The 71,815-nt window shown below is 33.6% G+C and overlaps 7 protein-coding genes and 1 long non-coding RNA gene across 8 annotated transcripts; 5 read left to right on the top strand and 3 right to left on the bottom strand.

The window, feature by feature from the left end:
• Window positions 1-793: 793 nt before the first annotated feature.
• LOC121237109 (ABC transporter B family member 2-like) lies at window positions 794-10,522 on the top strand. Its single transcript, XM_041133687.1, has 12 exons — window positions 794-1,314; window positions 1,552-1,606; window positions 1,779-1,954; window positions 4,122-4,322; window positions 4,436-4,695; window positions 5,085-5,625; window positions 6,471-6,838; window positions 7,185-7,600; window positions 8,022-8,263; window positions 8,347-8,594; window positions 8,919-9,331; window positions 9,711-10,522. The coding sequence occupies exons 1-12, from the start codon at window positions 1,030-1,032 to the stop codon at window positions 10,253-10,255; spliced, it is 3,750 nt and encodes a 1,249-aa protein (XP_040989621.1). The 5' UTR covers window positions 794-1,029; the 3' UTR covers window positions 10,256-10,522.
• A 4,510-nt stretch (window positions 10,523-15,032) lies between these two features.
• Window positions 15,033-16,195, top strand: LOC121237111 (transcription factor MYB41-like). The gene is made up of 2 exons (XM_041133689.1): window positions 15,033-15,301; window positions 15,430-16,195. Exons 1-2 carry the CDS (start codon window positions 15,033-15,035, stop codon window positions 16,193-16,195), a joined length of 1,035 nt encoding a protein of 344 aa, XP_040989623.1.
• Window positions 16,196-20,867: 4,672 nt separating this feature from the next.
• Window positions 20,868-22,485, bottom strand: LOC121237110 (inositol-tetrakisphosphate 1-kinase 1-like). Its single transcript, XM_041133688.1, has one exon. It carries the CDS (start codon window positions 22,272-22,274, stop codon window positions 21,210-21,212), a length of 1,065 nt encoding a protein of 354 aa, XP_040989622.1. The 5' UTR covers window positions 22,275-22,485; the 3' UTR covers window positions 20,868-21,209.
• Window positions 22,486-44,016: 21,531 nt separating this feature from the next.
• LOC121237107 (uncharacterized membrane protein At4g09580-like) lies at window positions 44,017-47,434 on the top strand. The gene is made up of 5 exons (XM_041133685.1): window positions 44,017-44,197; window positions 44,228-44,494; window positions 45,910-46,180; window positions 46,263-46,433; window positions 46,936-47,434. The coding sequence occupies exons 2-5, from the start codon at window positions 44,295-44,297 to the stop codon at window positions 47,059-47,061; spliced, it is 768 nt and encodes a 255-aa protein (XP_040989619.1). The 5' UTR covers window positions 44,017-44,197; window positions 44,228-44,294; the 3' UTR covers window positions 47,062-47,434.
• Window positions 47,435-49,208: 1,774 nt separating this feature from the next.
• Window positions 49,209-50,472, bottom strand: LOC121237106. The gene is made up of 3 exons (XM_041133683.1): window positions 49,799-50,472; window positions 49,516-49,688; window positions 49,209-49,414 (listed from the first exon to the last, which is right to left on the bottom strand). Exons 1-3 carry the CDS (start codon window positions 50,372-50,374, stop codon window positions 49,318-49,320), a joined length of 846 nt encoding a protein of 281 aa, XP_040989617.1. The 5' UTR covers window positions 50,375-50,472; the 3' UTR covers window positions 49,209-49,317.
• A 2,401-nt stretch (window positions 50,473-52,873) lies between these two features.
• LOC121237108 lies at window positions 52,874-56,890 on the bottom strand. Its single transcript, XM_041133686.1, has 4 exons — window positions 56,470-56,890; window positions 55,804-55,939; window positions 53,304-53,389; window positions 52,874-53,144 (listed from the first exon to the last, which is right to left on the bottom strand). Exons 1-4 carry the CDS (start codon window positions 56,731-56,733, stop codon window positions 53,016-53,018), a joined length of 615 nt encoding a protein of 204 aa, XP_040989620.1. The 5' UTR covers window positions 56,734-56,890; the 3' UTR covers window positions 52,874-53,015.
• A 4,536-nt stretch (window positions 56,891-61,426) lies between these two features.
• On the top strand, window positions 61,427-64,113 carry LOC121237105 (cinnamoyl-CoA reductase-like SNL6). The gene is made up of 5 exons (XM_041133682.1): window positions 61,427-61,703; window positions 61,814-61,968; window positions 62,389-62,580; window positions 62,777-63,120; window positions 63,725-64,113. Exons 1-5 carry the CDS (start codon window positions 61,568-61,570, stop codon window positions 63,795-63,797), a joined length of 900 nt encoding a protein of 299 aa, XP_040989616.1. The 5' UTR covers window positions 61,427-61,567; the 3' UTR covers window positions 63,798-64,113.
• Window positions 64,114-65,372: 1,259 nt separating this feature from the next.
• LOC121237104 lies at window positions 65,373-66,363 on the top strand. The gene is made up of 2 exons (XR_005934869.1): window positions 65,373-65,661; window positions 66,126-66,363. It is a non-coding gene; the product is annotated as an uncharacterized LOC121237104 (long non-coding RNA).
• Window positions 66,364-71,815: the final 5,452 nt, after the last annotated feature.

Genomic DNA, 71,815 nt, shown 5'->3' with positions numbered 1-71,815 from the left:
TTATGTTTTGGATTCATTTATTGAGAAGAAGATTGATCCATATATATATATATATATATATATATATATATATATATATATAAGAGTGAGTATTAAAATATAATATAAATAATTAAATTAATTAAATTTTTTAAGATAAATAGTGATTTTAAGCTATGCAATCCTCGGCCACAGTGCATTTAAAGTAAAAAAAATTAATTATAAGTGATTATGAATACTAATACGCGCACGGCCTATTTAATATGATTGGTTAAAAAATAAATTTTATTAAAAACAGTGCTAATTTAAATTTAGAATATGAAGGTAAAAACATTAGTATACAGATTGGTATGCAAACTTATTTGTACATAACAAAACTCTTTAAAGGAGGCCGTCACACGCATATATATACTCCAATTTTCTTGTTAATTTCATGCGGGAAAGAGTTATTTTGAGAATAATTTTTGGACGTTGATATGAATTGTGAATAATAATATTTTATAGGTTTCACTTAAATGAATTTAATATTCTTAGATTGAGATGGTCATTTAATTTTTTAAATTGAGATGTATGATAAAATAAATTGAGATAATTTTAACTTTTTTTATAAAAAAATAAAAAATAGTATATCCTATCAATAATTAATTTGAAATGAGTTACACAGACTAACTTAAAATCTTAAGATAATCTCTCACACAGTCAACCAGTTTTGTTTTACTGATCTTAATTTCTTGCTATTTGTATAGCACACATTTAATGTCGAGCAGCTCGCTAGCTACCATTCTCTTCGATCACTCTTTAATGGCACATCTGTCAACTGCTTTCTTCGACCTCTTACTTCGTTTTTCTGATATTTAATGTTCTACCCAACCCCCCACCACCCTATCTTCCTCATATTATTATTCTCTCGATCCCCTACGATTTCACTCCCTGTGTGGCTTGATCTCTTCTTCAAACTTACACTAAGTACTCTTCATAGTTCCTAGACATTCTTTACTCACTCTTTTCTTTCGAAACCTTTGTTCTTTGTCACTTTTTGGGGCCAAAAATATGACAGACGATCCGGGTTCATTTTCTGGCAAAAACGATGTCACTGACATGAAGAAAAAGAAGAAGAAGAAAGAAGATCAGGAAAAGCAGCAGCAGTCGGTTCCACTGCTAAAACTATTTACATTTGCAGACTTTTATGATTATATTTTGATGGCAATCGGCTCATTTGGTGCATGTGTTCATGGAGCTTCGGTACCTGTATTCTTTATTTTCTTCGGGAAGTTGATAAATGTTATTGGAATGGCTTATCTCTTCCCCAAAGAAGCTTCCCACAAAGTTGCCAAGGTACGTAATATGGCAGCTATCTAGCTAGCTATAGCTAGGTTTTCAAGTACTATTATCTGAGTTTGCATGCATTATTATGGCCATTTTATGTGCTAATATTTAATTATGATCTCCAAATGGGATTTCCTTAATTACTAGTACTGGAAACCCTGTTTGGCCTTTCGAATAGTATCTCAGATCTGAGATACTATTCCAGCTGATCATTACTCATGATATCTATATATTTTTTTTGTGCAGTATTCACTGGATTTTGTGTATCTCAGTATAGTTATACTGTTTTCCTCGTGGACAGGTATATATGATCATGATCATCAGCTAATTAATACTTCATTCTTCTTCCTCCACACACATGTGCTTGAAATCAAGCAATATTAATTTGATGATCACATACATATATAGTACTTTAATTATTATTAAATATTAACTATGCTTGATTAATAAATGATGGATCATGTAAATATTAGAGGTGGCTTGTTGGATGCATACTGGGGAAAGGCAAGCGGCAAAGATGAGAATGGCATATCTGAGATCCATGCTAAATCAAGACATTAGTGTCTTTGACACTGAATCATCCACCGGTGAGGTCATTGCCGCAATTACAAGTGACATTATCATTGTCCAGGATGCTCTATCTGAGAAGGTACGCATACATATATGTGATTAATTTGTTTTCTGGCTACTGTAGTTTTCGTCCTGATCTAACCCCTGATATTCCATCCGCCTTTCTAATTTTTGTTTGATCAATTTTATAAGAATAATGTTACTTTACCGTCCCATTTTATCCATCATTTTGACCGTTTATACATTTAATTTTTTTTTTCTTTTACTTACTGATTAAGAAAGTGACTATTAATATTTTTTTATATTTTTTAAAAATATTAAAAAAATATAAATTAAAAAAATTATAGAAATAAATTTTAAGGGCATAGAATGGTCACTGAGCGGCACACTCATTTTACAAGCTGGCCTCTTAATTGTTTCAAGACTACTGAGCCTGGTTGGCCTTTATATATATATATATATATATATATATTTGATCTGAGTCACAATATTAATTAATTAATTAATTAAAAGGGAAATTTTCATATATTAATTATGAGAGAACTTCATGTGTGCTAGAAAATGTAGGAGTTATATAATATTGATTAGCACGCAGTCTTGATCATATTAATTATCATGCACGTGGTACGCCCTTGATTATTTAATTTACTGCTTCCTATATATAAATACGGTAGGTCAACCTTCAGACTACCGAATTTATTATACATGATCTGTTTCCTTGTCCAAACATATATCATAAAATTGATTTAAAATAATCTCACCTTCGAGGTACAGTCATTTTTTAAATTGGAAGATAGAAATACAGGCAATTATTCCAGTATTTTATATATATAATATATATATATATATATATATATATATATAGCACTGGTTTCTAGATGAGAAGTATGTCACGGGTGGCCAGGTTAATTTTTAGAGCATGGTTCTGACAATAATTTTATGTCTCTGCACGAGCCCAATGTGCAGTAAATGCAATGGCATTTATAAGTCGGTTGGGGTTAGCTTGCTGTGCATGCAGCGATATATATATATACTTGCTAGGGTTTTGTTCAAAATTCAACTCTTTTGCCAACTAGAAGCTAGGACAATAAAAAATTGAATAAATGCTAGATCGGTAGCATGCACGGATATTCTTCTCCCATTTCTTTGAGGAGAATATTTTAGTAATAGGTGGATTACATAAAAATAAATTTATAAATTAATGTAGATATAGTACGTCAGATTGTAAAGTTATTTTTATTATAAAATAGATCTAACGAATCTCATAAAATCACCAGTTTATAAGTTTACTTTTGTGTAATGATATCTTTGTGTCTGTAAGAGTTCTCTTTCTTTTAGATAGAGTAATCCCATGACTACTTCATTCTAATTTGCAGTCTGCCAGTCTCTGCATGCAGGAGGGGGGTTATACATTTTTCACAGCTTGTTTGCTAATTAAATGTTTTCGAATAATATGGGAACTATTTTTAACATTTCTTCATATATATGAACATGATCACGAAAGTAGATGATCATCTTTCAATTACAAATTGTGCATGTGTAGTACAATTTGACGTTCCTGATCGTGATTTGAATTGCTCCAGCTACTAATTAATGATGATGATGATCACCTCAGTACGCAATTGGTCTTGAGCCAGCCAGTTGAAAAATAAAATACTTTTACAATATTCATATATTTAGGGAATATTAATTCGATTTTTCTTCCCAATATCGAAACAATAATTATTTATGGGAAGACACAGCTAGTTGATTTGCCACAGCCCTTTATCCATGCGCCATTCCGGCACGTGTTGGCCCCTGCATGTGTGTCTGTGTCATTCATGCACCACTCTAAATACCTACGCTGCATGTATTATAACCTCATGCATTTCTTTTCCATTTGTCTTGGCGCTTGAGCCTTGCATGTCGATGCATCTAGCGACTCAGTCACACTGTCGGAGTATCCCAAAGCGGTCCTTCCGTTAGCATATTATTGCAGCTATGTTACAATATTTCCTACAATAAAAAATTTTCACAATACCCTAAGCCGCAGAGGAGGAAAAAATATATTTATGGCGGCCCCAACCCAGTGAAGCCTGTACTCATTGCAATCACTGTTGTTTGAAGTGTTGTACCTTTCACAGCAAAAGAGTAGTGTTACACTTCAAATTCCCTTATTGTCTAACTGTCGTGCATTTTTTTTTATTTATAAATTTTACATTTTTACACTCTGGTCACATGTTTGAAACTCAAATATTTATGGGTAGGTGGGGAACTTCATACACTACATTAGCAGGTTTATAGCAGGCTTCATCATTGGGTTTGTTAAGGTCTGGCAAATCTCTCTGGTAACACTGTCTATAGTCCCTTTAATTGCTGTTGCTGGTGGCCTCTATGCTTGGGTGGCAACTGGTCTCATTGCCAGAGTTCGAAAATCCTATGTCAAGGCGGGTGAGATTGCGGAAGAGGTCAGTTTTCAGTCACTCTTTCATGATCATATTATCTGTAAAACCATCAAAGCTAATCATAAAAATAGTAAAACCCACCAAAAAGCTGATTGGCAACGTTGGGCGACTCTCAGGTGATTGGAAATGTTAGAACAGTCCAAGCATTTGCAGGAGAAGAGAAAGCAGTGAGATCATATTTGACTGCTCTCACGAATACATATAGCTATGGGAGAAAAACAGGATTAGCCAAGGGGCTAGGACTAGGCTCTATGCACTGCGTCCTTTTCCTGTCATGGGCATTGCTTGTTTGGTTCACTAGCATTATTGTTCACAAGAAAATCGCGAATGGTGGGGAATCCTTCACCACCATGCTCAATGTTGTTATATCTGGCCTGTAAGTACTTCCTTTTTCTTGCTCTACTTTGCTTTCCCTGTAATTTGGACTGTTCCATTTTTTTCTACATGGCATTTTGATCAGCTGCATCGAGTTTCTTATTCACATCAGATTCCAATTTAACTAGAGGAATTTTTTCATCAAATTCTTCATTTATCTTACCCCTTATTCAACAAGTGCTTGAGATCTCTAACACGATCTTCCACGGACACTGAATTCCTACCGATTCCACTTCATTGCAGAAAGTACTTCTGAAAAATAGTATTTCTCCAAAGTATTTGAAACTTGTTGGTTGCTTGTATATATGCTAATCATTTTGGCTTCTTATCCAATTTTTCCTTCAAATTACACCAAACAACAGCAAACACATCATATAATTTGTTGCTCAGGTCACTGGGGCTGGCAGCACCAGACATCACTGCTTTTGTCCGAGCAAAGACAGCAGCCTATCCCATATTTGAGATGATAGAGAGGGACACGATGAGCAAAAGCAGCTCCACGACAGGGCAGAAACTGGGCAGACTAGAGGGCCACATTCATTTTAAGAATGTGTCTTTTAGATACCCATCTCGTCAAGATGTAGCTATCTTCAATAATCTGTGCCTGGACATCCCTCCTGGAAAGGTTTTAGCCCTTGTGGGAGGAAGTGGGTCTGGAAAGAGCACAGTAATATCTTTGATCGAAAGGTTCTATGAGCCCCTTTCTGGGGAGATACTTTTAGATGGGCATGATATCAGAGGCCTAGACCTCAAGTGGCTGAGGCAGCAAATTGGCTTGGTAAATCAGGAGCCTGCACTTTTTGCTACAACCATTAGGGAGAATATACTCTATGGAAAGGATGATGCCACTGTTGAAGAGATCACGCGTGCAGCTAAACTTTCTGAGGCCCTCTCTTTTATAAACAACCTGCCCGACAGATTTGAGACTCAGGTATATATTCACTTTGTTTCATTACTGTAGAGAACTAAGGGATACTTGAAAACTGCTAAGACAAATATAAATAATTAAATATACTTTTTATCATCGATTAAATTTTTAAGACAAGTGATAATCTCATATAGTATTAGAGTAGACATCTTTAGTTCGAATCTTAACTCTACATTTCACCCAATTTAACTAAAGATTTCACGTGTTGGACCCATTTATTGAGATAGACACGTGAGAATAGTTGTTAAGACAAAATATAAATAATTAAATCTATCTCTTTTTGTTAGTTTAAATTTTTGGAACAAATGAAGATTTTACAAACACAAAATAATTTTGCACTGTGTGTTGCTTAACAAAAATGGTAGGGACAGGGGATCAGGGCAAACCTAAAATACATTATTGGAATCAAAATAATAAATAACCTAATAATTATATCGACATATAATTGCTGAATCAAAAAAAAAAAAAAAAAGGTATTATTATGTTATTTTTGTGTCATATGATAGTCTACCTGACTACTTATTCAAAAGAATTTTAATAACTTCATTCTAAGTAGAAATGCGAAAATGGAAAAAAAAAAAAATACTAGTATAATTACTTTTGGACTTTTATAGTTCAAGAAGGATCATAATGTTTGTAATTCGATGAAATGAATACGAATAAAGCAAAAAGGTAATAACTTTTACGAGGGGAATTTTAAGGGACAGAGTGCAGGAAAGTAAGAAATCTCAAGGATTGGAGTAGCCATTCTCTCCTCGATATTTACATTATGGAACTGTTGAAGGCTGAAAATAATCACTTACAAAAAATACATTGCAAGGAAAAGTAATTAGGAGCCTTTGTTGCAGGTTGGTGAGAGAGGAATACAACTTTCAGGTGGGCAAAAGCAAAGGATTGCAATATCCCGTGCAATACTGAAGAACCCATCCATCCTTTTACTGGACGAAGCAACAAGTGCACTGGATGCTGAGTCTGAGAAGAGTGTACAGGAGGCACTTGATCGTGTCATGGTCGGACGAACAACTGTAGTGGTGGCCCATCGGCTTTCTACCATTAGAAATGCAGATGTGATCGCAGTCGTACAAGAAGGAGAGGTAATAGAAACTGGGAATCATGAAGAGTTGATTTCAAACCCAAACGGTGCCTATGCATCACTTCTTCAACTCCAAGAGTCAGGTGCCATGCAACGCTACCCCTCAATTGGACGCCCACCAAGGTACTTCATACACTCCCATTGTGCTTTCGAAACTGTGGCTCTCACCTTAAAATTATAGAACCCCAATCGCCGGTAGTTTATACGAGAGTAATGATACCACGCAACATATTTCACACAAGTTTTCACGGTCGAGGCCCGTGATCTAGTGGTCCTGTCTCTTGAGTCTTTCCCACAAGTTTTTTCGTACCGAACGCTACGCATGTTACCTCAAAATTATAGATGAAAATGGAAAAATTATATGAACAGATATTATACCTGTTGAGGCCATTTTTGTTTTTGTATTTTATTCTTGATGTAGAATTTTTGAACCTGTCAATGACACCCTTTACAATGAATTCATTTATAGCTTGAGGTTCTCACGGGAACTATCCCGCACCACAGCAAGCTTTGGTGCTAGTTTTCGTTCTGATAAAGAATCTGTCGGCCGTATGGGTGCTGATGGAGGGGAGGCTGTGAAGTCGAAAAGGGTTTCCACGAAAAGGATGTATTCGATGGTTGGTCCAGACTGGGTTTATGGGGTAGTTGGTACCCTTTGCGCGTTTATTGCTGGAGCTCAGATGCCCCTTTTCGCTCTTGGGGTGTCTCAAGCACTTGTTGCATTTTACATGGATTGGGACACGACACGTCATGAGGTCAAGAAGATTGCGCTGTTATTCTGTGGGGCTGCATTTATAACAGTCATTGTTCATGCAATTGAGCATCTGTCTTTCGGAATCATGGGAGAGCGACTCACTCTTCGTGTGCGCGAGATGATGTTTTCATGTAAGTTTTGATCACACTACTGTTACCCCTTCTTTCATGGTCGATTAGGTTAACACACGTTACCTAGGGGGAATATTTGATTAAAGAAAACGCCCGGACTTGAAAAGATCATCTTTGTTCAATTTTGGTTTCAATTTATTTGTCTTTCTTACATGGCATAAGTGGATTCATTTATTGTGTCCTTCCAGTGACTGCATTTATAGGATCTTTTCAAGGCTAACCACGGCATCTTAGGTTCTTTGATTCCAAGGGTCATCAGTTGTTTTTCAATAATGAATCCATATATTTGTTTCTTTTGAACTCACACGATGGAACCATCAAGTTTTTTTTGCTCTATATATACTGCTTAATTTGTTTCATTAGAATTTAGAATTGGTTTTCACCCACTTGTATTTAACTTTCCTCTGATATCTAATTGCAGCCATTTTGAGGAATGAGATTGGATGGTTTGATGACATGAACAACTCAAGTTCTATGCTTTCATCGCGTCTAGAAAGTGATGCTACTCTGTTACGAACTATAGTTGTTGATCGCAGTTCAATTCTTTTACAGAATGTAGGATTGGTTGTTGCCTCATTTATCATTTCCTTCATCTTGAACTGGAGGATCACACTTGTTGTCATTGCCACATACCCATTGATCATTAGTGGTCACATCAGCGAGGTTTCCTATTTGTTATTTCTTCATTTCAATCAATGTTTAGTGTATGTAAAGCATTCTTAGAAACGTTTTACCTGTTGTTCCAGAAAATTTTCATGAAAGGCTATGGTGGCAACTTGAGCAAAGCCTATCTTAAAGCTAACATGCTGGCTACAGAGGCTGTGAGTAACGTCCGAACTGTTGCTGCATTTTGTGCTGAGGAGAAGATCCTTGACCTATATGCTCGTGAACTCGTTGAGCCTTCTAGACGTTCATTTGTTCGTGGCCAGATTGCTGGCATATTCTATGGGATATGCCAGTTCTTCATCTTCTCATCCTATGGCCTGGCATTATGGTATGCGGCTTTATCCTCATTCTTTTCCACCTTTGCTACAAAATATGTAGGTTGGAAAAAGAACCTTGCTAAGTTTGTTATCCGACATTATTTTATATGTATGTGAGCTCTTTAATTTTAAGGTGTCCAACGAGACCTTGAATAATATTAACTGCTCAGAATGCCTAAAAATACACCAAGAAAGAAGAAATGCAAGTTTGTTGTTAAATGGCCATATAGGTTATAGTAGAATAAATACAAATTCTTTTTATTGCCTTGCTCTGTATGGCTTGGTTGCAGACCTTAAATTGGATTCAGTGCCTAGTCTTGTTTGACTTTGTTTAGGTACGGCTCTGTTTTGATGGGGAAGGGGCTTGCTAGCTTCAAATCTGTCATGAAAGCATTCTTCGTTCTGATAGTAACAGCATTAGCCATGGGTGAGACATTGGCTATGGCCCCAGATCTCTTGAAAGGGAACCAAATGGTGGCATCAGTCTTTGAAGTGATGGACAGAAAGACTGAGGTACTGGGGGATGTTGGAGAAGAGCTGATGACAGTGGAGGGAACAATTGAGCTCAGGGGCGTCCAATTCAGTTACCCATCAAGACCAGAAGTTCTCATTTTTAAGGACTTTAATCTAAGAGTTCGCTCGGGGAAGAGTATGGCACTAGTAGGGCAAAGTGGTTCTGGTAAAAGCTCTGTCATCTCTCTTATACTGCGATTTTACGATCCAATGGCTGGGAGAGTTATGATAGATGGTAAGTTTCTAGGAATGTCTAGCAATATATGTATATAGGCAGAAAACTGAAAGTTTGTGCATTGAGGAAAATGCTGCATGTTTTGCCAATATAATTCTCTTTAACAAACCTCTCCATGAGAGGTTCTTTCCTAAACAGAATGTCAAAAACAAAATCTAAAACAGAATTCAACATATGAATATTTAAAACAGGTTTTTTACAGTATCATGGTTTACTTTCTCTCCAATTTTGTAGGTGTATTCTTTGGGTTTTGATTGAGACTTAAATGTCATGTTTTATTTTGCTTGTGCATAGATTCTCTGTGGTACCTTCTCTGGGGATTTTCTATTTACATTTTTTTGCTAGGTTGGTCTAACAGGCATTCATCAAATTCTCACAGGGAAAGACATCAAGAAGCTCAAGATCAAATCACTTAGGAGACACATTGGTCTAGTCCAACAAGAACCAGCTCTTTTCGCCACATCAATATACGAGAACATTCTTTACGGAAAAGAAGGAGCCTCTGAAGCTGAAGTAATTGAAGCAACAAAGCTTGCTAATGCTCATACCTTTGTCAGTTCGCTTCCTGAAGGCTACTCTACTAAAGTGGGTGAACGTGGGGTGCAACTGTCTGGTGGTCAGAGACAAAGGGTAGCCATTGCCCGAGCTATTCTCAAGAACCCAGAAATCTTGTTATTAGATGAAGCCACTAGTGCTTTAGATGTGGAGTCAGAGCGAGTGGTGCAACAAGCTCTAGACAGATTGATGAAGAACAGGACAACAGTTGTGGTAGCACATAGGCTGTCAACAATAAAAAATGCAGACCAAATATCAGTTTTACATGATGGGAAGATCATAGAACAAGGGACTCATTCATCACTTATAGAGAACAAAAACGGAGCATACTATAAGTTGATCAACATTCAGCAACAGCAACAGCAATAATAACAAAACTGAAACCAATATCCCAAATGATTGATGCAGGGTGCTTGCTTCGATCACTCATGTTTTTTTTTTTTTTTTTTTGTACTTTTTTAATATAAACATATAAGGTCTGATTGATCATTGCTATATGAAAAAAATGACAATACAGGTTGGACCATGGTGTAAAAGTATAGTGTCATTTGCCGCCTCAGTGATTGCTCCTCAATTTATCTGTATACCTTTGTTTAGATTTCCTCAAAGTGAAGCACTAGACAGGAGAATTTGACACTTACATGTACAAGAAATGTTACATCTTACATTTTACTTTATGTTTATTGAGAAAATTGACAGGTATAACTTGCCAATGCCGTTGTTAAAGGCTTCTGAACAAGTACTTACGATTTTCATGATGGGATTTTACCAAATGGACTGCTATAGAAGTTCTAAAACCAGGATCAGTTCAAGCTGCAGGAACGGTTTTGTTCAATTGACTGGAATAGTGATCAGAATGGGAAATAGCATACAGTGCTGAATTGGACTACTTAGTACAAACCAAAACCTCAATCTTGGTCTTTGTTAAGATAAATATAAATGATTAAATCCACATTTCTATCATTTTAAACTTTTAAGACAAGTGGTAATTTCACATAATATCGGAATAGAGGTTCTGAGTTCGAATCCTGACTCAACACTTCACCCTAATAATTAAATATTTCACGCGTTGAACTCACTTATTAAAATGGAGTCTAGCTCACATTTGAGGGGAAAATGTTAAGACAAATATAAATGATTAAATCTACTTCTCCCCGTAAGCTTATTTATATATATTGACAGAACTTTTACCAACTTTCCTTTTTTCTTTAGCTCGTTTCTAAACGAGGAAAATAAATGTCTAACAAAGATGCAGTCTTTTGCTAACTTTCCCAAGTAACATGATAATTTTTCTAGCTCATACCGTTAAAAAAATTAGATAGATCGAAGTGCTAGCTGTTGCAAATACAAGTAGTAGGCCATACCAAACACTTCTCTTTTAGAACAATATAATTTACTTTTGGGAACTTTCTCGGATGTCAAAGGGATAAGAACTGAATAAGTTGTTTCTTTCTCCTACTTTCTTGTTATCATCGAAAAAAAAAACATTAAAAGAAATTGTCAAAATCTATATATGGTCATGATAGCAGTCGAAGAACATGATCTGCATGCAAGGAAACCAAGTTTGAATAGCAAAGCCAACTCATCAGAAACTTCATGGAAATTATGGTCAATGGGTAATAATTCCTTGGGTCTTCACATTAATTAAACTATGCTTTTTATGTATTAATATTTGTTTATACAAAGTGACGTTTGTGTATTAGGCATGTCAATGAAGCCAATGAGGTAAGAAAGTTGAAAACCCCTCTGTCCATATGTTATTGTCTTCATGTGGCACTTTTGACGTGTGCTGGGGAATGATGTCACTCTCTTTGAAAGAGTGCTGAGTGGATGAAAAACCTAGAGCTAACTACGTACAAGGAGGTCAAACCCAACTTAGATCCTCGGAAATGTCAAAGATTTTAGGATTTGTCAAAATATGCCTGAGTTATTATTTTTATTTGTGTTTGGTCAAAGTAATTAAAAAGTTCACTTAATTTATGCGTGCAGTCGCAATATTAGAGGGATGCGAACAAATTTTATCACGTGGCTTCGAGTAATATTATGCCTTGGAATTCAAGAAAGAAAAAAATAAGCGATTATGTGCACTAATACGTGTACTCATTCAATATAATTGATTAAAAAGTATATTTTATTGAAAACAATGTTAATTTGAATTTAAAATATGAAGGCAACAATATTAATACGTAAATTGATACGCAAACTTACTTGTACATAGCAAAACTAATCAAGAAAACATGCAAATAGAACCCAGATTTCTGCACATTATGTGTTTTCAATAAGCAAGATTCACGTAATTATTATTTATTATTTTTAGACGTCACACTCAATTATATGATGCATTTTAGGATGTAATTAACTTCTAATTATATCAAATACTACTAAAACAAATATATATAATAAGTCATTACTTTAAGAGTAATATTATATATAGTCATGGAGTGTACAAGTGCCGTACAGTCGCTTTAAAAATGAGTGAGGTCTATTATTAAAAAATTAATTTTTTCATATGAGTCTCCTATTTATTCATTTTTTTCAAAGTGATTGTGCGACACTTACATACTCACGACTGTATATAACTATCATTTCTCTTACTTTAAATACATTACATTAATTAGAATGATTGAAAATGAAAAAATTTAAGATGAAAAATAATATTTCTCATAAATGAATGGAACTTTAGTATATATATACGCAGATCGATCGAGGGTCAATAGTTGAAAAAGTTTCAAATATCTACGCACATTCCAAATTGTGCGAATTGGCGTCGGGTATATATCTCTTCTACTACACTTTAACTGGTCAATTTATATATGCTGCTCTCTGCTATCTACTTCTAACGAAACCAACAATTTACCAAACGATAATTAGAATCATCGAAAGTACAAATAATGAACTTCAAATTAAAGTTGTCTACTCGAGAAAACATGAGCAATTAAAGCTGCTAATTATAATTAATTATCTCGGTACTGAAACTAAAACATATATAGTTATCTGGTTTTTATTTTTTATTTTTCATGGCAAATCATTTGCAAGTTGGAAGCACAATGATCTCATGATGGCGGTGGAGCTTTATGATGAAACAAAATGAAAACAAAAACATATATAAATCGCTGTTTCAAAGTTTATTTTATATATATATATATTATATATAGTAAAATTAAAAGATCCAAGTTTCAAATATTTTTTATTCTTATATATGATCAGGATACAGTCAGCACTTATAACCATCAATTACATGTGTAGATCGTTCTTGCATGGTAGTTTGACAACCTAATAATGTTGTTTAAATTTAATTATTTTGTACATATCCGGCATTGATTTTTGTCACATGTTTTATTGTTTTGCATGTTAACGTTCTTTGAACTTGATCATATATAGAAGTCAAATTAAACCTAGCTAGCTATTGGTAAGACCGACCTAGCATCTATCCTATTTGGCGTCCAAAAGATAAAAAATAGATTTTGGTTATAAAAGCTAGCTAGGGTGATAAAAAAAGGTACGTAACGGGAACGTGTTAAGAGAGCAGTTAGAAACTGATCTTATGGTTGATTACTATATATTTTTATTGAGAATGATATAAGGAGGACAAGTATATCTTCCATTTCAAATAATGTCAAGATCAGAAAATGACAAAAATGATTAACAATACGATGAATGCATGCATGATCAGGATTTGAATTAATGTATCTGAATATATATATATATATAAATTACATATTTTATAACTAGCTGATATTAATTAGCTTACAATGATGTTGGATGATGGAATATTCACATGCATATCACCCTCACATGCAAGACCATATCTCCAAGAATATTATATGATAACGATCTAGAGAACAAAAAAAATTATAAATACATGCAGATTGAAAGACATATATATATATATTTTATATTCTCATTGGAATTAATTAAGGATATATAGTACGTACTTGTAAATAGAGGTATAAATATCAACCAAAAAATAAATGCATAAACAAAAGTAGTCTTCTTGCGTGGTACTTATACATCAGTAGTCATGTGTATGTATGTGTCTGCATGCAACTGCTTCAAAAATATATATCGATCCTTGCAATCGGATAGTCTTGGCAAGCTGCCTCCTACTGATTAATTAGCTAGAATATTTTGATGACAAACAGCGATCATTGTTGTAAATCACTTTAAACAATCGTTGTAAGAAATATTTCATGACAGCAAACTGATCATGTAGTGGCATGCATGTATAGTGAACATGACGGTCATGAAATGCTCTAGGAGACTAGGAAACCATACTGCAGGTATATATGACCACAAGTCACATCTGTTGTAGGTGCTCTCACGTAGACAGTTTGCAACTCCATCATTTTCTATGCTGTTTCATCCTTCTTTTGGAGTACCTAGCCCGAATCGATTGTATGACAGGTACTACGTAGTAATTTCGACATAATCGTTACAATTTACAGAGCCTGACTTCTACATATAACATGAAAGACATGCATGCATGGTGTAACATTTGCCTCATGTTTTGGCAATCCCTTCTTGTGAACCCTTTTAATATCCGTTTAAATTTCTCGATAATTCCGATATTAAAGATGAAAATATCTGAGAAATGAATATATATATTTATATGTGTGTATATATATATACACACATTATAAATATATATTATAGTCTCCAACCTTTGGCAAACAACAAAGAATGTCAAACATGTTTCCTACTGTAGCACATTCCAACACATCATGTTAATCCGCTTTTTGTTCGATTATAGCATCATTAGTGATGAAACTAAATGGAAATCCAATTGGTGGATTTTAAAACAGATATGCTTTCAGAAACTTGACCTTGCATACTATCTAATCAAACGACACTTGCACTACCTAATCCTGGTTTGGTGCAATTCATTTGTTAATGATCAACCTTCTTTTTCCTTTGCTGAAAAATGCCAAAATGGTCGCTGGGTTGTTTCCTTCCCTCATTGCCGTGCTTTTGGAAGCTAAGAAGGCATCAATGACATCACCAATATTTGAACCAGATCTCCCACGCACCCTATAAAACCAGAATGTTTCATCCATATATTTCCAAAAGTACTACAGCTTTCTGCCTTTAATTAACTCCATCCCAATCTAATCTATTTCTCCACACATTCTTGTTGTGTCTTGGCACGATGGGTCGATCGCCACGTGGTCATGATGATGAGAATGGCTTGAAGAAGGGGCCATGGACGCCCGAGGAAGATCAGAAGCTGATTGATTACATCAGCAGCCATGGTCATGGAAGTTGGAGAACGCTCCCCAAGCTTGCCGGCTTGAATAGGTGCGGAAAGAGTTGCAGATTAAGGTGGACAAATTACCTGAGGCCTGATATTAAGAGAGGGAATTTCTCCGAAGATGAAGAGCGGAAGATCATTAATTTTCATTCTGTCATTGGAAACAAGTATATATAATTTCCTTTGGCATGCATGCATGCTTGTTAATGAATTGAAACTTGATCTAGTATTTTGCATATAACAGTTTGATTTTCATTGGTACTAACTTCTGCAACATCATTGTTAATTGTTGCAGGTGGTCTAGGATTGCAACCAAACTTCCAGGGAGGACTGACAATGAGATCAAGAACTACTGGAACACTCATTTAAGGAAGAAGCTCCTTTCAATGGGTATTGACCCAACAACCCACAAGCCAAGAACTGATCTCAATCACCTTGTGAATCTTTCTCAGCTGCTCGGTGCTGCAAACTTTGGAAATTTAATCAGTCCTTGGGGCAGTGCTCTTAGTTTGCAGGCTGATGCCTCTCACCTGGCCAAAATTCAATTACTGCAAAACATGTTGCAGCTTATGAATACCAGCCCACTTCTGAGTATGGAGAGCACTCATGATTTGTTCATCGGAAACAGAAATCTTAACCCTTTCGAGGGACTTCTCAATGGGACAAACACACTACTCAACAATAAGGAGCCCTTCCTATCAGGTCTGGAGAATTTGAACCCTGGACTGACGAACCCCGAGGCACCCATCAACTTTCAGGATTTTGACAATTCATGGGCAGGACTTGAAGATGGATTTAACCAAGAAATTCTGGGTGTAAAAAACAGCAGCTTGAGCAGTACTTCATCATATGAGAATGAAATAGAGATCATGAATCCGGTGCCTGAATCGTTTTCTGACTCTCCTCATGGTACTTACAATATCAACAAAATGGATAGCAAGATTGACCCAAATCAGTTGATCTCCACCGATTCAGCTAGTACCTACACCATCTTTGAGGCTTGGGACAAACTCATGGATGATGAAACAAACGACTCCTATTGGAAACATATATTGGAGTAGGTTTTACCCTCAATCACTTTGTTTTGATTCTTTTATTTATATATTTGTTTATTTTCTGGAAGCCTTTTTCAAAGAGAAAAATTGCTCTTTTATGATATGCAGATATAGATTGGATATATCTTCTCCAAAATATTAAAACGATACGTTTGGTTATACTTCTTTGCAGACGAATATCTAACTAATGTTCTCATTCTCCTTTGCAGATTAACATCCTCATCATCACCATCGCCAGCAATTTCCTGGTAGAGCACCAATTTTCCCCGACGTATCAACCTAGCTAGCTAGCTATGAATTTCACACAGAAAATACACGATTAGTTCATTCATGATTATATTGTTGTAATTTATTATATTTGTCGTTCGTTCATTTGTTAAACTGAGGCGGCAACGTCTAATGATTATATTAAGCTACCTCTATACATATATATATATATATATATATATATACACATCAAACTCATGTAAACATCTTCTTTGCAAAGTGTTCATTTCGTATTGAATAATTTGAATCCTTTGATATTCTTCCATTTTTCCTATGGAGAGCTGATGAAATTAACTTTATTGACTCCCGATGCAAATTACGATGTGCTATACTTCATTCTCGTTGCATTTTTGTTGGGAATATGCGGTTTAAATGTTTACATGGAGTAGAAATGATAAGAATTAAGAGTGAGAATGCTTACAACCCAGAACGACGTTAATTAAAGCTAGCTAGCTCGATCTCTCTCCGGCCAGATGAATCATATAGCTCAGAAAACCATGAACCAAAATTCTTTCCTTTTTAGTTTTTCTCTAAGGAAGATAATTTCATTAATTAATGGATGTGTATCTAAGGTACAAAAAAAAAAAAAGTGTGAAGAGCCCTGGCTACAACACCCCACGATTACCAAAAGACAGTGCAAAGCAGCCAAAAAAAGTGACTCCGATCCCATGATTTCTTGACTGAAGTATTATATTGACTACAAAAAAAAAAAAAAACCACCCAGGTAGTTTTTGATGCAATTTTTAGTAATAGCAATATCAAGATCAATCCTTTGCTACCACTAGACGTGTGATACACACATGTGAAAGAGGAATAGGTGGCGCAGGTGTGGCGGAGCACGATGTAGGTAGAACCGTAGAACACTAAAAGGGCAAGGGGCGGGGGTGATGATAACCGATAGAAAACGATGAATCTAGCTAGGCTCCATACTTCTTTTAGGAAAATTAAACTAAAAATGAAAGCAGAAAAGGGAGGGAGCTAAGAGAGGCACCTAGCTAGTACTGTAACTATGGTGCACATTGCGATACCAATGCTAGTACTGCTCTTTGTTTTTTGTACAACACAAATCAGACTTTGAGATATACATATCGAGATCATTCCCACTACTTATATTTGGGGCCCTGCCTTCGTCTGCATGGGAGGCCAGGAGAAAAGAACCCTTTGGTTTTTTATAAGAACAGTACTGCCCCGGAAACGAGGGGAAAAGTGCGAGAAGAATAACAACATCTTGACCTGGCAAATTTACACTTTTCTTTACAGAACAATGCTAAAGCCACAGCCACCGTTTGGGGTTACCGCTAGCTTAACATGTATTTTTTTTTATGTATTTTTTTAAAGTTATTTTTTATATAAATTTTTTTAATATTTTTAAATATTTTTATAAAAATAACATAAATTTATAACATGATTAAAAGATATTTTCTTAATCAGAAAATAAAAAAATATATATTAAAAAATATTTCCATACTCGTGATTAAGGAAGTATTTTTTTAATAATGTTATGAAAATTTTTTATTTTTTTAAAATATTTAAAATTATTAAAAAAATTTATATAAAAAAAAACTAAAAAAATATCACATAAAAAAATAGAAAATGCTAGATCTCCCGCTGGGGCCTAGCAATGTATTTCTATATATTTTTTTAAGTTTTTTTTATATAAATTTTTTTAACAATTTTAAATATTTTTAAAAAAATAAAAAAATCATAATATTATTAAAAAATATTTTCTTAATCGCGAAATAAAATAAAAAATCATAAAGAAAATTTTCTTTATGATTTTTTATTTTATTTCATGATTAAGAAAGTATTTTTTAATGATTTTTTTTTTTTTTACTTTCTAATTAAAGAAGTGTTTTTTTTAATAATGTTCTAAATTTATTTTATTTTTTTAAAATATTAAAAAATATTAAAAAATCTATATAAAAAATAACTTTAAAAAAAATACATGTAAAACAATACTCAACGGAAGCCCAGCGGGGATATAGCATTGTCCTAAAAAAATACATATTAGAGCCCAGCGGTGGAGCGGTGGCCCTCCGTCCTACCATTATTCTACTTTACAAGTGGAGAGAGAATTTCCTCAAAAGATTTTTCACCAATCAGCAAACCAAAATTTGAGTTGATGCTTTGAGAATAAAAGGATCCAAGGCCTTGGGAAAAATATTCGATGGGCTATTTGGGTCTTGGCCCCATATCATGGATTTGTAAGCAGTCTTGTCCTTGTATTTTGTATCCTAAAATGAATTCATAAATGTATTCTCGACTCATTTTATTTTATTTAATTATTATAATTTTTATATAAAATATAATAAAATTTTTAAATTTTTTAAATTTTAAAACAAAAAAATATTTTAATAATATTTTATTCAATTTTTAACTTTAATTTTATCTCAACCACTGTTTTAAATACCGTACCATACCGGTCCGTACGGTCGAAATATGCCACACTAGCCACTAGTCTGGTATAGGTATTGAATATATTTTATACCGGCCTATATTTCAGCTTCTACCGGCCTGTATTTCGGTCCGTATCGGCCGATATTTCGGCATTTAATTTTTTTTTTCAGTTTTTCAAACTACAATCTCATTTTTTATCTCCAATTCAAACTAGAATATTTATAATTTATATATATTTATATATAATTTATTCATATATAGACTGTTATTTTAAAATATAATTTATATATATATTTATTTATATATATAATTATTATTCCAAAACTGTAATCAAAATTTTGATCTTAACTCACTATTTAAATCTTTCTTAAATAGTTGGCCACCGGGGGGCTCTTCCCTTCTGTCGACTTTTTAATCATCTCCAAAGGACATTTTCCCTGAAAACTCGGTTCCATGATCATTACACATGATTGGGTTTGGCTTGATGAAATTTTGGGGTTTGACTGAGAATAAAAATATCATTCCTAATATTGAAAGAAATTATAAAGAGCATTTTTTGCTCTAAATGGGTGCTTAATTAGTACTTATTCTTGTCAGATGGCTGCCGGGACCGCCGGCCCAAACTCAGGAGGTCTCCGTCTCATGACTGGCAAATGGATTTATTTATTTATTCCCCCTCCCCGCAGGCTGTGGTGCCAAAGAAGAGCAAAACAGCAGCCATAAGGATAACTTAAAAAATGAACCCGAAAAAAAAAAAAAAAAAGTACAAGATTGATAATGGATGCTATGAATCAAAAGTTGAGTGCATAAAATGTAATAAATGTTGCAAAATTTTGAAATGTAGGATAGCTCATGGAGTGTTTGAAATATTGTTCTTGAAAGCTTTGATACAAATTTTGATCCTCAAACTTTGAAAACTCCCACAAACTCGAGAGTCACTTTAGAAACTATTAAAATACAAGACTTTGGAAACGTTAGTCATGCCAATATCCCCAATCTTCAATGACTTGGGTCGAGCCAAATGATAGCAGATCAGCTTTTTCGAGGTTGGAACAGCTGATCTCTAGATTTAGTAGAACATAAAAACCAATCACCAGGGATGCTTCATCAGTTTTCATAATTCCTTTCAAGCCAAAGCCAAATTTAGTCAAGCCAACCTGTCTAACTAACTCCAGATTCTCCCACTAAGATTCGACCTTACCCAGTAATGGTAAACAAAAGTATTTTCAATTATTGGCTGGTGGCTACCTCAAGTTGGCTTGTCATCTCCAATCCAAGCCATAGGTGAAACTGCAGCTTTTTTGTTTCGGTACTAGTCATTGGTACTCACTGTCATGATCCCATCAAAATACCTCTAGCATGGCAGGAAAACAAAAATAAATAAATAGAGGAAATATTCATCCTAGCTAACAGAATAGGAAAGAAAAATAAGATTGGAATTATAATACAATGCTCAGTTCAAAAGAGACAATATACACAATTGTCCTGCCACTAAGCAGAAATGATTGGCTTTCATCAACTCTGCTCTTTCAATACAGTGACCATCTGCCCAATTATTTATGGCAGTATGGCACAGACATCAATAGCTGACCATGAAGCCACACGAATTGGTGAACCATGAAGCCCATAGGTGATGCTGCCCATTGCCAACTGCAGTTTCGGCCTCCATGTCTATAATTAATTGTGAACGCTGTGGGTGAGAAGATGAACCCCAGCAACCCTCCAGTTTTATCTTAGTGCCAGTGTAGTTTTGCTTTGACTCGCATGTGAATCGACATACCCATTTAATGAATTAAGTACCGAAACCTCATCTTCCAAAGTAGTTTCTTTCTCAAAATAATATGAAAATGAAAGAAATCTAAGCCCCAACTTTTAAATACAAAGCCCCACAAAAAAAACTTGAAGCATCTTGCCAATAAAGGCACAAAATTGACAAACCGACAACCTAACTATTCAAAGAAAAAGAGAGAAAGAAAAGAGCAAGAAACCCCAGCGAATTAAGAGGGAACTCCAATGCACAAAATGACGAATTTCATTCATTAAAGGTGCCAAAGTCACCAGGTAAGATCAGTTTTTCAAGCAAAGAAAGACTTGAAGCCTGTACAACTTTGAAGTTCCCTAAAGCCTTCAAGAGTATTAGAGAAATTAGTACCTATCTCCAGAGTAAAACTGCGGAAGGAATATAAATCATCAACATGAAACAATATGCTATTGCTGTCAAGAGGATAAAAATCTAAAACCCATCATCGAAACCTAATCATTTCCCTACAGTGCCAAAGCCATCTCCTACCTAAACTCAATACTACCAACTTACTCCCTTCAACCAATTCACGGGGTTATTTTCTTTACATTTAAGTCAGAATTTAATCGAACTATCCGTCCGAACTTTCCGGCCAATTTCATCTTCATCACTGCAAAAAGTATTGCTGACGATCTTTGTCATATCTTCGTCACAACTATACACTATCTCCGTTCTCTTATTAACCACATCCAAGAAAAAATCCGTTAATACGGTCTCGTAAGACGGCATTTTCGCATATCCGGGAAAGTAATTGATATCAACTATAAGGTAGCGATTCCCAAACCTCGCGTCCCGAATGACGTCGAAGTTAAACAGGTTCAATTTCATGGCGCGCCGCAACCCGTCGGCGACATCAGTGAGAAAACTCTGCGGCGGCATTTCGGTGTCGTCAAAATGCATCATCTTGTAGTATTTGTCGTCGACCTTTTCGTTGGTAGCGATATTCGATACCTGCGAAAACGACAATACGCTTTCAGAGACAGTACCCAAATTCTCTTCCGAGATGTCCGGCAACGACTTGCGTTTCACGCACCTGACGTACACGCCGACGACGTAGACCTTGAAGATAACCCCGCCGTGGTTCACGAATTCTTGGAGGACAATCGGGGGCTTGAGCTCGTTGAGACCATCGTGGTTGAACACCAAGTTCATTTTGTGCGATTTGGCGCTGCCGTCGGCAACCAAGGGCTTCGCGATTACAGGGAACTTAAGGCTCTCCCAGGCTTGCCGATCGAAGAGGGTTTCCTTGTCGTAGATGACGATTTGCTTGGGGATACCGAACATCTCGTTCGGGGACTCGATTCTAAGCTCCGAAACGAACTGTAGCATGGAGATTCGGTTGTGGAGGCGCTCAATGGAGTGGGGGGAGTCGACGATGACCGCATTAGGGTAACGGAGGCGGAACTCTGTGAGCTGCCGATTCCATTCATCTCCGTACAGCTTGTGGAGCACGCAGTCCAAGGGGCCCTGATCGACGAGGGGGCGGGTGGGGTCGATGTGGACAAGATCGACGCCGTGAGACCTAGCAAGAACAAGGAGGGAGTCTCGGATGAAGCTGCTTTGTTTCTTGGGGGCCAAAGCATAACCTACACTAAACCTGCACCGTTCAGCTTCCGCCATCGGTGATGATTCCCGTAGAGACGACACCAACACCAGAAAATCAGCAAATGTGAAAACGCACACATAAAAGAAAGAAAGGTAAAGATTCGAGAGGAGTCTTTTTAGGCTTTTTCAAATTCGTAACGGCGATCTTTAATGTGGTTTCGGTAGAGTTCTCGACTACAGAAGAGCTTCGCTGAGAAAGAAAAATGGCAGGGAGAGAACGCGACCGTTGGCGTTGGGCGGTGGGGTGTATATATATCCTGTGTGCATAGCTTCAGAGGTATCTTGACTAGGGTTAGGGAGGGTTAGGATTTGACAAAGTAAATCAAGCGTAGGGTTAGGATTTGACCGTTCAGCTTCGCACGGAGTAAGTAACCGCTTGTAGAGACAGTTGGGAATGAATAAGAATGTTAAAAGACGTTAAAAAACTATATATATATATATATATATATATATATATATATATATATATATATATATATAGTGAATAAGATTGCGTTTGGATGTTGAATTGAGTTGAGTTAAATTTAATTGAAATGATAAAATATTATTAAAATATTATTTTTTAATATTATTATTTTGAGATTTAAAAAAATTAAATTGTTTATTATATTTTATATTAAAATTTAAAAAAATTATAATGATAAATTAAAATAGACTTAACTTCCAAACGAAATCTAAATAAGTGGTAATAGATGTAAACAGTAAAATTATCATCTTCCGTGTACCCATCCATTTTTAAAGTGTTTTATCTTTTCTATTCTTTTACATCTTCTTTTGTATCTATTTAGGTAGGAATATTTTGATCTTTTTAGTGTAATTGTTTTAGGGGTGCAGTTTTATCTTTTTTTTTTTAATAATGTTACATGTAGTTGTGAAGTGTGTAAGTACTGTATAGTCGCTTTGAAAAAGAGTAGAATTTGTTATTAAAAAATTATTATTTTTTCATGTGAGTCCAATATTTATTCACTTTTTTCAAACTGATTGTACAACACTTACACACTTATGATAGCAACTATCATTTCTCTTTTTTTTTTCCTTCTCCTTTTTATTTCGTTTTCGTCTTCTCTCTCTTTCTTTTATCTTCTTCTCTTATTCTTTTCTGCACTCTCTCTTTCTTCCTTTTCCCTCCGGTTTCTCTCGCTTTCTCTATTGGTGTATTCTCTCTTCTCACGCTTACTCTTCATCTTCTCCCTTCTCTCTGTATTTTTTTCTTCACTTTCTGTTGGTATGATTTGGATTTGTATATTATTGACTGTTCGTATTTAGGTTTGTATTTTGTCTTTTTCTTTTTTTTTTTGTTGCACAATCTTGTTGGTTTTTTCTCTTTCGATCTGGAGATATGATCTGAGTTTGTATGTTGTGAGTTGTTTGTATTTTTGGCGAAATTTTTTTTTAATGGGTTTGTGTTATTTGTGAAAAGTAATTTTTGCATATGGTTTTGTTCGATTTTTGTCTTTGGATTTGTGTTTTTCTTTTGGATTTTTTTAGAATGTGTTTTTTTCATGGGTTTCAATCAGTGTTGTTGTGTTTTATGGGTTTGCATTTTCTAGATTTTTTGTATTTTTATGAAAAATTGTACATTTTTCGCTATTTTTTGCATTGAGCTTTTTTCTCGTGCAGTTTTGTTCGTTTTCTATTTTCAAATTTATGTATTTTTTTGGTTTCTTTTTTTTGAGAATGTGTATTTTTTTCATAGGTTTCCATGAGATTTTTGTGTTTTATGAGTTTGCATGTTGTGGATTTTTTGTATCTTTTGTGAAAAATTATATTTTTCTCATGGATTTTAGTTTTTTGCGTATCTTTTTCATGGATTTTGGCTTTTTTGCATTTCTCACAGATTTTAGCTTTTTTGCGTTGGATTCTTTTCTCATACAGTTAGACATTTGTTTGTGTATTCTGAGTTTAGATACTCTCGATTTTTTACTATTTTTGCTGAGCAGGTGGCTTTTTAGTGTTGGTTTTTTTTTTTATGTTGTTAAATGTTTGTTGATATGTTTTGAGTTTGGGAGTCGTAGGGTTTTTGTATTTTTTATTCTGGGTTTACGTCTTCTTTGCAATTAAATATATTTGTTTGTATGTTGTGGGTTTGGATACTCTCGATTTTTTGTATTTTTTGCTGAAAAAAATAGCTTCTTGGTGTTGTTTTCAAGTTTTTGTATTTTTTTGGTTTTGGGTTTACATTTTCTCGGTTTTCTATATTTTTTTGTGTGAAAAGATAGATTTTTTGTGTCATTTGTATTTTTTCAACTAAGTTATAGCTTTTTTTGCATGTGTGATTTAAATGTTGGTGAAAAAAATATAATCTTTTTTATAATGCAGTATCGTAAAGTTTGTATTTGGTTGTATTCTTATCTGTGATGTATACATTTGTAAGAAATATATAATCTTGTGGATTTTTTTGTAATCTTGTTGGTTATATATTTTGTTTGAATGTTGGATTTTTTTTTTTGTTTTTGTTTTATCATCCAGCGATGTGGTTTTCTCTCATGCAATTAAATATTTATTTGTATATTGTGGGTTTAGATACTCTCAATTCTGGTATTTTTTGTTAAAGGATGGATTTTTTTTTTTATTTTGTTTTATCGTCCAGCTTTGGGATTTTCTCTCATGCAACTAAATATTTGTTTGTATATTGTAGGTTTGGATACTCTCAGTTTTTGGTATTTTTTGTTAAAAAAAATATTTTATTTGTGTTTTTTTTTATGCTGTTAAATGTTTGTTGCATCTTTTGGGTTTGTGGATCCTCTATTTTGGGTGTAGTTTTGTGATTATCCGTGCTCTATATATTTGTAAAAAAATATAATATTTCTTATGATACAGTGTTGTGTCTTTTTTTTTTTTAATAATATGGTGTTGGTTTTTATTTTTGTTTCTGTGATTTACACATGCAATCTTGTGTTTATATTTTTGCTATAAAATTGGTTTTTGTTAGTATAGATAAAAAAATTTAAATCTATTTTATAGAGTTTGAGTTGTGTGGAGTTAATTTTTCAAGTATAATGTAGTGTTGCATTTTGTTTATTTTGTAATCCAATGTTAGCTTTTTTTCTTTCATGTTCTTGAAAGTTTAATTTGTACTATACTTTTATTTTTATTTTTTATTTTGCTTTATAGTATTATTTTTCTTTTGTTTTATTCATTGTGTAAGATTAATTTTTTATTTATTTTTTGCTGGAGGTTTCGAACAATAACATTCACATTGGAGTTTTATTTTGAAGTTTATCTTTCTCAAGCTTTTCATTTTGAACATACTCTCAGTTTTGGTATTTTTTGTTAAAGGATGGATTTTTTTTTTTTTTTTTGTTTTATCATCCAGCGTTAGGATCTTCTCTCATGCAGCTAAATATTTGTTTGTATATTGTGAGTTTGGATACTCTCAATTTTTGATATTTTTTGTTAAAATATACTATGTGGGGTCAGTTTGTTGATATTGAATGTCAACAAATTTCAAAAGTTATTGGAGGTAAACCAATCATTTTTGTCAGACGATTAAAAGTCACTCCTTATAATGATATTATTAAAAAATTCAGAATTCTATATTTTTGTTTTATATAATATGCTCATACCATATTTAACATATCTTTTTAATTTAGAACTTTTTTTATCATCTCAATCAACGAGTATGTTTACGATGAATCCTACAATTTCTGGCGTAGCATCGTTACAAGAATGGTAATACATGTTTTCTTTTTTCCGTTTAATTTTAAAACAAACTTTTATTAATTTTTGTTTTCAACATATAATTGTTACATTTTTAAAAATTATTATTTGTTTTTAATTTCTTTTAAATTTTTGCAGGGCGACACTCAATGATTTCTTGCTTGAAGATGTGATTATAAAATTCTTGGATCTAACACACACATCTGCCACTGCTCATTTTGTCCGGAAATTAACGAACATTTTTTATGTTGTAGAACTATTCAAGACTTCACAACCTACAATAGTAAAATTATATTCTTAACAATACTTTTCTAATTATTGATTATTACAACACAATCATTTTAATACATGTTATAAATATTATATAGAAACCAAAATTTTGGGTAAAAGGCAAGATAAATGTACTTGTTCTCCAACAAATTTTCTTTTTTATGTCTTACGTCGGATGTAACAAAGGAACAGACTATGATTACAATGAAAAATTTTCATGTTACCATTGTAAACATATGAGTATTGCACAACCACTGTATGTACTTTTTTTCTAAACTTTTAGTTTACATCACTCACTTAAAAAATTTAACATATCTTTTTTATACATTCTAACAGATAACTATATTTTTGTTGATAATAGTTGTCGAGCAGATGTGAAAGTTGATGATGGTACATGACAACTAGCTGCAGTAGTATTTGGTGAAATTGCAAAAAAGACGTGGGGTTATTCAGCAATTCATTTTATGAATCATACAGGCAAGGTAACATAATATTACATTTCTTAAACTTTTTCAATTTGAATAATACAATTATAATAAATCATAACATAATTTTTATAGTAAATATTTTATTTTTTTGAACAACATCTGCCATTCTTGGAAAGTATGGCCAAAGAAATCTTAAAAAAAAAATAGATAATCGAACTTCGTGCTGATATAGACCAGATGAATCAACAATGCCATAAGAATTTTAATATCTTATCAATTAATTCTGCAAAAGAGAAAGAAATATGTTAGTAACTATAGTTGTAATATGAACTTTACTTCCTGTTTAAAACTTAAATCAAACTACATTTTGTAAACTTATATCAAACTTCTTTTACATATATATTACTATGGTTGTTGCATATATTATTTGTTTTCTTTGACATTTCAATTTTTTTTTTTTTTGCAATTAGGTTATAACTTTTTTTTACTATATGATTCATAGATTTGTAAGAAAATATACTTTTTTTTATAATGCAATTGTGTTATTTTTATTTCTATCTATATATAGTTCATATATATATAAAATTAGCATATATATTTTGTCTCCACAACATCCCTTGGACGTTTCATTACTACTAGTGTGTGTGTGTGTGGGTGTGTATATATATATATATATATATATATATAAATGATTTGTATAAGGCCAAACTTCATACAAATTACAAATCCTTGTAAAAAATTGTATATTATCTGAAGAGAAATTCTATTTGTAGTGCTGAGTAAGGAATTGCATGTGTAGTCCCATTGATGAATGAGAGTAAAAGAGAAAAAATATCATTTTATTAAGAATATTATTGTAATTTTAAAACTTTTTTAAATATAACTATATGGGTTTATATGAACAATCTCTATTTGTGGATTGTATGTAGACTAATTCTTATCTTAAAAAAGTATAAAAAATTTATTATTTATTAGTGAGACCTATTTTTTAAAAAAGATTTATATGAGACATGTCTATTTAGAGCTTATACTCATAAATATATATATATAAATATATATATATATATATATATATATACACACACACACACGGCGTGCTTCTTGTTATTAATATGACAATATTTAATTTATTAAAAAAATTTAAAATTAAAATTTCTTATAAATTAAGTATTCTCATGTCAATAATTATTTTTGAATCATGTCAATAAAATTAGAATATGTCAATAAAATTACGGACTTCTAAGGAGACGAACCTATATATATATATGTATGTATGTATATATGTATGTATGTATATCCTCCTTATCTCCAACAGTTTCAGATATGATCGCTCATATTCATCACAATTAATAAAATGTGATCAATAGAGCTTTTAAAATTGATTTGATTACTTTATATAATTAATATAGTTCTATTAAAAATCATGATAAGAGAACATATTATCATGCTACTTTTTTTTATTTAGAAAACTACATATTAAACGAAAATGGAAAGATAAAATGTATGACTTACAAAAGCATATATTATTCTTTGACCCGTTGAAAATTATTATTTCAAAAAATAGTTTGAATGTTGTTAAAACAAATTTTGTCAAAGAAAAAGGAAAAATGGTAATAAGATCTAGTCACCTCCCTTTAGCATGAATTTCAGTGAAAGGAGGTGGGTTGGAATGTAGTCGCTCAAAGAGTGAGTACATTATTTCCTCATGTCCTTGTAAAATTCAGCGACATAGTTGAGAGAACCAAAGAATCTCTGTAACTCGGTTTTATCAAGAATGACATCAAGGAATTTATCAAAAAATTCAATAGCACGATTGATAGGTCGAATTTTGCCTTCAGAAATATCATAACTAAAGAATCTAATCTTGATTTGGAATAATTTTATTTTTATTTTTTGTAGAAACAATAAGACCATTGCGTCTAATGATGTCAAGAAACGAAGGTAAATATTTTCATTGTTCATCAATAGACTTAAAGTAAGTGAGAACATCATCAATATCAACAATGATGAAATGAGTGAATGGATTGAAAATATCATTCATAATGTTTTGTGTGTGTGTGTATATATATATGAAAAATGATAATTTATCCTTGAAAAATGCTACCCTTCAAACATTTTTTATCATCTAAGATCTTATTAGTTTTTACCGCATATCAATAAGTATGATTAAAATTAGGGGTGTTCATCCGGATCTGGATCCGGATGCTAACCTCCCGGATTAATCCGGATTAAATTAGTAACCGGATATCTAGATTTAATTCAGATCCGAATTATAACCGGATTTAATCCGGGTTATAACCGAATAAATCCAGTTTTTATTTTATTTTATTTTATTTTTAAATACTTTAAAACTTAAAAAAATGTTTGTATAGCACTTATTTTTTTTTTAAATTCTAATATGGTTAAATTGCCCAGATTGTTTTAAAAAAATAATTTACACACTTTTTAAAATATTTTTATAAAAAAAAATCAATTAACAAACAAAATAAATAAAAATGCAAAATAAATAATATTGTTGTAACATCACAATGCAAAACATAAATTTACAATAAATAAATAAATAATAATACATCACAACTAATTAACTAAAACATAAATTTACAAAGAACAAAAGAAATAATAATACATCACAATTAATTAAACTAAAACATAAATTTACAAAGATCAAAATACATTAGTCTTCACATCTTGAATATGGCATCAATGTTGATAGCAATTTGGATAGGAATTTAAAATAAAAAAAGAATGGGTGGCCAAATTTAAAAAAAAAAATGATGATAGCATCAGTGCTCCAAAAATAACATCCTTACATGGATTATAAATCCTATTGTTTTCTTTGTAATCGAGAAGCTCCTTCCACTGTTTCCAATGCTCAACTGCAACAAACAAGTTTGACATAAGGTGCTTGTCTATATTATCATCACAACCCATTAAATATAAAATTTCTTAAATTGAGCTAATGATGAGAAGATTGCAAATTTGAGTACATTACAACAGCAACCATTCCAACAGCCCTTATATATCAAGGTCTCAAATGATGAGTGGAGCGTTAAAAAGTTGAAACAAAAGACTAGGCTGAGACCAATTGTCTTCAGTCACTTCTAGTTGAATTTTCATAAAGGGTCAATGTGTACTTATTTATTGTATTATACCATTGAGATCCATTTGGGCTCTTTGATCTGACCTACTGATTATGTGAGTTTCTGCAGGACTTCGAGAGGAGCAGATTGTCCAACCAGAGAGACTACATGAAAAAAAATCAGTAAATAAGAGAAGCATGACTATCATGTAATAAAATAAAGCTTTGAACATTAAAAAGGAATATGCAAGATCGTCCCCACAAAGCAATTCCTTGTCAGTTCTCATTGACGAAACAAAGCAAGGAGAGAGAGAGAGAGAGAGAGAGAGAGAACCTGCATTTTCCTATACAGTTCTAGTCCAATTTGAAATTGTATAGAGTGCAAGGATTATTGCACCAATTGGTCAATCCACCAATAGAATTGATTCCCAAGAACAGCAGCAACCAAACCAACTACATTTGTTACCACATCAAAGTAATGGTCCAGCAAATCATCATTAATACTATTAATAGGTGAAACAATAAATTATGACTAGGGAGTCAAACAAGCCAATAGCTAACGTCATAGCCAAAAAAATTATTGTGCATTGAAGATATTCTGCTTGCAACACAAAAATAAAAAAACCAAATACCACAACAAAAAAGGAGCATGCCTTTTGACTGGATAACCTCTAGCAAGAAAATTCCCGAATACCACAACAAATTGCATTTAAACAAAATTCATGCATATATAATATATATATATATATATATATATATATATGTATGCACAACAAGTATCTAGTTCCACCTTTGAAGCCAACAAGTCCATTTCTACATCCTCAAGAAACTCGCTACTCTTCAAGTAGGCAAATATTGATATATCAAATATGAATATTGTTACACTAATAACTTTTGTAATTATTTTACAGCAACTGATAAGACAATATATATAACCTCATCAAAATGCTAAAATATTCTTCTCGATTAGAATATTTTAATTTTACAAAATTACTTTTTAAATTATATTAATAAGTTCAGAAAATAATAATATTTTGTATATATAATTTTCTATCCCAAAATCATGTCTATCTCCATGCATGGCTAGCTATACATTTATATTCACGAATAGAAACAAGTTAATCTTCTATATATACAACCATATATATATGTGTGTGTGTGCGCGCGCGCATGTTTGATATTATTGTCTTAGATTAATAATATTCTTGTGCTCATTAATCATCAGATTAAGATGAAAAATTAGTAGTTGTCAAGTGATTATATATATGTAATTAATTAAAACTCCATGAGTTTTTCAATTCAATGAGTAGATATAATTTTGGTACAAAAGAGAGTATATATATATATATATGCACAAGCTAGTAGTACTAAAACATTCCTTACGTTATACCAAAAGCAGACGGAAACAAAAAGGCATAATGCCATAAACCCATTGTAATGGCAAGAAAACTAAATCCCATGTAAGAAATAGAGTAAAAGAAAAATAATATAAACCAAACAAATAGAGTATTATATAAAACAGTGATTAAAACTAAATCTCATGTGAAAAACGGAGCAAAGGAAAAAATCCACTAATAAAGTATCGAAATAAGCTTACAGTGCAAAGGAAAATACCTTAAGAGCTTAGAGAGAGAGAGAGAGAATGTGGATGGTAGCCTCCGCGTGTCTCACCCAGATGCGCAAAGCACTTCGAAGTTTTTGAAGACGAGAAATGGGCGAGAGATAACAGAGCCTTGAGAGAGAATGCCAAAAGAGATTGGAGAAGACGAGGAAGCTGCAAACCCTAAGCGAGAGAGAAGGCAGATTCGAGATCGAGAGAGACGGCGGATTGAAAAAGACGAGAAAGTGCAAACCCTAACGATTCGAGAAAGCAAACCCGAAGAGTCGAAGACAATTTCGACTGAAGACGAGAAAGGGGCGGATTTTTTTCCTTTTAAATGACCCAGTTACGGATAACCGGGTCACATAACCGGATCCGGAACAAGATCCGAAATTTTTTAACCACCCGGAAGCACCCGGATTTCTGGGTTTCGGACCGAATCCGGAAAAAAACCGGTCCAGTTGAACACTCTTAATTAAGATGAAAAAATTAGGATAAAGAATAGTACATCTCTTTATTTTGTTTAATTATCATCATTTCATCTAATTAGTTGATGAAAATATTAGATTAGAAAATACACCAAATATTAATAAATAAATAAGAGGTCATTTAAAAAAAATAAAAAAGCAAAAGTGAACGGATAGATACATGTATTTATAGTATATAATTATTTGTCTGGTTTTTAATTTTTTTTTTAGTAATAATCATTATACAGAATTCGCATATAAGTAATTATAGGAAAGCTTTTGCAGATTGCACACGGAATAGGTCAAATTGTTTTCTATTTACCGTATTATTAATGTGAACAATATAATGAATAGTAGATCTTGAATTATTTATTATTGAAAAGTGCTATAGTTACAGAGAAATCTCAAAATTATATCACAAATTGATAAATAAGTTAAATCTATTTTATAATAAAAATAATTTTATAATATAAAGTATCATATGAATCTAAGTCAATTTATAATGTATCATATGAATCTATTCTACTGTCCTTGCACAATTATTTTTACTTCAAATTACAGTTTAATAATGTAGAATTTGAGAGAATAAATGATGAAAATATACTCTGTTTTCATTGAAACTGATATGCGTACAAGGGTTGCTATATATACAATTGGAGAATCAACTAAAGATATAACGTATATATTCAAATTTGAAATACAAAAACTGAATCCCAGATTTTCTGCATCCGCATCCCAGATTTCATTTCTCATTTTCGTTGCTTGAGTTTCGGCGTCTGTTATCTTCTTCATGTCTCATTTCCGTTTCTTGAGTTTCGGCGTCAGATGCACCAATATCCCCCCTCAATCGAAATGGCAGTTCTTGCAATTGAAGATTGGCACGTAACATAGTGAATCTAGTGGCTTTCAACACTTTGGTGAGCAAGTCAGCCAATTGATCTTTTGCAGTGACAAACGAAACTTGAAGCTTTTTTTGTAGGACTTGATCTCGCACATAATGAAAATCAATTTCAATATGCTTGGTGCGGGCGTGAAACGCCGGATTGAATGAGAGATATGTGGCACCAATATTGTCACACCATAACATTGGACATTGAGGAAGAGAGATTTGTAAATCATGTAGAACTGATTGAATCCATTGAAGTTTTGCAGCGACGTTGGAAAGAGATTTATATTCAGACTCAGTGCTGCTTCTTGCCACAGTTTGTTGTTGTTTACAACTCCATGAGATTAAGTTTTTGCCATGAAAAATACAATAAGCACCCACACTTCTACGATCGTCGCTATCCCCCGCCCAATCAGCATCATTAAAGCTATGAAGAGCTTGATCAATTTGTCTAGAAAAATGAAGGCCACATGAAATGGTATGCTTAATATATCAAAGGATGCGCTTCACCGCTTGCCAGTGGGGTTCTTTTGGTTGATACATGAACTTGCTTACACGATGAACACTGTAAGCGATATCTGGACATGTAAAACCAAGGTAATGCAAGGCTCCAACTGTACTCCTATACAATTGAGGATCATTGAAGTCGGCACCTTCAAATTTAGAGAGATTGCAGATGGTTGCCATGGGAGTTGCACATAGTTTCACGTTGTTCATGTTTATCTTCCGTAATAAATCACCAATGTATTTACGTTGGGTTAAGAACAAATCATCACCCATACGCAACGTTTCAACGCCAAGGAAGAAAGATAATTGCCCAAGATCTTTAACTGGAAAAATTGTTGATAAAGTGCCAATTAATTGATCAATAGCCTTAGTGTCCGAACCTGTAACAATTATATCATCCACATAGATGAGGATGATTAATTGGATTTTGCCTTGCTAAAAAGTGTAGAGAGAGGTGTCAGCCTTGGAGCCTTTAAAGCCGAGTATTTACAATTGATCCGTGAGACGAGAGAACCATGCTATTGGGGCTTGTCGAAGGCCATAGAGACTATTTTTTAATTTGCAAACATGATGAGGGTAATCCGGATGAATAAATCCTTATGGTTATTGCATATAAACATCCTCTTGAAGAAATCCATGAAGAAATACATTTTGAATATCCAATTGGTGTAATGGCCAATTATTAGAAACTGCAAGAGAGATGACAAGGCGAATTGTTGTTGGTTTAACCACCAGGCTAAAAGTCTCAGTAAAATCAACACCTTCTTGTTGATGGAAGTCTTTGGCAACAAGGCGGGCTTTGAATCGTTCAATATTACCGTCCGCCTTTTTTTTTTACACAGTACACCCATTTATTCCCAACAAGATTGTATTCTTGTTGGGGTGGAACTAGATCCCAAGTTCCATTTTGAATTAAGGCATTGAATTTCGAAAGCATTGCATTCCGCCATTGTGAGTGTTTATTTACTTCGGTGAAACAACTTGGCTTAATGTAAGAATTATTTACCTCAGCAATAAGTGCTATTGGAAGAGGATATTTGATGTATCCAACGTATGGCAATTTTGGCTTGAGGTTATTGGTTTGTGACCGTGTGACCATGCGCTGGGTTGTAGCGGACGTAGACACTTGGCTCGGCAACGTACTGGGATGTGGAATTTCAGCAGGCGTCAAACTTGATGCAGCATGCGGGTCTGGAGCATTGGCATCATATGGATGATGCAATGTCGTTGGAGTGGCATTGGATGAGGTTGAGATATTTGAGTACCTGTATGTGAAGTGAGTGGGTGCAGACGTGTGGAATGCAAATTAAAAGGAAGGGATGCCGTGTCAAACTGAGAGTGACCAAGAGAGGGGGGATCTTATTTTTGATATGGGAAGAGAGATTCATCAAAGACCACGTGTCGAGAGACATAGATTTTTCCTGTTGATGAGTCTAGGCATTTGTACCCCTGATGTGAGAGACTATAGCCTACAAAAATGCAAGTTTTGGAGCAAAAATAAATTTTGTGACGATTATAGGGTCGTAGGTTGGGCCAACAAGCACAACCAAAGACAAGCATAAAATCGTAGTTCAGCTTTTTGTTATATGCTTTTTCAAACGGAGAGAGGTTAGCCAAGATTTTGGTTGGTAAATGATTAATAGTATAGGTAGCGGATTGAAAAGTATCGTCCCATTAAGATTGAGGAAGGTTGGAATGAGCTAATAAAGCAAGACTCATTTCAACAATTTGACGATGGCGTCTTTCAACCGAACCCATTTGTTCATGAGTATAAGGACAAGCAACACAATGTTCAATGCCACAATTTTTTAAATAAGTATCGAGTCGGCGAAATTTACCGCCCCAATCGGTTTGAACCGCTTTAATTTTTGTATCAAAGTGCCGTTCAACATATGTTTGAAATTGGAAAAAAATATTTTCAACTTCATATTTGTGTTTGAGGGGGAAAATCCAAATAAATTTTGTACAATCATCCAAGAAACAAACATAATAACTAGAGTTATAGCTTGAGGTAACAACACTTGGTCCCCATACATAAAAAAAAAATGAGTTCTAAAGGTCGAGTTGCATGATTAACAGAGTTTGAAAAGGGCAAATTGTGGCTCTTGGCCATCTCACAATCAGGGCAAACAGATTGCCTTTTATTAACTTCAACAAAAATTTTATTAGAATTTAACACATGATTGACAATGCGAAAATTGGCATGTCCTAGTCGACGATACCAATCAGAGATGGAAATACGAACACCAACGAAGGCAGAAGGGGTAGCGCGTTGAAGTGGTGGAGAAAAGCAATACGGTTCGTCTTTGCTGTGGCCTTTATGAAGGACATTCCCGAGTAGTCCTTGATGAGAAAAAAATCATTGTGAAACTCAAAATAAACATTGTTATCTCAAGTAAATTTTTGAACAGAAATTAGATTTTTTGTGATTTGGGAAACAACAAGAATTTTATCAAGAACAAAAGATTTTGAAGGTGTGGATAAGGACGTGGTGCCAGTGTGGGTTATAGACAAACCTGAACCATCACCGACTTGTATTTGATCAGTGCCAACATAGTCTTCTCCAAGTACATTGAGATTATTGGAATTGTTGGTCAGATGGTGCGTTGCTCCAGAGTCAACATGCCACTCTTGGTCAGACGGCTACTAAGTGTGGTTGGTGGAGAGGTTGGCTTGTCCAGTCCAACGTGGTGGTGGGGGTAGAAAGTGAGGATCATAGTGCTTATAACATCGAGAGGTAGTATGGCTTGATTTTTCACATAATTGGCACCGCAAGTCAGAATTACGGGGTGAGAAATTACCTCTACCAATGCCAGAATTAGAGCCTCCAAAACCACACCCTCTACTGGAGCTACTACGGCCACGATAGCCGAAAAAATTCTGCTGGCATGCAGCTACATTGGCTAACACGTTCGTTGTTGGAGTAGCATGGGAATGGTGTGTAATTCGGGCTTCACAAGTAAGAAGCATAGAGTAGACCTCCTCCAGCGTCAGTGGCTCATCGCGAGCAGAAATGGTAGTGACAAGAGAGTCATATTCTAGTCCAAAGCCAGCAAGCAGATAAGTGATGTGTCATCAGTATTCAAGGGTTGCCCAGCAATTGCAAGGTTGTCCACGAGACGTTTAATTTGAATGAAATATTCACTTTCCGTCTGATTGTTTTTGCGAGCTATTGAGAGTTGAGTCTGTACTTGGATGATTTGAGCCCTGGACTGAGAAGCAAAAGAGGATGTGAGAGCAAGCCACACTTCACGAGATGTTGTGCAGTGAGCAACCTGGGCAAGAACTTCATCAGTTAGAGAAGCATTGAGACAACTAAGAATTAAATTGTTTTGAGTTTCCCAAATGTCAAAAAGAGGATTGGGAGTCATGGTGCCATTGTCGGCAACAAGTTCCTTTGACGGTGGCTTGAGAGAACCATCGAGGTAGCCAAAAACCTTTTGGCCTTTTAGATATGGAAGCATGGTGGCCTTCCAGGTGGGGTAGTTGGTACGGCTGAGCTTGGTAATATTGAGAGAGGAGGTGGGATTGAAGAGAGGAAGTTGAGTGGGCTGAGTAGTAGGCATGATGAAGAGAGGGGAAAAAAAACAAAGAGTTGACGTTGGTCTATTAGCTCGATACCATGTAGAATTTGAGAGAATAAAGGATGAAAATATGCTCTGTTTTCATTGAAACTAATATGCGTATAAGGGTTGCTATATATACAATTGGATAATCAACTAAAGATGTAACGTATATATTCAAATTTGAAATACAAAAACTGAATCCCAGATTTTCCGCATCCACATCCCAGATTTCATTTCTCATTTTCATTGCTTGAGTTTCGGCGTCTGTTATCTTCTTCATATCTCATTTTCGTTACTTGAGTTTTGACGTCAATGCACCAATAAATAAAAATGGGTGATGGAATCTTATATAAGTAGGGATAGATCAACGTTTCGGCTGGGGTGATGTGGACCAAATTGACCGCAGTGTAGCAGTTTGGGATCATCGTCTTGTACAGACTTTCACGCAGAAGTCTACCCTTTAAAGCAGAAAGAAAAACTATTTTCGGTCACTATTTAATGTATTATCTATTCTATATTTCATATTTTATGAAAAATATCATACTATCTTATAAAAAATAATCATACGTCTTATTAAAAAATTATAAATATAGAATATAAAAATGAATAATAATTTATGTATAATATTTTTAAAGAAAAATACTATACATCAGTCATTATGAATAATTGTATTCATTGTTTAGTTTTTAAATTAGTGGCAAACCAGGTCTGAAGAAAGTCCAGTCCATAGGTTAAGCTCGTCCCCCTGAATCGAGTTCATACGGTAGCTTTCGAATTGTCATATAAATGTTTTGATTAAGACATTTTCAAAACTTAACTAATATCACACCCGCAATTCTCGTACTCATCTACCCGCAATCACATCGCAATTTTCATACATCACAAGCCACAGCTTTCAAATAAATATAGCATGTGTAAAATTTTTAAAAAGAAAAAGACCAACTATAAAAAAGCTAGATTTTTTAAATGAATATCATTTTCGTGAATAGCTTGCACTAAATAACTTTTTATCATAACAATAAGCAACTCGAGTGAGTTTTCTCCAACTTCTTTTTACTTTATATCTAGAGGATTTTTTTTTTTTTTTCTCTAAGGGGGTGTCGAATTAAGTAAAAGGTAACAATAATTTGTTTTTAATATTAAAAGTTTAAAGGTCAAAGTAATATTTTTTTATAGAAATATACAATCTAAAATACGGTTATAAAAAATCAATTGATTTGTTTTTTAAAAATGTTTATCTTATCTCATATCTACGAAATTTTCCTATAAATATGAATCAATATTTTGAATTTTATTATAATTGAAAATAAGAAAGATATAGTCCTCAAAGTCTCTTTTCTTAATTCTCATCATTCTCTTCTTTGTTTCTATTATATTATATTTTCGGAGCATCTTCAACAATTTTTTCCTTTTTTTTTTTAATAATTCAAAGAGCAAACATTTTGTCCATGCACACTTCAACAATAAATTTCATATATATATATATATATATATATATATATATTTTTTATCTCAACTTTCTTTATTTTCATTTGAGTTATTTTATTCATCATCCCTATGCTACATACCTGCTAAGAAAAAAAATAAAACATAAAAATAAGTGTGTAATATAAAGATGATGGATAGAATTTTTCTTTTCATTTCTTATTCTTTGTCCAACACTTATGTAGCATTGATTTTGGCAAGATAATGTTAAAAGAATAAATGAATAAGCTATCCAGATTACTTAACAATAAAGAGCATTAAGCTTCATTTGCTTACATAAATGAGGTGATATGAAAGTTGAATAAATTATTATTAGAATATCATTTTTTTAATAGTATTTTTATTTTTGAGATTTGTAAAAATTAAATTATTTATTTTATTTTATATTTTACGTAGGAGTTTAAAAAAATTATAATAATGAAATGAGATGAGATGTGATGTGATGATTTATATAACCAAACAAGACGTTAGCTTTGCTTTAATTATGGGATGTGGGATCTTAGTAGCTTCTGTTTATCATTCCTTCACCATATTTTTATTTGGCATCCAATGATTGGATGATAAGTAATTAATGATAAATAATTTTGTAATAATTTAATGCCACTCATTTAAAAAATGATGATTGTAAAATAAAAAATGATATTTACAGTCTTAGAGTGGGTAAGCTTCGTACACTCATTTAAAAAAAGTAGATCAATATAAAATTCACATAAAAAGTATATTTTTAATAGTAAACTCTACTTTTTTTAAAGAGTAAATGTCCAATTTTCCTTTTCGCCAAACATATTATTTACTAATCCCAGCTTGACATTTACCTAAAAAGTGAACCTGTGACAAATACCAATGTTATTCGTGACATCTTTTCACTTAAATAATTGAATTTTTTTTTTTAACCTTAGATCATAAGGAAAATGTTATTTAGATCGATAAAATTGATCGATTGTGATTATAATTTTTTAATTTTAATTTTTTTAATTTAATAATTAAGGAAGTGAGTATTAGTAAATTTATATATATATTAAAATGTTTTAAAATATATAAAAATAGTTGAAATAAAAACAAAAAATAAAAATAAAAAAGTACATTTTCACTTGTCGATCAGCTTTCTCGATTAGAAATGTCAATCCCATTAGCATTATACTAAAACTAATATTGTGCTCTTGGAAATATTAGCCTATATTATTAATAACAATCCCAACAAAAATTAAGTCATATTAGATTTATATTTACAAAATAATTATGATTGAAATTATTATTTTTTAAATCATTATGAACACATATACATTTTCTATTCACCACTATTCTCTTAACTTAGGTATTATGATGGTGCCAACATAGAGGATAAGTGCATGTTATGATTAAAAGCTTCCTACAGAGCAACTCTAATGATTATAACAAACTCATGGAAAGAGCATATTAGGATATCAGGATATGTGCCTTTTTTTTGTCTTTTGATGCTCCTTGCGTGACCTTAAACATTAACAAAAATTCAAAAAGAAGAGGACAAGTAGAAGTTTCGTAGAACCAATTACATGGCATATCTACAAAAACATTGCGGGGAAAATCAAAACTGATAATTATGTTTGACCAAATCATAGTTTATAGAGAAATGATATTTACGGTCTTTAAAATGTATAAATTATTTGCATTCTCTTTAGAAATAAGTCAATACATCACAATGACAAAAAAAAAAAAGGCCATATTCTATACCGCGTCCAAGAACATAATAAAAATTATTCAAAGGCAAAGATAGAATCTCAAATATTAAAAGCATGAAAATCTTGATTAACAAATGGGGGAGCGGACCAAGCATTTTTAGGGCTGGTTTAGTTATACAAATAAAATCATCTCATCTTATATAATTATTATAAATTTTTTGAATTTTTACATAAAATATAATAAAAAATTCAAAATTTCAAAACAAAAATAATATTTTAACAATATTTTATTCAGCTATAACTTTTATCTTTTTTCATCTCATCTATATAACCAAACGAGACCTTAGAATCTCGTTCAAATGGTATAGAGATTTGAGAAGTTTTGTGTTTAAATTTTTTTTAATTGCTAAAGCCACGTCAAGTGGGCAAATCCACCAATTTAGGGTACGTTTGGATTATCAACTTATTTCAACTCATCATTACAATTTTTTCAAATTCTAACATAAAATATAATAGACAATTCAACTTCTTCAAATATTAAAATAATAATAATAATATTAAAAAATAATATTCTAACAATATTTTATCATCTCAATTCAACTCAATTCAACATCTAAATACAGCCATACTCTATGGGCACAGTAGCATTTTCCGCAAGCGAATAGATTCTGTAATTTCATTATGAAATGTGGCCAACATTTCAACTTCCTTTGACCTACCATTTTCAAACTCCCTTATAGAGCTCGCTCGCGGGGCAAGAGCTTATTGGGGGACATGCCATTGAATTGGAGGTTATTTTCCATCTTTGGAGGTATCAAAGTCTTCAAAATTTTATCCGAATTTAAGGGATTTAATCATTTATTATTCTTGTAATATTGTCTAAATTAAGTATTTATATGAAAATATAACTAATGTAAAACTCATTTTTATGTATCTCTCATTTGACATCTTCAAATTCGAATAAGAATGTAATAGTTAGAGATGTTTTAAAGTTACCTAAGATGAAAAAATGAAGATCAAATCGATGAATTTGATACGGGTTGAAATGGAGAGAGTTGTCGAAAGCAATGGGTTGGAGTCAAAATTCAGCAGAGTTACAACCTTTGAGCCCACAAAGTCATGTGCATGTTATTTGGGCTGTGTCTTAGTCTCCGTTTTGATAAGTAAATTAATTTCAATTAATTTCAACTTATCGTTATAATTTTTTTAAATTTTAATATAAAATATAATAAAAAATTTAATTTTTTTAAATTTTAAAATAATAATAATATTAAAAAATAATATTTTAATAATATTTTATCATCTTAATTTAATTCAACTCAACTCAATTTAATATCTACACACAACTTTATTATAGACTTGTCTCACTAATTTTATAGACACCCAAGCCTTAACGCGATCAGATAGAAGACAGAGAGAGATGTACAGACAGTTCGAGTCAAATATACACATTGATCACAGATCTCAACGAAGTAAGAGCAATGGTTAGTTTACAAAAGGATCTTAGGAAATAAAATTAGTAAATAGTTACAATTTGATATGATAAGTTAAATTAAAAAGTATCTTTTTATTATGAAACAGATTCAATATATCATCGTGTGTGGTTAAATATTAAAAAATATACTACATTAAATCATATGTTTTAGATTGTGATTAGGCGGACAAACGGAACGTGTTCGGCATTTTCTTTATTTTGATGAGATCTAGAGCTGCTGGTCAAGATTACATCGGCTTGCAAGATAATTGATGGAAGAAGATTAGATAGTTGGATAGCCGAAAAGCATGTGAACATGTTGAAAACGACATCTCCATCATAAGAATATATCAAAATATTTATAAACAGAGGAATTTGTTTCATTCTAGTCGTGTTCTATGCCATCGAGTACAAGCTCCTTCGAGAGGAAGTTGTCGTGTTCTTTGTCATCTAAGATGAGTGGGGTGCCGTCGAGTTTGGATTGGGATGGAGTGGGGTGAAGATGGGTCTGGGTTCGAATAGGAAGAAAGCGAGATATGGGTTACTCTTCAGGTGTAGGCAAATGCATGGTAATGGTGATAAAAATACTTATGTGGCGAGCTTCTATTGGAGGGCTGGTTTTCTTCTAACAGCAGATGGACTAGTCTCCAGGTTTTCTCTAAACTAATTTATAAATAATAATAAAATAATTTATACATAATAATAAAATAATATGATAACAGATGAGTTTCCAAACATAACTATATTATATTATAAGAATATAATGAAGTAATAATCATGTGGGCATGTGGCATGAAAATGCATCTAAGAACAATAGTAGTGGACTCAATTTAGTTAAATTTTGATCAAAGTTTAGCCAGATTGCACAAAAATCTACTATAATAGATTCAATAAATGAACAGTAATTTTAGCTCAAGATTTATTCCCTGACCAAATCTGGCCAACCCCTTGAGTTGGCTAAATGTTATTTTCACCATAAATATATATATTGTAAATATATGACTGTTGGAAAATATAACCATTGAAAAAATATACCAATTGAAAGAATATGACCGTTGTAAAAAAAAAAAAAAAAGACCGTTAGAAAATTATATTTGTTAGAAATAATATGAACGTTAAAAAATTAATGTTTACTTTTTTAATAACGAATAAATAATCAAATTACAATTCGAATTAAAATAAATGAAAAATAAAAATAAATATTTTAATAGAATAATGATGAATTTAGAGAGTGTTATTTAGTGATGTTGAAAAGTGACTCGCTAAATTTATAAAAATGAATTATCTAGTCAAATTTTAGCCAAACATTATTAAGTCTATTACTAATGCTTCCAAATTTATCACTATTCTATTACAATATTGATTTTTACATTTTCATTTATTTTAATTCTAACACTCTCGAAAATTTGTTTTGATAGTTTTTGGTCTTCTTCTATAATATTTAATTCTGTTTTAATTTTCATCCCTTGCATGAAAGAAAAGTTGAAGCTCACAAACGCTCTCTACAGTGATGCTAGGAGTTCATACAGTGCTTACAGAAATGCATCCTAATATGCTCATGTTGGAGAGCTCGACGGAGAAGAAATGAACATGCCAAATTAGTTTTTTTATTAAAAATAATAATTTTTAGGAGTTCATAAAGATGAATTTTTTATAATAAAATAATATTTGACCAGCAAGAAGGGTCGACCAAATTTAGCCAGCGAAATAATAAAAAGTTAAAATTATTATTTATTTGTTAAGTTCAATATAATAAATTATTACGTAATCTAACTAAACTTTGATGAAAATTTGACTAAATTGAATCTATTACTAATACTTTAATGCTCTAAATTGCTTGAGAGGGGCGTAGCGGGGAACTATAAGAAGGGCACAGTCACATGCGGCGTTTGCGTACGACAACGAGGATATTTCTCAGGCAGCTGTCGCCTGTCGGGCCGCTCGCTATTCCACGTGCTTTTCGTAGCCTTTCGTGTCGTATATTAAAAATTTCTCCATGCAATACCCTCACTTACTCCACCAGCCAACTCAAAATAAAATATAAATAAATAAAGTCACGTACATATTAATATTAATTTTTGTTTAAGACATTTTCACCCTCCTTTCAATAATAATAATAATCTAATTTGAATTTCGAGGTGGAGTTTATTCCCCCTTACTTAACTTTTTGTGTTATTCATAAATCGGATTAAAGTTTTTATAGAATTTTTATCTAAATTTTGTAACAAATAAATAAAATAGATATTATAACATTTATTAATAACATATAAATTAATAATTGATATATAAAACACACATAATAAAATACTTATATAATATAATTTGATTTATAAGATAAATTTTAAAATTTAAATATTATAAATTAAATCTTATCATTTAAATAGTATAGATGATATATTCTATACATCAATTTAAAAATAAAATAATTCTTAAATAATTAATAAATATTGAATGGAGTTTTGGTTTTTTTTTTTTTTTTCTTTTTTAGCTTGAGAATTGAACGGAGGATATATGATAATCCTGTGAATTTCACCTGACTAGGTGATGCTGACGTGGTAATTATTGGGGGAATAGATTGACGAAATTGAAAGAAGAAAATTAAAGATAATAAATAATAAGAAGAAAGGAAAAAAAAGGGGCAAATATATTTAGAGAGATAGATCACAGGGGTAGGTTTTAATATCTCTTTCGAGGGAATATTCTTTCTCCCTTACTTTTCGTTTCTTCTCTCTACATAAGGAGGGAGAGGGAGGAAGAACAAGAAAGTAAGGAACAGGAACAAAAACGGGAATGCCAACCACAAGAAGCAGGAAGTCCCCCCAGAAGCAAACGAAGCGATTGAGAGCGAACCCATCTCCTCTCTGTATCTGTATCTGTATCTGTCTCTGTCTCTGTCTCTGACTCTCTCTATCCTGGGATAAAGGGTAGGAAAGGAAAAGGGAAGAAGTTTTGGAGATGGGGAAGGGAGAGAAGAGCAATGGGGAGGTGGAAGCCGTCGGATCTAAGTTTCCCTTGAGCTTTCGGGAGGTGGCCACGGCTTCCACGGTCGTCTTCGGCTTCGTTCTTGGCCTTCTCTGTGTTTACCTCACCATGCCCGCATCGGATTACAGCTTTCTCAAGCTCCCTCGTACGCTCGAAGACATTCAAACCCTCCGGTAATTTCTTCTAGTTTTTCTCTAGTTTTATTTTGAAATCTCATGCTTGCATCAAGCTAAATTGGTTTTAAAAAAATTGTCCTTGGATGCATATGGGCCCCTCGGAGAATAAATGGATTTTCCGAGAGATTTCCTTGGAGAGATATTTGGGTTATCGGAGAAAAAAGAGTCAAATTTTAAGGGAATATATTTTCATGAACTTTTATTTATAATTTTGGTTTTTGTCATTTGAATTTTATTCAAGGAGCTAATTTTATTGTCAGTACGATTTTTGCGTCATTTTGTTGCATGATTGATAAGGTATGTTGATAATGCAAGCACATCTGCATGTGGGTCTGATGAGGGTTTTTTACCTAAAGAACATTAATTATGTTAGCATATGTGCCTGTGGTCAGATTTGTTTTTAACATAGAGGAGAGTTGATCTTTCGCAGCTCTATATGGTCTTACATATAAACCTCCAGCAGAAACCAAGTATGCAAGCATTGGTTTTAGACGTAAAACATTTTTTGTTTATTTACGGAGTCAAGTCAATTTAAAAAGTGATGATTTTTTCTGGATCTCCATCTCGTTATTGTTTAAATTAATTGCAGGCTTAATAACCATGACCCCTGGAAAGATTTTTCAATAAAAAAATGGATTGGTCATTGTTCCTTCTTCTTTTCTTTTTTTTCAATTGTACATTCCCAGACGCAGAATTCCAATTCTTGATTTCAAATACTAAGCAAAATTGTTACAGCTCATACCTACTAGGCTGGGTGGACGGATAGGTTGCCTTACCTCAGCTTGCCTATTTTTCTGGATGTTAATTGCATCTGTAGTTATTTATGTAGTCATTAGATATTGGTACCAAATGTTCTGATCATCTTATGAAAGGTTGATCTTGTGTCTTGGCCGCTAAATCTTGCGTTATGTTATTTGTTGCTTAAGGTGAAATGAATGAGCATTTGACTGAAAAGGATTAATACCGAGTGTTGGTACTGCGTAAGTTAGCTCTTGAGAGGCTTGGATTTGGTTCATTTCCATTCTTTAGCCTTTTTTTCCTCTTTTTGCATGAAGTGACTACTCAAAATTCAAAGAGAAAGTAGGAAGAATCGAGGAAGTCAAGATACTTGCTCTTGACCACCTAATACAGTAGCATTACACCATTAATGGACCCTAGGATTTTACTGAAAGTGGAAGGAAATTGTAGCTAAGGACTAATGTGATCTTGTATATGTTGGCATATATTTTTCGTGCTTTTCTTTTATTGATTTGGCTTGCTCCTGTTACTTATCAAACAAAACTAGAAAAACGATTTGGCTTGTTCATATCATCACAAGTTTTCCCCTTTGGTCAAGAAATTACCAGTCCCCGCTACAAGTGCTTTGTTGAATGCTACATTGATCCTTTTTGTTTTCTCTCCTTGTTCCATAGATATCACCTTGAGAGCTACACAAGTGACTACACCGCTCAAGTCCTGGTTGGGTACTGCACGGTTTACATTTTCATGCAGACATTCATGATTCCGGGTACTGTTTTCATGTCATTGCTGGCTGGATCCCTTTTTGGAGTCCTCAAGGGTGTAGCTCTGGTTGTCTTTGCTGCCACTGCTGGTGCTTCTTCTTGCTTTTTCGTCTCAAAGCTTATTGGTCGTCCCCTTCTTTTCTCTCTGTGGCCTGACAAGTTAGAGTTCTTTCAAGCCCAGGTGAATCTCACTCTCCTGGTGGTTGTCTGACTTTAATAATCATCAAATTGGAATAAATTATTCTAAATTTTTTAACTTCCAGGTGGCTAAAAGAAGAGAGCGGCTGTTGAACTACATGCTTTTTCTAAGATTGACACCAACATTGCCAAATACGTTTATCAATTTCGCTTCACCAATTGTTGATGTGCCATATCATACATTTTTTCTGGCAACCCTAATCGGCCTCATACCTGCAGCTTTTGTCACAGTGAAGGTATTGTATCAGTTGAACATTTGGATTTTGTAAAGATATGGTGGGTGAAAGTCTGGTCATAGATTTAACCGAGTTTGGGGTTGCCTCAAATGATATGGATATAAACCAGATTCTATTATAGCACATGCACTTCTGTAATGAAGGCTGAGATTTTGTTGGTCCATCCAATCATTTGTTTTAATATGATTGTATTGGGATGTAGAAAGATTGTTCTCTTGGCACGGTAGTTCATTTATCAGAGAATCTTACATTAATCCAAATGTTATACATTTTGTTAAAACAAAATACTATTGTCTAATGGTGTTTGGGGGAACCCAATTGACTTCAATGTAAGAAGTCTTGAAGCCCAAGCCATCCGTTGAGATGTTCAGGTATTGAGGTAGTATTAGTTCAAGAAGAATTCTCTAGTTTGATGAGTTCTTGAATTATTAGCTCTAAAATCACTTTTTGGTAGGAGTTTGCAGTTTATGGGTGCTTACTGACTCCTTTGCTATATGCGTAGGCTGGACTAACTTTGGGAGAGTTGCAATCCATCGGGGATCTTTATGACTTCCAATCAATTGCCATGCTGTTCTTCATCGGAGTTGTTTCTATTACCCCCACGCTGGTGAGCAAGAGTAAATCTTAACCGTCCACTGGCGGCCAGACTTGCTTAGTTTAGGTGCTTCTTCTCCTTGCAGCCACTTTAGGCTGTTATCTACTTAATTTCTGTACAGACTAGCGTCAAATAAAAGCAATATATGGCCGTCTATCTGCCTGTGGACTACACTAACAAATGCTGTAGCCACTGGAGATGACTGTGGGGGAAGTCTCGGGGCAAAAACAAGATTTCTGCTTTCCGTCATGCGTGGCGGTCGGAGGTTTGGGGATAAAATGTTTAAATTGATTTTCAAATTAAGCATTAATCTACAGTTCTATCGTTATATGTATATATTGTTGTTAGGGGAACAGTATGTAAAGACAGTATCTGACATCGTAGATTTATCATAGTATTCTGTTAATCTTTGCTGTTTGTTGTGTTCTTTTTTTCGTTTCTTTCTTTTGTGGGAGATGGCATTTGTGTTGAGACTGCTGCAATGGCTGCTCTGTGGTCCTTTTCCTGGTAAGAACCGTGAGAACTCAACTTGAGAAAAAGTCACATGGAGACTCCCATGAGTATTTTTGAAGTAATAAGCATCATTACGAGCTTTCCAGATCATCCAATATGTTAATGTACTGTTACTTCTGCAGGGATGTCTCTGTCCCAGGTTGCTTTGCCATGGCTCTAAGAGACCTTTTCAAAAGAGGGCTATATGCTTCAGTTAAACACATAAAACAAGAGCATATACTCCATTGATTCTGAGTGTGAAAATTATAGATTTGTTTTCTTAAAAAAAAAAAAAAAAAAAAAAAAAAAAAAAGAAGAAGAAGAGGTGAAATGTCTAAGAATAGGTTTGGCAACAGTCCATCATTAATAGATTCAATTACCTAGATTTCACGAATACTTGAAATAAAAAGTGAAATAGAGTCAAGATTATTTTAAGTTGAGAAAATATATTTATAACTGTGAATTGTGCAATTATCGCGTAATCACTTTAAAAAAAATGAATAAAACATGAGACCCGCATAAAATAAATTAATTTTGTAATAGTGGATCTCATTTTCTTCTAAAGTGATTATGCGACGTTTACATACTTTACGATTGTATGTAGAATTAAGCAGTTAGCTATGAGCTTTCTTTTTGGGACACCAGATTTGCTAAAAATAAAACCCCAACCCTGGGTAGGAGGACTGAGATTCTCTTCACTTTATTTGGAATTAAAATAGTCAATTTATTTGGAATTTTTAATCTTCTAATTTAAAGTTGACTATTTTAGTGAGTTTATTTTTATTTTGGTTTTAAAATTCTATTTATTTTATAATATATTGTTTAATCTCTTATTTAAATTTCCATATGAATAGATGTGATTCTCTTCGCTCATTAGATTATTGCAAATAAAGTAGATGATATTATTAAAATGTTTGGTTTTAGAAACCCCGATCTTGATGATTAAAATAGCAAATTGACTTGCGCATTGGCGACTCGCCGTTCACTTCTGCTTTCACAATATCTAAGTCAAAAGTGAACGACGTGAACTAAAAATGCATAGATCTTTTTCTTTTTCTTTTTCTTTTTTTTTTATTTTTAATTTTCTTTATGCATGGAATCAATTCAAACATGGAAATATTGTTATTATTATAAACCATAAATTATACCTGCACTTATAAGTTTTGGGTCAACTTTTTATAAAAAATTAAGTCTCATAAAAAAAAAGTGAAATTTCACTTTTTTTATTTTAATAAATATCCTGCAGGAGTGTACATTTAGGTCTCGTTTATTTTCGTAGATGAGATAAGTTAAAATTCAGCTTCGGTTTGGATTGAAAACTCATATTGACTCATTTTATTATTACAATTTTTTTAAATTTTTATACAAAATATAATAAATAATTTAATTTTTTCAAATTCTAAAATAATAATAATAAAAAAAATATTCAACTCATTTAAAATCATCTCAATTCATCTTTGAATCCAAACGAGACTTAAAGTTAAAAGTTAAATAAAATATTATTAGAATAAAATATTATTAGAATATATTATTTTAATATTATTTTTGTTTTGAAATTTGAAAAAAATTAAATTATTTATTTTATTTTATATAAAAATTTAAAAAAATTATAATAATTAAATAAGGTAAAATGGATTAAAAGAGTTGTAACTTATAAAAACAAACCGCCTTAGAGTTTATATATATCATTACTCTGTTAACTATTATAAAATTCATATACTGCGCCTATTTTGTTTACAAAATTAGATTAAAATATCAACATTAAGGCTGAAAAAAGATATCCAGAGAAAAAAATAGCTAAAGAGCCGGAGCCAGAGCCGGCGACGCCCCCATGCTTTCTTCCTCCTCGTCTTCCGCTTCCCACATGAAGTGTGCATACAACCCCAACACCGTGCTGCACCAAATATTTAGTTATTTATTTATTACACAATCGAATCAAAACATTATATTTATAATTTGTTTATTTATTTTCTCAGATTATCCAAAAAAAATTACCAGTTATCAGGGGAGGCATGAACGGCCTGATCGAAGTAGGACTTGGCTCTATCTCCATCTCTCTGTGTATCCCATATCAGCTTCCCGTACAGCGACAATAATTCTCCGTCTCCGGGACTCGCTAATATTCCTCTCCCATAGTACTCCTCCGCTCTCACCGTATCCTTCTCCATCTTTGCAGTTCCATCGATCACAGTCCAAACAACCACGAATTTTCAGATTCTGATTTCAATTTTTTATAAATAGTAAGTCTAGTATATACTCTATAAGATGTTTCAAGTACCTCGTGCAAAAATTTTCCGTAGTTTCTGAGCAAGAGTGAATCTCCTGGGTTTGACTTTAGCATTTCCAAGTAGTACGCTCCGATCTTGCTCCGGTCCTCGCCGTTTCCGATTCCGTTGCCGCCATCGCCTCCGCCTCGGTTCTTCCCTCCTCTACCGAACCCATCGCCGGGGAAACTCGGTTCCTCAACCGGAATCCCGATTTCCGGCCATATCCCGTCGATGGTTGACAACGATCCGATTCCATCATCGTCGTTTTCTGAGAGAAACTCCTCCCCGGGTATTCTCGCCGGAAAAGATCGAGATCCGGCCTCGGTCAGTCTGGAGAATCGGACTTCGGACCGAATAACATCGCTTTCCGAAAACGCCCTACGAATGCCGCTCGCCGTGACCGGAGCGTCTCTCCTGCGATTGATATCAAGATGCAGAGAAGTCCTCGGGGAGTTAACGGAGCTCCTCTCGCAGGAGAATAGGCTGGAGGCGGAGTCGTGACGGTAGAGAGAAACTTGGGCCGAACCGGGGAAGACCGGGGGAGACTGGACGGCGTACGAACCGGTTCTCAGAAGAACAGCTCTCATGGCAGATGAATTGCGCGTTGGGTTTTTCTCGCTTTCGATTCAGAGTTGGAGCTCTCACTTCCTATCGAGGCGAAAGGATTTTTGAACTATATATAGGTATTTTTCACCGTTGGGTATGATGACTATGTTGACTCGGGAGGGACAGAGATGAGAACACGTGTCAAAGCTCACGTGAGGGTTGGCTTAGAAGCAGGCACGGCCAGTGGGATCGGCGTCGGTTAACCAGTCACGAGCAGTGCGTGATGTGTTGACGAGACTAGCCCCGTCGACTCAAAAGCGGGTCCCACAGTCTTTAAATCACCTTTAATTGATACAAAACAATACTAAAACATCAATGATTGAAAGTAAATCAACTGATTAATCTGAATTAGTTTGTTAGCTCACGAGCATGGATGCTTTACCTTTTTCAACGACTGTTTATTTTAACAATTTAACTTTTATTATTATAATAAAAGTCTCGTCTCATTTTATTACCTTTAATTGATTGATTGATACAAAACAATATTCAAAAACGGATATTATCTTATTTTATTATTATAATTTTTTTAAATTTTTATATAAAATATATTAAATAATTGATACAAAACAATATTTAAAAGTGAGTCTCATTTTATTTTATTATTATAATTTTTTTAAATGTTTATATAAAATATACTAAATAATTTAAATTTTTAAAATTTTAAAATAATAATAATATTAAAAAATAATATTATAACAACATTTTATTTAATTTTCAACTTTCATATTAACTTATCTCATTTCAACTTAATATCTAAACGGTACCTAAATATATATATATAAATGAGAAATGCTACATATACAAAAAGAATACATAAAAATAAATCTACAAACTGATTTGATTTTATGTGATCTGTTAGATTTATTTTATAATAAAAATAATTTTACAATCTGACGTACTGCATCAAATCATATCAATTTGTGAGTTTACTTTTATATAATTTATTTGTGACTAAAATATTTCAATTGAGAATTCATATTGAAAAGAAATTATGATTTGGTGATGGTGTGATTTCTCAAAATAATAAGAAGACAAATGTAAATGGGAGCTGCATTTTAATCTATTCTATTCACAAACAAGTAATAATTTACATATAATTTGTAAAATTTAAATATGTAAATTTTATAAATTAAATTATATAATTTCAGTAATATGCATTGTGTATTCTATCTATGCTGACTTGTGAATAAAATTTTGCTTTAATCCTGCCCTTAATAAAGAGCCCCACAATTCCCAGGACTCTATTTTAGGAAGTCCCCATTGGATCCGATCCTAATTCAATAATCATAAAAAGATATATGTTTTCGTTTTTACTTTGCAACTTTATGATGGGTTTCTTGGATCGGGTGTGAAGGAATAAATAAAACCCAGGTTCCAAAACCAGGGACAGACTGAAAATCAAGGGGATAGGCATGTGGTTTTGGGGGTTTCAAAGTCCCAACTCGAGTACATGAATAGTACTTGTGATTGTCTTCTTCTGTGAGTATGCACAACAAAGGAACAGAAAAAGAAAGGTGGTGGGGGTAGCAGAAGGTCCATCTCCCTTTGCCTCTTCTTTCGCCCACAGGCTTCTAGCTTCCCATACACTTTCCCATACTTCTTCGGTGACTGTAGAAGGACTCTTTCCCGTACCCTGTATTCTGTAATATGACTTTTGATTGTCTCTCTCATCCTTACTTGAGCCCACTCCACGTGATGCCACGTGAGGACCATTCTACGGATGCCACCTGGACTGATAAAGTGTCTTTCAATATTTTGTTTGAGAGTATCTCATCACATCATTATTGATAGAATTTATTATTTTTTTAATTTTTTTAAAAAAAAAAATTAAATTTATCTCAATTTATTTATATTTAAATACATTTCAATAGAAGTTACAAAATATTACTATTTACAAATCAGTTCAGATCATCTAAAATTATTTTAACATCTAAACGAAACTTTAATTAAGATCAAAATGAGCAATAATATCTCTCATATGATATATTAATGGGCTTAGAGATAACCTTCCATGATATATCTTTATGTCTAAATCAGGTCTGGATCTTGTCTCTATACGAAGAATTTAAAGAGACAAGCCCTATCTTATTTTACTGAAGAGTGTTGATAATGTTGTAAATGTAATCTCTATGACAAAAAAAGACAAGATAGCCTGAGTGACTTTGAATAAATTCAGTGTAATAATTTCATTCGACAATCTCATCTTCTTTCACCCACTAGTTCCCTTATCTTCTAAAAGTTCTGCCAAAGCAATTCTCAGTGGTACAAAAATCTTAGCAAAATCGGTTCATATGTGATACGAATTTGTCTTTAATGAGGAACAAACAAAGCTTATGAAGACAATGTGGATGCCTTTAATCCAGCTTTTAGTAATGTCAATGTCAAAACCTGCCTATTTTAATTTCTGCGATTACCTACTATCATTATTTTCCTTGAGAGGAATTGAAAGGAAAATTTCTCTCGTCAAGTGAGTAAAATGCTTTTGGGAAATGCTATTTATAAACCTTGACAAACTCTTGCAATTAAAGGCTACATACCCAGACAATATTGACATAAGATCTCAAGACTGAACAGACTAAAAAATAGACAAAAATGGCAATCTCTTAACATTAAGATCTAAGTCTATTGATTCTTCTTTAGTTCTGAAGCAGAAGATGGAGGTCTAAGATCTTTATTGGAAGCTCTGATTATGAAAAGAAGTGTTTCTACAAGCATGCCACCAACCAAACCAAGGATGCCGCCAGCAGCATTCTGCAAGGCAAAAAAATGCAGGATTCGTATTGTTGATTTTAGTACTGTGAAATCAAACAGGAGAATTCATGAAGTAATGATTAAATATAAAAAATGAAGAAGGAATAATAACTAAAAGTGAAAGGAGATATAGAAAAGGGATAATTATTCAGAAGTTACCATGACAGGACTGTGGTTAAATAACGCTCTGAATGCAGCATATCCAACCAAATAACCGGTAAACATTGTAAGCACAACATGTAAACCTGTAGAAGATTATTATGACTAAATCTTCAGAGCGCCCAAATGAATATGTAAATCATACAAAACAAAAGATCTAAAGTCATAAATAAAGAAAAATGCATACCAAAATAAAAGTGAATAAAAGGGAAATTGGAAACAGAAAAGTGCAAAATCAGATGGCGTGATTCAACTGTAAGAAACAAAAAACTGACCAAATTATGAGAGTTTAAGTTGGTTGGTCACTTTTTTTTGTAAGTTGGTTAGTCACTTTGGAAAGCATCGAGTCAAAATCAAAGAATAAATTTTTTTGATACGTCAAAATCAAAGCATAAATTACCAGACAAGATTCTCCAGCTTTCTGAAGTTTTGGGAAAAAAAAAAAAAAGAATACTTGGGGATCCTTCAATGGAAAACTTCAAGTATTCCCAAATGTTAATGATCAGTACCACAATGCTAACAACTTTCTCGTTTTTTCCCAAGAATCTCTTCAAGTATTTTTCTTTTTCTTTATTTTTTGTTAAGTAATAATCATTTATGAAAAGGTGCAACTCAGGTACACAAGGTATACAAAAGAAATGCCTAATCAAGGGAATAGAGATACCAGAAAATCAAGTAGCTTTTCAAGTATTTTTCACATTATTGACCTTCAATTTTGCCCCATTTATCCAGGATAGGCAATAAAACTTCCCAACTTATGAATGCTATGCAAGTGATTATCCAATCTCAATTCATCACAATTATGGCAAGTAGAAACCCAAACCAATAAAACAGTCTTGGCAAAAAACAAGCCCGAAAAGGCATGCTTGGCCCAATCAGATCGAAATTTAAAGTCCATTTCCAAAACAAAGCTACCACTGAGGTTACCAAGCTAAACCAAAACGGGTTGGAAGTCAGCTTAGAATTTCCGATTGGGTGATATATGTTTCACACATGAATATTCTCAGAGAACATCAGCTCACAGCTCGCATTGTGGCTGTAGAAACAAATAGTGGTGATACTGTTGCTCAAAATATTTCTGTTCATGCATCGGAGAAGAAAATGGTGGTTCTTGACCATGTTCTAAGAGAGAAAGCTAAGAAGAGAGAGGGTGTTTTGGAGTGCCAATTAGGAAAGCTCTGGTGCTGATTTTCATTTGGAAGTGACACGGCGACGCCCTGTTGGGTTGTCTATGGTTCTAAGGTTTGGTGCTCCAAACACTTGACCTGACTAATGTTAATTAAAATCTCAAATTTCCTTCCCCTCTTTTCAACTGTGGCATCCTCACCGGACTTCCTTCTGGCCTCCTACTCCAGTAACCCCAAAGTTAACTTCCACAAAAAACCATAGTTCCATTATTTCCAGTCGCTCACCAAAACACCCTCAATCTCATCACCTCTCACTCCAACAAAGTTTTTTTTTTTTTTATAAGTACTTCTCACTCCAACAAAGTGAAGCAAGTGGTGTCAATCTGGGTGAACATGATGTTGCAGCAAAGATTCATTGAAGGATCTAGGACCACATGGCTTGGCTGGGAGAGAATGAAATCCAACGAGATCGACTTCGGATCCATGTTGTAAGCGAAGCAAAGTAGGCATTGATCAAGATAGATGACCGCTCTTGTCATGGAGGTTCAAGATCAGGATTATACAACCAGTCAGATTGCAGTGGAAAGCTCTGACTGAAGGTGGAAGGCTGGCCAAGGCTCTATTGCTGAATTGAATGAATCAATGGCTCAAATTGGTCTTGTCACTGGACCCACTAGCATTTTTGAGCGACGGTGTTTTGCTGATGTCTGAGGAGGGACATAACTTTTGAAGCCATTTGTGAGAATATGATTGGGATTTGGAACCTTCATTTCACTTGTCGAGTTGAATTGTTCAGTCCACATGGGAAATAGACGAGTAGTTGAAATTAAACAAAATCGGGGGATTCTTTTCAATCAAATCTAGCCAAACTGAAAGGCACAAACAGGCCAAAATAGGTGCAACCTGTCTTAGTCGTGATTTTTTTTACCGATAAGTTAACCTATCCCTAGGTCCATTCCAAGTCCCTTCAAAAGGATTGCCTTAGATACTAAAATAAAATTAAAAATAATGACTTGAAGTAAATGCAGAACATATGGCCGAATTCCATCCTTAAAACAGTTGAGGAAGAAAAAGGGTACGCCAATTCAAAGGATATTAAGATCACCTCTATTGATCTACCTATGTAGTATATTACACATATAATAAAACTGGATGATATATCACACTACATCATCAAAATTTCATGAAATAAAGACAACAATACTTCCAGAAAATGTGCAAGTTATTTTATCAATTTCCATAAGATCAGAGAGACCGAGTGAAAAGGATATTTCCTAATTGCCACTTCGAGCTTTTATATGTTCATGATTTATTGAACTCAATTACTTACAAAAAAGAAAAAGAAAAAGAAAAAGAAGGGGAAAAACACTTACCGAAGCCCAGTTGATCCTTGTAAGAAGAGAAAGGCTCAGGATCCTTCTTCGGTGTAATATCCTTAACGAGCTCTTGATACGCGTTCCTCTCTGCTAATTCCGCAAGTCTACTCAGCCTCGCTTTCAATTCTTCACTCTATATTCAAAAAAAAGAACCGAAACCGATAAGCAAGTATTTTGATTAAACTAAAAAATACACTAGAATGGAATTAACTACAGTTGTTCAAATTTGACAGGCTAAAATATAAAAAATAATTGTATTTTCATTTCCTGATGTTTGTCAGCTACCAAACACAGACTAGGACATACTCTGAAAATAAGGAAACAATACAAGTTCATTCGATAACATTTGTTTCTAAGCTTTCTCAGCAAGACAGCAACCAAGCAAAAACTCACGCTCCATTTCGATTGCGGAGAAAATGTAAGAACCTATAACCACAATCAAATTCTTTTCTCATGTGATACCATTTAGTGCCAAAACACATTTTCCTTAATCTAGAATGTATTTAGGTGTTTTCTTCTGTGTACTTTCTGTGTCCACGGGCTATGCCTATTTCATTGGTATGAATAAAATTTACTACCTACTTATAAAAATAAAAAAAAAAAGCCAAAACACAGAGGAGAATTCCGTAGCAACCAAACAACCTTAATCGAGAATCGGATTACCTTCTCTCTAGGTTTGGGGCTGGTGAAGACGAACTCAGACCCGGACAAGAGTTGGATCAGAGCGGGTCGGGTGGATGGCGGGGACGCGAACCAGAGAGCTCGAAGCGACTTGTACGGAACATTGCATTGAGAAGAAAGATCGAAGCCAATCTGTTGGAGCTCTGGAGAAAGGTGCGGATCTTTGGAGGCCCCGGAGAGGAATGATCGTATGGGTTCGGTGGCGGATATCACGAGCCCCTGCGGGTTTTGCGGGTCGGTCTTCATAATTCGGGCCGTCGTTGCAGTTTGAGTCTTTTTGAGTCTTTGAGAGGAAGTGGGTGTTTGAGACTGTACTGATTGGGGTATACGAAGCGTCTGAAAGTAATTTTGACGGCTTATCTCGATCTCCAGTTATGCCCGGTTCGGCGGTTCCTCTTTGCTCTAAATGATCAGCCTTTTAATTGGGTTTTTTTTTTTTTTTTTTGAAGTTGTTATAAATTTCAATAATTTCTTTCTACCCAATAAGAGATGGATCATATTCCTTACCTTTTTCAATATGCAATGAGATTTTATAAAATTGCATTTATAAATTGATATAGTTTGATTGAATATGTTTGGATGCTTAAAATATTTCAAGATTTTGTAAATAGTAGTGAAATTATTTAACTGAATATGTTTTATCGAGTTTTGAAAAATTAGGGTTGAACAGGAACCATAGGAATTGGTGGAAAATTGGTTGGCCGACAATCCAAAATCATAGAAACTAACATCATTCGGTTCAGTTCTGGTTTGACTCATGTTTAAACTGATGATCCGATCGATATATATTTATTTTATTCTTATATAAAACAATATTGTTTAACTTAATTAGTTAAATGACATCACTTTATAACTAGGTTTTGAAAAATAATAATAATGAACGACGTCATTTGGTTTAATAATATCAAACGAGGTCGTTTTGGATTAGGTCTAAGCCCTAACCCGAGCCTCCCCTCCCCTCTTCTTCATTTCCTCTGTTAGTGTCACACACACACTCTCTCTCTCATGTTGCAACCTCACGTTGGTCTCACTCTACCGGCCTCTGTTATGTCCAATCATCCCATCTTTCTCTCTCATCTCTTGGACTAGTCATTTATGTCTCTCATCTCTCACTCTATTCTCTTTGACTGCTTTGTTATAGGATTTTAATTTCATAAGATTATATTATATTATCTTATAAATTGATGTGATTTCATTAATTTTTTAAAGATCAGGTAGAATATCATTATCCAATCATTTTCTTAGAAATCTCGATCATTCGACAAGGAATGTCTGCCATTCTTTAAAGGGTGGTGAGCCGAACCACCTTGGGGCTTGGAGGGCCTAACCCTCTCCCGAAGAGGATGACCAGGCCGGCATCCCAACCCTAAGGTATGGTACTTGTGGCATCTCAAACTCGAGGACTAACGTGGCAGTGATATTTAGGCATATCAATAATTTGTATACAAATGACTATGCAAATCTCAATTAATGGCAGCCAATAAAATAGATTTTAAAAGACATTGGATCGAAGTTTATATCCTTCAAATAAAGTTGTATGGATTCAAAACTTTAAACCTAAATCACCTAACTCGATGGATTACATACTTGATTATTAAAATGCCGCCAACAATAATGAAACCGACCAACTATTTTGTGATGGCCGAAGATGGATAGCTGAAACGTGCGATGAGTAATAGATGATAGGAGATAAGATGATATAAGATTGTTTTAAATGAAAGTTAAATAAAATATTGTTCGAATATTATTTTTTAATATTAATATTATTTTAAAATTTTAAAAAGCTGAATTGCTTATTATATTTTGTGTAGAAATTTAAACAAATTATAATGATGAGATGAGATGAAACTATTTCTGTATTTCAATAGAACTTAAATATGACTTGGTCAACCCTAGTCAGAGATGGAGACCAGATTTTTTAAAAAATAATATGGACATGACACAATTTGGTGATAACAATCTTTTAAATTTGTAACTTTTGAAATTAGGCAATATTGCGAACATAAGAAAATTAAGGATATATAAAAAAAAAGTAAAATGTTTTAGTTATAATTTAAAGAAATTCACAAAAGTAAACTAACAAATTGTTGTAGCTTAATGTAGTACGCTAGACTATAAAACTATTTTTATAATAAAGTAGATCTAATTATCATATGAAATTATATCAGTTTATGAATTTATTTATGTAAAATCTCTTTGTAATTATAATACTTTTCATGTAAAAAAAAAGAGACACCAAAGATTTTCTTATTTTATAAGCTCAATATATAAGAACATGACTATTATTATCCAAAACTAAATAGGGTACTAGTACTACATGTATTTTACACTTTTACTTATAATTTTATTTATAATATTCATTTTGCTAATTTCCTATAAAATTCGAATTTCGAAATTTAAATGTAATTATTTTAAGTATATTAATAACTAATATATAGACAATAATTTTTTTGTACTTTTCTACCGTACACATTTTGCAAACTGTACGTTTAGTTTATTAACTTATCTCAACTTATCATTATAATTTTTTTAAATTTTAATACAAAATATAATAAATAATTTAATTTTTTTAAATTTTAAAATAATAATAATATTAAAAAATAATATTTTATCATCTCAACTCAACTCAACATCAAATATTATTTAAATATAAAGAAGATTAATTTCTTATGGGATCTCAAAATCAATGGTCCGATCGAGTAGCATAGCGATATCACGTACAGCTAGCCTGGGCCTGGTGACGGGACTGGCGCCTGGTGAGCCGGTGGTACGAGGAAATGAACATGCATGGCGCACCGTGTGTCTAGACAACTGCGCGACAATTTCGGATATGTTTTTGTGGCTATTAAAATATTTTATAGAGTAAATATAGATAGCAGCTATTATTAAAAATAATTATTTTATATATATGATGTGATGTTATGTAGATTATATATTTTCTAAGTCTATAAAAAAGAAGTAAAGAATTAGAAGTAATTATGTAATAAGTGTAAAGAATATACTGTTATAATGACTTCTCTATAACATTATTCTATTTTATAATATAACTTAGGAGAAAGAAAATGTCGTTAATCGTCTTTTTAAATATTGTTTCTTTTGTCGCGTGACTTGTCCTTCTCTTCCATCTCTGAAAATACGAGGATCGTCCTCACATCTCGCCTTCACTAAAAACAAATCATGATAACTTTTACATTTTAACTTCACGATTTGGACAATAGAAATCTTGAAATATTCCGAGAACTATAGAAAATGATGAATCAGTGTTTGATTAGGATACGTTAGGGCAATGAGATGAGATAAATAATAATTTTTTAAATCAAGTTCTCATGTAGAAAATACTTTTTAATTTTTAATTTTCAAATTTTCATCAATGATTGTTATTTTTACACAAAAACAAAATGCAAAAATCAATACAAAATCTTTAAACTTCAAAACACAAATAATTAGAGCTGTAAATGAACCCGTCTATTCGATAATCTACTCAGTTAAATTCGAATTGAACTCGATTCGTGAAAAAAAATGCGCTCGTGAAAGCAGATACCCGCTCAATTAGTAAATGACACATACTCGACAAGACTCGACTCGACTCGACTAAGGCTTGTTAAGGCCTGCTCATTTATGTCCGAATCGACTCATTGACTTGACTCGATTAAAATTCATTCATATATTGATAAATATATACATACACCGATGTATATATACATATATATGTATTAGCTAATAAAATAAGCATATCACTTATATAATTAAATATATAATATGTAACCTAATTACTTATGTAGATATATTGATTATACTTCATATCTATATTTTATAATTTGTACAATAATTAATCGATAGGATTTAATAATTTCATATACTAGTATGTATGAACCATATATGAAATATATATATTCTATCATATTATATGTATATATTAATAATTTCTGTAGTTATATTATATATTGTTATTATTGATAAATATCAACTAGTTATATATTAATTATTTATAAATTCTTTAAAATCTTATAATTCAATAGAGGTTCTACTTGTTAGTTGTATAAATTTAATATTATATATATATTTTTATTTTTTATCTATTTAATTTATTAATTATTAAATCTTATTAAAAAAATTCAAGCTGAGCTCAAGTTGAGAATTTAGCTTATCGAGTCGAACTCGAACAAAAAAAATAAAAAATAAAAATTTTGAGCTCGGACTCGAGTTGCTCGAGTATTTTGAGTCGAACCAAGTTCGGCAAACCAAAGACCGCCTCGGCTCAGCTCTGCTTGGCTCGATTACAGCTCTAAAAATAATATTAGAAAAATTATATTCAAATAATTTTTTAACTTTATAATATTTTTGTTCAATTTTTTCTATCTTCTTTTCAAAAATTTAATAAAATATCCTAATTCAAGCTATTTTATTATTATTTATTGATCATTTCATCACTATTAACAGAATTATAAAATATAAGTGTCCCAACGAGCCTTAAAGCTCCTCAATCTTCGATGACATGCAACATGCATTCAGGTTATCAAGAACTAGGAATGAACATAAAATTTGAATGATCACGTAATTATTTGATTGTAGGCTAAAAAATAAAAAAAATTTGATTGTAGGCGTCGCAGTAACACGAGTTTTTGTTCATCTACTTTGTACAGAAACATCTGACGTTCTTCTAGTGGTAATTAAGTAGGTGTGCCAATGTGTGGCTGCGTAGCTGGTCATCAGGAAACACATGTTCCCACCAAACAACATTTCATGTTCATGTACCTACTCTCTCTCTCTCAATCAGCACTCTTCTTCTTCTTCTTCTTCTTCTTCTTCTTCTTCTTCTTCTTCTTCTTCTTCTTCTTCTTTCTTCTACTAATAATAATAAAGATCACATACGTACACTTGCCATTTGCCAACCCATCTACTCACCACGCTCTTTGAATGCCAGCCACTCTTTCCCCCCCCACATCTCTGCCGGTCTCTGCCCATCCACGAGTCCAACAACAATTATATATATATGTGCTCAGTTTTCTTGTGACTTTGCTCTTATAAAAGCCCCATACGTTTTGTTCTCTCTCCATCTGTGTCTGATCTCACGCCACAAATGGCGCCAGCTTCTTTCCAGCAGACTTCAAACAGTACAGTTTGCGTTATGAACGCCTCAGGGCGGCTGGGCTCTACCCTGGTCCAGCGCCTTCTCCAGAGAGGCTATACCATCCACGCTACGGTTCAACACCATGCAGGTTAATTTGCTATCTCAAACCCCATATCTTTCGCTAATTCTTCTGATATATATTTAATTCTTTTCTCTTATACTGTCCGCCTGGGTTCGTGTTTAATTCTTCATCAGATGAATCGCAGTTGAATAGGCTTTGTTGTGATAACACGAAGCTGAAGATTTTCCGTTCAGATCCTTTCGACTATCAGAGCATAATCGATGCTTTGAAAGGCTGCTCTGGCTTGTTCTACGCGTTTGAGCCGCCACAAGACCAACCTGCGTATGATGTAATTATTTATTAAGTTCTCAATTATTCTCTTCTTCAATTTGCTAGCTCCCTTCGTTCTTCGATCGAATACTAGCCACCTAGCTCGTACCCCATGTTACAATAAATTTTAGCCCACCGGCCCATCTAGTAGCATAACATGTACGTAAAACCCAACACCCAGCACCAGGTAACCTGACTCGGCCGAGTCCACCAAACTCTTTTTTTAGACAAGTTCACCAAAAATTAAATAAAAATAAATTTATAAATAGTTATAATTTCATATGATATATTAGATTTATTTTATAATAAAAATAATTTTATAATTTAATATATAACCATTGTGGTTATTTCTAGAGTGTGAAAACTTGAGGGAAAAAAAAAGAAAGGAAAATGGAAAAAAGTCTTGCATCTAAAATCTATTATTTTTTGGGGGGTGCAGGAACATATGGTGGAAGTGGAGGTAAGGGCAGCACACAATGTGCTAGAAGCTTGTGCACAAACGGAATCGATTGAGAAAGTGGTTTTCACGTCCTCCGCGACAGCCGTCGTTTGGAGAGACGATCGTAAATCCATGGCATCTGATCTAGAAGAGAGACATTGGAGTGATGTCAATTTGTGTCGTAAATTCAAGGTATGTCAAATTCGATTTATTTAGAATTTTTTTTTTTTATTATTCTCAACTTTTAACAAATTTCATATAGCTAGATGGATTTATTTTCTCAAAATAAAAAATAAAAATCTTCTAGACAATTAATAGATATAAATTGCTTCTCGAATTATCAAATTAATTATTGATAATTAAAATTAAAAATAAAAACCATGAACAGTTGTGGCACGGACTGTCCAAAACGGTGGCGGAGAAGGCAGCGTGGGCCTTGGCAATGGACAGAGGAGTGAATATGGTATCCCTCAATGCTGGGTTGTTGATGGGCGGTCCTGATTTGTCCATTACTCACCCGTATTTGAAAGGTGCGGCTGAGATGTATGAAGACGGGGTGTTCGTGACCGTTGATCTTGATTTTTTGGTGGATGCCCACATTTGTGTCTTGGAAAACGTCTCGTCCCACGGTCGTTATTTATGCTTCAACCATGTCATTAACAGGCATGAAGATGCCCTTAAGCTCGCTCATATGTTGGCATATCCTTCTGCTCTTCCTGCGCTACCTCAAAGGTATGTCATGTAATTTCCGTGGATTCATGAATCATGTTAGATATAAGTTTAAAGTCTGTAATATTATTTATACAGTCCATTTAAAAAAGTGAGATTAATAATAAAAAAATAATAATAAGTTTTTTTAAATGAAACTACATTTTTCAAAGACTTGCAGCCTTACACATTCTAATTAGAGCATTTCCGTTATGTAAAACTCATATTTTTATAAAATTTAAAAGGAAATAGTTTAATATAGCCCATCCAATAGATTATATTTTATAACTAATATTTAGTTTACTACAGTAATATCTCTACATCTATGAAACACTATTCACACTTGTATAAATACTTAATTCATTTATACTTTCTACTTTTTATTTTATTTGAAATGAATAAAATATATTAAAATGTATAATATTTAAATGATATAAAGAAAAAATAGATAAGTTAATGTATGATATGTTGTAAAAATCAGTATCTAAAATAGAAAAATAGATTTTGATAATTTATTTTAAAAGATAAAATGAAGAATCTATTAAAAGTACTCTAAGGACGTTCAAATTACGTTCCTTTTAACATGTCGTCCTCTACCATACCAACAAGGTTTGTTGTTTTTTAACAGCCATGAACAAGTTATGAGGATCATCCAACAGAGGATAAGCAACAAGAAGTTGAACCAGTTGATGGTGGACTGATGCATGCAGTACTTCTACCTTAAGATTATGGGGATCATCAAAGCACAAGCTTCATTGGACATTCCTCTTCTCGACCAAATCGAAGCAAGCATTTTCATACAATTGGGTTGAATATATTGTTGGTTGTTTAGGTTCTTCGTTTTGAATTTGTCGTCCACAGTTACATTTACAAAGTCCCGTAGAATGTCGTGTCATTTTTGTAACTATTAGGGATAATAAATTTCAATATAAATGATACCCTTTATGATATTGGTTCGAAGTCATAATATCAAAGCAGCTTGGTATATGTGAAGACCTAAAAGTTCATTTCTATGTGGTAAGCCCATGGCTTTGTAGGCGCACACCACCATTAAATTGAACGAATCATTTTCTATAAATTGAATAAGTTAAGCCACTTGCTTTTGTTTTTGGTTTTTTGATTTATGAAATCTTTAGAGACAGCCTTGTTTGGCAACATGAGATGTTCTGGTATATTCTCAAAATTTTTTATACTTTCATTTTCAAATATCATTCAAATACAAAATATTTTTCAATTACAATTATTTAACATTTTTATTTAATCGTTACCTAATCATTATCCAAATTTCAAATACAAAATCGAATACAATTTTTTCAAATTTCTAAACAAAACATACAAAACAATACATCTTTTTTAAAAGACAAACTCTACTCGACCTCCGGTTCTTGTTGCCACACACCGAACCCGGTTCATTTCCCACATCACGATTCGTTGATTTTTTCTCCATGCTCAGTTTTCTTCCACTTCTCCTTACTCTTCTCCCTACACTTCCTCCTTTCTCTGTCATCTTGAAAACGAGCCCGTTCCCTCACCCCACCACTTTTATCCTTCTGAGAGGAACAACTCGGCCTAAACTGGGAGCCAATATCAACCTCAGCTGCTTCTATCTTGTCGGAATGCCGGTTGCAGTGTGGTTGAGTTTTTACTTCGGGTATGATTTCAGAGGACTTTGGCTTGGCTTTTTAGCCACGCAAGGCTCATGCGTTGTGACCATGCAATTCTTTTTGGCTTGAATCGATTGGGATCGACAAGCCCAGAGAGACAAAGAGCTGATTGGAGCTCCTGTCACCATTGATGGATAACCAGGAAGACGAAGATAAGTTGAAGGATAAAAACCAAGATTTTAGCAGTTCATTGGCTAATGTAGAGAGCATCCATAATTCACTAGTTTGAATTTTCCTCAAGATTTCTTGTACAATGAGAGGGGGGAGGGGAGGGTGGTGATGACAATGGGGGTGGGATGCTAGGGGGATAATGGTGGGGGAAGGAGGGAAACAATGGGAAGATGTAAAAATTAAAAACCTACTTTTTGTTTCATTAAAAAAAAAAAAACAAATTCCACGTAGCGGTGTGCAGTGGTTGCGGGAGAGGGAGAGGTTGCTGTAGATTTTAATATTAAAAAGTTATATTTAAACAATTTTTTAATTTTATAATATTTTTATTCAAAACTTTCTTTCTTACTTCTCAGAATTTAATAAAATATTTTAACTCAAAGTATTTCACTATTATTCACAAAATTTTAAGATATTCGAAATGGAAAAAGCTAAAATGGAAAAAGCTTGAGCCGAATGGGTTTAAAACCAAATTTCACAGCGGCCAATTGTATCTTAACACGTAAGCCATCCAAACAAAGACTTGCTGCATCTCAAAGCAGGCGATTCCCTCCCATCTATTTCCTTCTCCACATGTTGGGCTTGTCTCAGGAAGAACTCTTTCTATAGCTTTCGGTTAAGGATGTCATTGTTAACGATCCATCTTCAGGGCTCATTTTGTTTGATATTGGTGTTGCTCATAAAAAGCTCTCCCTTTCTCTCTTTGAAAAACCTCCAGTTTGTAAACCTCAAGGTACTCACTCTCCCTCTGATTTTAATTGTTTTTTATTTATTTGTTATTGATTCTGGTTCTGGGTTCTTCATTGTTGGGCAACCTTCTCCTGGGTTTCTTATGATTTGTTGTTCTCCTCTGTTTGGCTCCTGCAAAACCAGAGGTTACAAAATTGGAAAATGAAGGGTTATACTGTTGTTTATTATTTGGGGCCTTGAACAGAGGAAATTGATTAGATAGCCTGTTCGAATTTCTGTCAAATTATTTTTGTTCTACAGTTATTTGTTCCCTTCATTTAATTTGCTTTTTAAATATTTAGAATGAAAGCATAAATAAGCTTTAAATTTATCAATTTTATTTATTTATTTATTGCAGCCAGACCGTGATTACTATTGCAATTTTTTTATTTGTGAATCTTCGTTTTCTTTCTGAAAATCTTATACATTGAGGATTCTGTGACTAACACTTTTAAATTTGGAGTGCAGACCTGGTATTGGAGAGGGATGGGAAGAACAAGATGGGATTTCAAGCTCAGAGATGAAAGATGAGTCTTTCATTTGAGAGGGAGAGAAGGGTTGGTGCAGGTGCTGATGGGAACGAAGAGGCTTGCGGCTTGGAGAGAACGGTTGATTTACGTCTGGGTTGTTCGTCTGGAGAAGGGTTGATGCAGGTGCAATGCAGCGAGAATGGGAGAATGGAGAGAACGGAAGAATTACGTGTGGAGAAGGGAATAGATGGGAGGGAATCGCCTGCTTTGAGATGCAGCAAGTCTTTGTTTAGATGGCTTCAGTGTCAAGATACAATTGGCCAGTGTGAAATTTGGTTTTAAGCCCATCCAGCCCCAGCATTTCCTATTCTAAATATCCAACGGAAAACGCTACTCTTCGTCGCCTTGCGTAAACGGCTGCTGACGTGAAAAATTAAAAATGACGCCGTTTAAATAAATAAATCTAATAAGGCCACTGTAATAACGCCACTACATTCCCTCTAAAATATAAGTAAACCCACAGCGGTTTCAAAAAAGCAAAGTTGCAGCTGTGAATACTTAACGCTCAGAGATCTAGCGAACCCAACTCTGCTCAAAACCGCATTGTTCTCCATTGGCCCAGAAGCTTTCGAAGGTGTAGCAACAATTGACGCAAGAGGGCTCGCCGAAGCCTGAGGAGAAACAGGGGAAAGCGATGACGGAGAAGTCACCACTATCGGGAATGGAGCAGCGGAGTCTTCACAGGAGACAACGCAAATGTGGGAGTTGTAGCTGCTGGAGATTGCGTAGGAGCAGGGACTTTCGTTGGTGGACTCGCTAGTGGGGATTTTGAGGGAGACGGCGCCGAGGGCTGTGCCATGGTGGAGGCCACAGAAAATGCTATCAGTATTGCCATTAATGAAGGAAAGCTTAAGCGAGCCATTATAGAAATTTGAGAGCGAGATGACTGACTATAAGAGTGTGAGTGAGAAGAGAACGAGTGCGTCTACGAAGAAATGGGTTTAATCTCTTTGTTTCTGGATGGACGATGAAATCTTGTGCAGCTAAAAATGTTTTGATCTCAGAAGTGGGAAACGAAATGAGTTTAGTCTCTGTTATCGTATTCGGCTTTCTCACATTTTTTTTTTTTACAACTAACGTGGCATCTCAGCTGACTGTACAACATCTGTATGAGACGACTGTACATAGAAGAACTGATATCCAAATGAGCCATTAGAGAGTTTCACGAGATTCACACACATCCATCTCGCTTGAATAGTCCGCGGGTCTATGTGGACCGTGTGAAACACCATCTTTCTTATTTTTGGGAATTGATTGCTTGATGGAACTAGACACTCACGTAGTAGTTTTGTGGGTAAAAAAATATTTTGGTCTATCAGTTTGTCTATTGATTAAGCTTAGAATTGATCACTAAACAAATTAGTTAGTATTAGCCAGCTTTTTATGGGCAAATTCATAGCGTTGGTAACTAGAATCCGACCATCAAATAAAATTTACAATTCCTTATAAATAAAATGAATGCGAAGTTATGGTTTAAATAGGATTTAGGGGGTGTGTTTAGCTTCTTTCACCTAGATATCTTTTATTTGACTCACAACGAGTACGATGTTAGTATATTCATGCTTAATATAAAAGCCATCTCTAATTGCCTCCTTATACACTTTCTTCTTAATAAAACAAATTTGATTCAAACCAATAATGTCGGTCGGTATCGATTCGAGGATTGGATTTTAGTATTTTTATTTTTATTTTATCTCCACAACTTTAATCCCCAAGCTTCTTAATAATTAAAAGAGAAAAACTTGACACAGGTTATTCTGTTTTTCTCTAAATAATAGAGTCTAATTAAAATATGCCACGTAGACCACACACCCAGATTGTTATGTGATGCGATTTAGAGGAAAACAAATAAAGCCATTCGAGCCTCTCGTCCCCCCACCCCCCCCTCCGGGCCTCTCTCTCTCTGAAACAAAATTTCATCCCCCGATTCTCTCTCTCTCTCTCTCTCTCTCCTTCCCTCCCTCCCTCTTTCTCTCTTCCATGAAACCGAAACCTATAAAATCCTCTCTCTGAAACATTTGGGGTCCATAAGCATGGTAGGTCTCAAGCCATCTTCTGTTAGAAAAAAATAGTTATTAAAAGACAATTAAATCAAGCTCCAAAACTAAATCATTATTATTTTAGATCCAACAAAACTCGCATTTTCAAACACTAAAGAGCAACAAAAGCAAGAGCTTCTATGGAACTCCCATACGCAGCAATTCGTAACTGTTAAGCGTAAAACCTCAACTGTCCAAACCATGCATTGCAGGAACTACCAGAGGGTATAACCGAAGAAACTCATTGATGATCGTGTTCATCTGCATTGAAAGAATTCAACAAAAAATTAAGAGCATGCAGGGATGTGTAGTTCTGCAATGTTCACCGTCAACTAATTAAATGGGTTTATATCATGACTTCTTACGGTCTTGACATGGGAACTGAAAAAACAATAAATCACCAAGAAATATTGTTCGTGTGGGAGTGGTTGCTGTATGCTTCTATGCTCGCCAGTTTCAGAGATTTGGACAAACCTCATGCCAGGAAACCTTATTTTATCAGCATTTCTGAATGCTAACAACTCCATTTTCATCCATTGCTTGCTGGAATGGTCTGGAGGACAGCTGCTGTGAACCGTGTGTGCGAAAAAGAGTGGGGTGCGCCTGAAGGGGTACGCTGGTCTGGGTTCGCCGGAAGAGTTGCTCGTCCACCGACGTACGGCTTGCAGCTGGGACTGGTCTGGCGTTCGGCTGGGTGTCTCATGCTTGGCTGGTTCCTCTTGCCAGGCTAAGCGGATTTGAAATGATTTGTCTCTATCATGCGGCCAGGTTCAGGCTGTGTACATGTACTTAGCTGATGTGTCCAAATACTATTGGTATCCGATAAACACCACTTATAGGATACACCGGTTCAAAGGGAAACTCTAATTGAAAAGAGAAAAGATATTTATAATTATAAATTATGTAATTATTGTGTAATTATTTTGAAAAAAATAAATAAAATATGAGATTTACATGAAAAAATTAATTTTTTAATAATAGATCTCATTCTTTTTCAAAGTGATTACGCAACGTTTACGTACTTTACAATTATATATAAAATTACTCAATTAAAAATTATGGCTCAACACCACCACCCACAAACACTCATCTTGCACCTGGCTGTATGCTAATGGAAATTCTATTCTCTATAGAATTTAGTGTGGAAGAGAGATTCATATATAAAGTAAATCTTACAAGTTACAACATTTAAAAAATTCACTCAAATGATTATAAATAAATATGATAAGACATATATTTGTATATTTATATCTCCCACTTTATGCTAGAGTTTTTGATAAAAATGCTAATTGATTAGAATCCATCAAGACGACTCAAATATTGGAGTTACAACTCATGAAAAATTGAAGATTAATTTGCGTGAAAACTAGCACTATTCATTCGGGTTAATTTTTTTTCCCGATCCAGTCTAGAATCGAGATAACCAGGTTTTAGAGGCATTTACTTGAGCCGATAACCAAATTACCCACCCGTCTATATCTAGGGGCGCGTGCTGGTATATGAGGCGGATACTGGGTTTAAAACTTGGTACTTGCCACCCATTTTTTTTTTTAATGAAAAATAACTTATGTCCAACCCATGTACAATATGGGTATCTGGATTTCGGGGAACAACTTGAGTACTTGGGTTCTAGGTTTCAAAATCTTAGATTCTTTTGGGTACTGGCCCGGGTTAACCCAGGTGGGTATCCGGACAGCATCACATGCTCAAGTCTAGGTATAGCCGAGTACTCGGACCCATACCCGTGTGAGTAGTCTAAACGACAAGAGTGTCTAAAACAAGAAAGAAAAAGAAAAAAGAAAGTAATTAGTGCACTTTGGTGTGTGTACGACATAGAGTCCCCCATCAGTGGGCACAATCATAATCGCTTGGTAGCCATGAACTCGCTTAAACACACCAAATTGTACGATGGAGCTGGCGGGAACTCTCTCGCTAGTCCCTTCTGATATAACTAACTAGTCGGCTAAAACTAGCATGGTAGGCACTAGGCTTGCCACTTCGAAAGAACAAATAGAGATGACAAGACCTTTCTTGCCATCCACATCACAAGTGAACAATGCTTCTCACCTGAGCATAAGCGAGGCCATATTAGGTTACGTAGTTGGACCAAATTCAAATTTTTTATCGGTCATAGTGGAAGAGATAAAAGGGTTTTGAAATATGTGAGATACTCCCCCAGGTGTTTGGTTGTAACTACAGTTTTTTTTCACTAAAAGTGAGGGCTATCAATAAAATTGAGATATCGTCTTCTTCTTAAAAAAAATGTGAGATACTCACAAGTAAGGAAGCACTAATCAATTGAAAAACAAAACATATAATGTGTTGCGTTTAGGTCAACTTTTGCATTTGTAGATCAATTGTTATATTTGCTCAGAAAATCCCATAATCTCAGCTAGCCCTGGTTTGATTTCAAAGTTAACTCATTTCGTACGGTAAAACACTCTAATCCAAACACTTTTTTATCCAACTTTGAAATAGTTTCTATTGTTTTCACTAACGACTGCTTTTTCAGATTGTACTTTCTTGCTTTTGCAGACGAAAGGCAACGAGAGAGACCAGAAATTCTTAAATAATTATAAATATTTCATAATTATTTAAGAATGTTGTAAATAAAATATATTTTATTTGATATTTTTTATAGAATTTGATTTTATAAAAATATTGTCATCTTATAATATTATTATGAATTTTATTATAAAAAAAAATTGGGTATGTAGTTAAAAAATTATTATTACTTATCTATAAATATATTTATAAATAAAACAAAATCATTACAAATACTATACAATCATTTGTGGGACCCACATCTATCTCCACTCCAACAACTTAAAACCATATCATCTCACTTCCAATCCAAACACACAAAATTTTCAAAAACCATCTCAATTCCCAAATCTCACTGCTATTCATAAACTATCTCTACTCATCTCATCTCTCAATTCAAATGAGGCTTAATTTACCTTTGTCGGCTATAAGGGTCCATATCTTGTGAGTATAGTACAGCTATGTGTTTACTGAAAGTAACATCCATGGCGAAATACATTATTAAAGATTATATATGTGTGTGTATGAAAAAAATGAAAATTAGAAACCGAGTTGTACTAGGTTGAGCGGCTAGCATATCCCACAACCACACAAACAAATTTGTTCTTTGAAAAAAAAATTAATCATATTCTTCATAATATAAAAAATGACTAACAAGCAAAGGCTAGAAATTCCCATAACATAAAATTAGTAACAGTTGTATTTCATATTTTAGCCGTTGTATTTCATATTTTCACTTCAAAACTACTACCATTTTTTAGGCGCTAACTGAGCGGAATTTTGAAACATAAGAAGCCCGTTAGAGAAATATATTCATTGGCTAGAATATTCATAAAGAAGGATATCGTTTTGTATTGTTTATTTTACAACGTTCCTCCATAATTACAAAACTTTGTCTGTAGAGAGAAAGAAATGGAGCAACTAAGAATCACCCAGACATTGTAGAGAGAAAGAAAACCCTGTAGAGAGATTGCGGTATTTGGATTCAAAGAGCTAGTGATGACTCACCCAGACACTGAAGGAGGAGAGGTGCAATAGTTGTCTC

The sequence above is a fragment of the Juglans microcarpa x Juglans regia genome, chromosome 6S (genome assembly GCF_004785595.1).
Source record: "Juglans microcarpa x Juglans regia isolate MS1-56 chromosome 6S, Jm3101_v1.0, whole genome shotgun sequence".
In the NCBI taxonomy this organism is placed as follows: domain Eukaryota; kingdom Viridiplantae; phylum Streptophyta; class Magnoliopsida; order Fagales; family Juglandaceae; genus Juglans; species Juglans microcarpa x Juglans regia.
This window is presented reverse-complemented; position numbering and strand designations above follow the sequence as displayed.

Bases quoted from the DNA above. Each gene is read 5' to 3' on its own strand.
- LOC121237109 (XM_041133687.1), top strand. From the start codon at position 1,030: ATGACAGACGATCCGGGTTCATTTTCTGGCAAAAACGATGTCACTGAC. The intron at 4,696-5,084 runs GTAAGTACTTCC...TTTGTTGCTCAG, and splicing joins AATGTTGTTATATCTGGCCT to GTCACTGGGGCTGGCAGCAC. The intron at 8,595-8,918 runs GTATGCGGCTTT...GACTTTGTTTAG, and splicing joins TCCTATGGCCTGGCATTATG to GTACGGCTCTGTTTTGATGG.
- LOC121237111 (XM_041133689.1), top strand. From the start codon at position 15,033: ATGGGTCGATCGCCACGTGGTCATGATGATGAGAATGGCTTGAAGAAG. The intron at 15,302-15,429 runs GTATATATAATT...TAATTGTTGCAG, and splicing joins CATTCTGTCATTGGAAACAA to GTGGTCTAGGATTGCAACCA.
- LOC121237110 (XM_041133688.1), bottom strand. From the start codon at position 22,274: ATGGCGGAAGCTGAACGGTGCAGGTTTAGTGTAGGTTATGCTTTGGCC.
- LOC121237107 (XM_041133685.1), top strand. From the start codon at position 44,295: ATGGGGAAGGGAGAGAAGAGCAATGGGGAGGTGGAAGCCGTCGGATCT. The intron at 44,495-45,909 runs GTAATTTCTTCT...CTTGTTCCATAG, and splicing joins GAAGACATTCAAACCCTCCG to ATATCACCTTGAGAGCTACA. The intron at 46,434-46,935 runs GTATTGTATCAG...CTATATGCGTAG, and splicing joins CAGCTTTTGTCACAGTGAAG to GCTGGACTAACTTTGGGAGA.
- LOC121237106 (XM_041133683.1), bottom strand. From the start codon at position 50,374: ATGAGAGCTGTTCTTCTGAGAACCGGTTCGTACGCCGTCCAGTCTCCC. The intron at 49,689-49,798 runs GTACTTGAAACA...GGAACTGCAAAG, and splicing joins ACGGAAAATTTTTGCACGAG to ATGGAGAAGGATACGGTGAG. The intron at 49,415-49,515 runs GTAATTTTTTTT...TATTTGGTGCAG, and splicing joins CATGCCTCCCCTGATAACTG to CACGGTGTTGGGGTTGTATG.
- LOC121237108 (XM_041133686.1), bottom strand. From the start codon at position 56,733: ATGAAGACCGACCCGCAAAACCCGCAGGGGCTCGTGATATCCGCCACC. The intron at 55,940-56,469 runs GTAATCCGATTC...TTTTGAATATAG, and splicing joins GCCCCAAACCTAGAGAGAAG to AGTGAAGAATTGAAAGCGAG. The intron at 53,390-55,803 runs GTAAGTGTTTTT...AATCTTCTACAG, and splicing joins CAAGGATCAACTGGGCTTCG to GTTTACATGTTGTGCTTACA.
- LOC121237105 (XM_041133682.1), top strand. From the start codon at position 61,568: ATGGCGCCAGCTTCTTTCCAGCAGACTTCAAACAGTACAGTTTGCGTT. The intron at 61,704-61,813 runs CAGGTTAATTTG...ATTCTTCATCAG, and splicing joins CGCTACGGTTCAACACCATG to ATGAATCGCAGTTGAATAGG. The intron at 61,969-62,388 runs GTAATTATTTAT...TGGGGGGTGCAG, and splicing joins AAGACCAACCTGCGTATGAT to GAACATATGGTGGAAGTGGA.